Raw genomic sequence first — 72089 nt, 5'->3', positions numbered from 1 at the left:
GAATATACATGTGTATGTGGGTGGGTTGGGTCGTTCTTTCGTCTGTTTCCTTGCGCTACCTCGCTAACGCGGGAGACAGCGACAAAGCAAAATAAAAAATAAAATGAATATATATATATATATATATATATATATATATATATATATATATATATATATATATATACACCCTGTACCCCGGCACTCATTTTATCGACCGATCCCGAAGGGGTGAATGAACATCCAGGTTGACTGTGGACCGACTGCCACAACCAGGATTCGAACGTATGTGCTCGACCTTAGATATTCTTCCCCCATCTCACAAGAAAAAAAAAAAAGTATACAACATTCCTTATGATATACAAGCCAGGAGGAGTTGTGGCCTGATCCTTGACTGGGTAGAAAGACGAAAATAACAACCACGAATAGTATCGGGTATTATTTGGCTGCTGCATATAACAACAGACTGAAGCTCTCACTTATGTACATACCCCCGCGCTCTCATGACCAGGACCATAAACACATGCGCTAGGCGATTATCATGAAAGATTAGCACACGTGGCCCATCATCAAGCAAGGTGCTCGTAAAGTGAAAAGCTCTCTTAAAACTGGTAATAAAAACTATTTTGAAGAAAAAAAGAAAGATGAACTACAAGCTTCATCATGCGAAAACTAATACATGCTTCTATGTTCTGTGCTAGACTTCCGTCATTGAGAACAGTAACAGTAATAATTCAAAAAAAATGAAAATGAAAAAAAAAAATCCATCATGCAAAGATTTTTAGATTTTTTTTCGAGACCGCACAAAGTGAACCACAATTGAGAGAACCGTAAGGATACGAAGTACGAACCTCCAACGTCGAATAGAAGCTTCAGAACTGAGGGGGGAAAAAAGATATGGAACGTGAATGATGAATGTAATGAACTAATGATGAACCATCACATAGCTGCTGTATCAAGGAGAGAACTATTGAACAACCATCAGGATTCTTATGGAGAGACACGAAAGGCAGAAAATGCTTTAGATAATTCATCAAAAGGAGCCATTCTCAAAGACGGCCGTGTCCAGACCTCAGAGAAACCTGTGAAATGAACCTTCGGGAGGATTACATCACAAAGACTCGTATGATTCACAGGCAGGGTTCAAAGCTTCGCCTTAGAGTGTTCTCATTCTCAGTTTTTGTCTCATCTAAATTAACGAATTGTCTTGACTTCTGTCTACTTCACTCTACAATCTATATATATATATATATATATATATATATATATATATATATATATATATGTCTTTTGGAACAGAGAAGGGGGCCAGGTGAGGATATTCCCTCAAAGGCCCAGTCCTCTGTTCTTAGCGCTACCTCGCTGACGCGGGAAATGGCGAATAGTTTGAAAGATATATATATATATATATATATATATATATATATATATATATATATATATATATATATATATATCCACAAAATTCCATAAAGGTACATTACTTGCGTTACCCTGTTGATCATCTGAAGTAAGAGCACCTCCCTTCCATCTTCTTCTTACCAGTAAAGTCTCTGGGTTTATAAACTCTGTTCTCTGGCCAAGAGGGAAGTTGGATCACCCACAACATCCACTTATCTCTACTTGGAGATAAATGAATCAACATTGCTTAGGGCCCACTCACCTGACTTTAACAAACACCTTCGACACTGCAAGTAGCATGTTCAAGACTGTTGATTAACATGCACTCTGTATTGTGAGACTATATAACCCTTGAGAGATCGTGTACCCGACTAGAGGTACTCAATGCACGTTGTACTAAATGGTGGAAATTGAGGGTCTCGCCATCCAAAGGGCATACATAACAATGATATCCCGTATCACAAAGGTTAGGGCTAGGATCCTTGCCCCTTCAACCCAAAAAGACACGATCAGGATATTCATCCACCGTCGCTCAGTAGCGGAGACGACGACACCCAAAGCAGCAACAGTGGTGAGTCGCTGGGACTCAACCTACGTCCCTGTGGCCTAGGATTGTGGGCAGGAGACACGCACATATGACTCGTATTAATTCGATCGTTTTGTCAGCAAGATCCGACCAGCAAGAAAAAAACCTTTGGGGAAGGAGAAGCGGACGAGAGCCAGCTAGGCATGACGACCTCAGGAATTTGCGGGATGTGGACCAAAGCACAGCGGAGGAAGGTGCCTTGTGCCTCCAGCAGGCTCATGTTGCCCTCCACTCCACACCTGGAGCAACGATGCTATGTCTCCTTACAGTATACCAGGATTATGTGAGGCCCTCCTTGGAAGAGGTTTCGTACGTTATGTCATTCTCTTGAGGGTCGTGTCGTGTATACAAGGCCTTAAAACGTAATTACTCTCCATTTATCAGGTAAATAACGCCCTTTAAGATATCCTGTAAATACAGAAAAAAGATGTTTTGATAAATGTATGACGTATCTGGTTCCATAAACCATCCTTTAACTGATAGAGAAGCCCAACATGACAAGGATCCACATAACCACAAATATTACGTGGGTGCGACATCTTCCCAACGAGGATTCATCATTCTCTCTTTTTTCTCCCTCCCTTGCCTGATATACGATGTCTCTTTCCTCTGTCTGCAACAGCAAATTACCAGGTAATGATAAGAGTCTGCGTGACACGACTGGGAGAGTATTGTGCTACACAGGGGTCTCAAGGGGTCAGGAATAGAATATAAATATATATATATATATATATATATATATATATATATATATATATATATATATATATATCATACAAACCTCCAACAGGGTGATCATAGTCTAGCGGTAGCGCTCCTGCCTGTTGCACAGGGGTCACGGGTTCGATCCTGGCGTTTGGAGGTGTGTATGTTCTATGAAGGTGCGTGTTCATATGTACTTTGTTCGTCTGTATATACGTGTATATATATATATATATATATATATATATATATATATATATATATGTGTGTGTGTGTGTGTGTATACTTCGGTTTGCTCTACAATAGACGACAGCGAGAACAGTTAAGCCCTCACGAGTAGCGTAGACTGCCGCTGCTCGTCATGGTGACTGGAACGTGGGAAAGAAATTAATGGCGTGGACATCCCATAAGATGCAAGAGATGTATTACCTCCTAATGAGCGCTGACAGCGGCCACAGCCATTGCGGCCGCCTCTTCCTTCGGCCGGAAACACCGCCTGTGGGGTTTCGCTCCTGTTGGCTTTGTCAGTGTCTCTGCGGGACAATGTCAGTGTTACCACTACAGCTTTATTTTCGTTCCTGCTAATGTAGCAGACTTTATTTTCGCTCGCTACTCCCGCCGTAGATGGGCTTATGTTTTTTTTCTTCGATGTTTTTTACACGGTATGAATCGAGTTAATTGTGTAGAAAATGAAGGTGTAAGAGCGAGGTGTAGTGATAAACTCATCCCCATTGGTTCTAACAGACCTAGCCATGAGGTAGGCAATAGTTACATAGACCCAGATGTATTTACCCAGATGTTAACATCCCCAAGGAACCACGGAGAGAAAATTTTTCCCACAATAAAATCAGCATGGGATGCGGGGTTTTTTTGAAGTCCCGGACGAGATTTTATGGCCCCCACAACCATCATTAATGGTGATTTGCTGTGTTTTATTACCCTACGACAGACATTAGACATCGACTGTCATTATTTGGCCTGAAGTTCCCGTTGGATGGATGTGAGGATGGTCATCTGGATGACATCCATCTACCTCACCACACACACACACACACACACACACACACTGGCCAGCTTATTACGGTACCAGTGGTTTAGATACAGGTCATTTTAAACAGCAAAAGACCACTCAGTCGTAACGAGACTGTTTGTAATATTGGAGAAGAACAGAAATACGTATTGCTATGGGAAGCAACTTGCAGGGGTAACACAGCTAGGTTACTTTCAACGGACCTGATAGCTTCAAAGTAGAAAATGAAAATAGGCAAACGAGAGTTATTTTTCGATGACTCGGAGATATTTTCTCCCCTTCTCACCACTTTCTTTTTTTTCTCAAGTTTCCTCTACGATATTGGTGAAAGTGATAATCTCCGACTTTAAGAGAAATTTGAATAAAGTACATGTTAATTCGTTCCTCCATTTCCTCTCTCCGAGGATATGGACCTGTATTGCAACCTGGCTTCCCTTGATGTATAGATGTGCTGAGACTCTGGAATATGAAGCTTGCTGTTGCCTCGTCCTTGGTCGATTCATTGACCCAGAGAGCCAGGGTTTCTTAAAGACGCACAACCATTCTCTCCTCAAAGTCCCAGTGTCTCTGAAGCCATCGGGACAATAATTTTGTAGTTCCAGGGCCTCATATTTTGAACCATTTTCTTCTTATCTTTAGTTTGTAGCTTCAAAATGTCTATTAGCTAATGTGAGCGCGCATGCGTCATCCCACACTAGCTGCCTGCCCTTCCTGCATGTCTACAGCATTACGCCATCACCCCGCCTGCACCTTCCATCAGGTCTGAGTTGAGGCTGTCTGTCTGTCTGGCGGACGCTCGGTGAAAGCAAAATTTCTGGAAATGAAGTCATTAATCTCATAGTTCCCGTTGGACACTCCGGCAGAACTCGCACAACTAAAGAACGTCGTCCATAGTGGTCCTCCACGTGTCTGATGCCGATACAAACCTTCTTCAGTGTAGTAGACTGCACAGGGGTAACGAAGTGGAAGCCTCTTCGTATATGAAGAGCGTGTAGGTCAAGACGACTGCCGCGGGAAGAACCTTGGAGGTGTCCTCATAGTTTAAACTCTACGTAAGCCTTCCTCCCACGAGCAATGATCTGGTCCAGCAGGGATGGGGGCTTGCGCAAGCATCCTTTCTGCAGTGGGCTATATCCATCAGCTCTGCTCGTGAGCGCCACAGAGAAGTGAGTCTTACAAGAGTCAGATATTAAGTTATCCACAACCCTTGCTCAAGAGAGATAGATAGGATCATTATTCACTCCTAGAGCTCTTCAGGGGCTTCTGAGGACGTTTAGAATATCAGTTGACTGAAGGTTGTTGTACGAGACAAGAAAGCTGGAGTGACGACCTGAGAGACAGTGTCACCTTAATCAAAAGGGAAGATTACTTCTTTCTATTAGGAGTCGGTTAAATGAAGGTTCAGGATCTTAAAGGTAGATTTATATTTCTTGTCATATTCTCTGAGTCTCTCACTCCGACAGGATGGTAAAGTCCTTAATAAGTGAGCAAATCATGGTAAGCTTAAACACTTGGAAAGGAGTGAAGAAAGAGTGCCATAGGCATCTGGTGCATTACTACTATAATAATACAAATAAGCTTTTGGAAGTCTCAAAGGTGAAAGAAATAGGTTTGACTAAGGCAAGGTTTTCAGACGGAGGCTCCACGATTCCTTAAGTGAGAAATCAGTGGTCAGAGTCGCTACGGTGAGTGCCATGGTGTCATCATCCAAGAACCAAATGTTTTACTCACCATGTAAGAAGGGTAACATCTCCATGGACCCCTTTAGCTGGTTTGATCTTACGCTTACTATATATTGAGGATGGAGGGACGGAGAGTACTGGTGAACTCTAAATGACTTCGTCTCGTCTCTCAAGTTTAAAACAGTCCAGTGCAATAGCGAACCAAATTTAGTGTCAGCAAGACGGCTGCCCAATCCCTGACGCCTTCACCGTTCTCACTGGATACCAAAACGCGTAATGCTTCGTCGATGTTAGCGGGTCTCATGACATAGCGGGAAGCGCTGAGATATCAAAAGGATTGCTATCGAGCGGAATCTTACCGTCGAGACTATTATAAACAGCTTTGAGAAGTCCGTGACTAGATAACCTCGGTGACCAGATCCACAACGAATTTAACTATTATCTTTACATATATGCCAAGTACCCAATTCATCAAATCAACCCCTATGGGTGGATAAACAGCTAGATTGACTGTAGACCGAGTGCCACAACCAGGATTCGAACCTATACGCTTGACCCCCAAGCTTACATCTGAGAAACTTACTGCGAACCCGAATGGGAGGATTAAGCCCCTTTTAAGCCTCAGGGTCACAGATATATGAAGCGTCTGTAGGATGGTCATTACCGTTACTAGGTCCTCGTTGTGAGTGGCTCCTTTGTAAATGATACTATCTCGAGGTAGTAGTAGTAGTAGTAGTAGAGTATTCTTATTGCGTCAATGACGTAGCTGCTTATTAGGGATCTAAAAATGGGGAATACTTGGCAAGTCTTATTTTGCGACTAAGTTGGTGAGATCTTTACGCCAGTTTTTCCCAAGTCCTCCCCAGATCTTCCCCAAACTGTACGGTATTACTAAACCTAGTCTCATCCAAAGTCCATAACTTCGGACTTGTGAAAATCAGCACTTTCGTCAGAAGGCCTCTGAGGCCAGAACCATATATAACCTTTCTTACTTCCTGCACAACGATGTACCTCTCTGTGTCCACCACTGTGAGACCAGCTGGTCTTCCTGTTTGCCAAACAAATTGCTCCATTTCTTTTCAATTTGGACTCAATCAGGCCACTCAGAATGGCCTCTGAAGCCACGGCTGCATGGAACACGTTGCATCTCTTCCGAAGATGTGTCTGTACCCATCAATTCAAGACCTTCAAGTAGTTCTGTTCTGTAAAAAAGCATAAACATCGTTATATCGGTCAATTTGGCTTCAATTTGCCGCCTCGAAACAGCCGCTGACGTCAGAGCCACACAACACATGTTGCTTCCCGCACACAAGCTATATGTACACAGTTAGTTTTGGTGGCTGGCTCTTAAAAAAAGAAAATATCTGGCCGTGTATAAGGAAGCGAGCGTGTGACGTGGGATTTATTAGTCCCTTTACTCGGACGATTGTTGAACTCTGGTTCTTCAGAGGAACAGAGACACTGCTTTCTTACCTTGGGTTAGGCACATTCTCCGTTCATTCACACAATTATATACTTGGCTATCGTGTCCACACCACCAGTTGTGCTGGATGGAGTTCAGCTGCCCTATAGATATATGTATTTATATAACTTTTTTGTATATATATATGTATATATATATATATATATATATATATATATATATATATATATATATATATATATATATATATAGTGTGTGTGTGTGTATACACACACAAACACACACTTGTGTGTATTTTACGGTAGCCAGAAGGAGGCCATTTTACCAGAATCCATTAGAGCGTCAGGATGGACACAACCGTTTATTTTCCACGTGCCGCCCATCCAGCTGAGTCCACCCCCGAGGGCATTATTGGCTGCAGCCTGCCACTCCTCACCACATCATGAGGTTTCAGAGGGCCGCTGGCTGGCTGGCTGCACGTGACGCACCAACACCACGACCATCGAGCCCAGGACATCTTACTCACTCTCGTGCGTGATAGTGCGGACCTTCTGAATGTCTCCCGTCGCACTCTCCTTCCTCTCGACGTCTCCATTACCAGTCGATATTCAATCCTGGGGTGGTAAGAGTTTCACCCTAGTTCTCCTGACCACAGTCCAGGTCGCAGACTGCAAGCGCCACCCTTCGTAACAATAACTGAGTCTTTACACCAACTATTCGCCCTGGATCACCATCTAGACCCTGGATCACACTCCCACACAGACGTAACCTTGGCCTTATAGTGTAGCAGAAAACCGAACTCTCATGCCCCATCATAGACTAAGACTGTGTACTGACTTATAGGCTATATCACTATGACATAATACCTGTTAAGCATCCTCATTCATGCAGGATTACTTGGTTGAATCCATGATCTGTGCTTGGACTCCACCTCATTTCCATGACGAAGTATTAACTCCTAAGCCGGAGATATACCATTTGATCATTGTACACTCTCCTTTAGTATATGGAATTATACTTGCTTCAATTATAGCCACAGACTACTTCAGCCTCGCTTTGGAGACAAGGAGCCATACATTATCCCACAATCCAGTTCTGGAACCAAGGTTGTAGCCATATATTATCCCACAGGCCAGCTCTGGAACCAAGGCTGTAGCTATACATTATCCCACAGTCCAGCTCTGGAACCAAGGCTGTAGCCATACATTATCCCACAGTCCAGCTCTGGAACCAAGACTGTAGCCATACATTATCCCATACTCCAGCTCTGGAACCAGGGCTACAGCCCATACATAATTCAAAGGTACCGATCAGGAACCAAGTCCTCAACTCAACGATTAACCCATAACCTTTGCCTGGAGCACAATGAAGCTCCTGAGCCATATCTTCCCTTCCGGTATTACAACGCATCCTCTACATTCTTAACCACAATCGTGAGCCAAGAAAAAAGAACGATGGACCGTGAACTTCACTCCCGGAGATGAGCCAAGAAGAGGCCATGGACTGGGAACTTCACTCCTGGAGATGAGCCAAGAAGAGACTATGGACTAGGAACTTCACTCCTGGAGATGAGCCAAGAAGAGACTATGGACTAGGAACTTCACTCCTGGAGATGAGCCAAGAAGAGACTATGGACTGGGAACTTCACTCCTGGAGATGAGCCAAGAAGAGACTGTGGACTAGGAACTTCACTCCCGGAGATGAGCCAAGAAGAGACTGTGGACTAGGAACTTCACTCCTGGAGATGAGCCAAGAAGAGACTATGGACTAGGAACTTCACTCCTGAAAATACTCACCACAGCCTTGCTTCACGTAAGTGAAGAAGTGGAACATATCCTATAACCCACCATGCAGCATCAATTATTCCTTAACCTATAGCGTTGGAAGTGGTGTATACACACACCCCAGTTTGGAAATTCAGAGATGGCCTGTTCACCTAGACCATAGAACACCTCTTTAGCCATGCCTAACCTCCAGCACTACACAACTTACTTAACAGAGCATGCTTTCCTCTCTGAACCACAACCTTCTAGAGAATAATCCATCGTGGTACTCACAGCCCCTCCAGAAATTGAACTCGTAAGCCCTAATCGACTCCATATACTACAACCACGATCACATCTTACACCCTTTGGATTGTAACCTAAACAGCACCTCATCTCCTGGAGCACAAGTTTATCAACGGACCAAAACCCAACCCCTGATTAGCGAGTATCCCTAAGGACAACAGTTCAGCCCCTCGACCACATGTACCATTTGAAAATTCAACCCATCTCTCAGCCCACCAAGCAAACAACATTCAATTTCTGTCCTTCAGTCTGCACACCCAACTTTACCTCTGGTCTACAGTCACGTCCATGTACCATTCTCTAGACCATAACTCAACACAGTTTAGCCAGTCGACCTGTGAACATACCTCCTCCTCGTGAATGAAATACATTTTCAGGAAGTAAACAAATTTTCCTCGAAGAACAGCCTAAGCTTAGATGATAAACTAGAATCCAGTGTCCAGACCACAGCTCAACACCTGCAATCTACCCTCGGAATCACGACGTAAACTTTAATCCATAATAAGCCACCGGACAGCCAGCTAAACTATCAGTCTCACAAGAAAAGGCTCATCATCTAACCACCGTACCACAATCTCTTCCATGTATCACAAACCCTGACCGCACCCTAGCCACCAGACCACATCCTATAAATCATGCACTGCAAAGGCAGCTCTTGTGAGATGAAGGTGGCCCTACGGTGGACGAACTAGCCCCATGAAACGCGGCTTATCCCCATCGACTAGATGACTGTCGACCCCCTGATGAACTACTTAAAAACCTCGATCGTGTGGCAGGGTCTATGAACAGGCTATCATCGGGACCACGACTTAGTCCTAAATAGAAGAGAGAAAAGTAAAGAACGACGTTGGAATATATTCTAGCCATTGTTTCCCTATCCAGCCACTGCCCTACACCTATCCAATACGTTGCAGCCGAATCACTGCACTGCAGTTTATCCTCTAGACCACATAGAAGGTTCCACAGTACAAGCTATCGCCTGCGCCACATCACAAGCACTGCACTACGGTCTACACTCTATACCACACCAGAGGCACAGCACTAGAGTCCATTCTCTGTACCATATCACAGACCTTGCAATACAGTCTATCCTCTGTACCACATTAGAGGCACTGCACTACAGTCTATCCTCTGTTCCACATCAGAAGCACTGCATTATAGTCTATCCTCTGTCCCTCATCAGAGACACTGCGCTACAGTCTATCCTCTCTACCATATCATTGTCACTGTTCTCTATCCTCTGTACTATATCATAGGCACTGTTCTCTATCCTATTCTTTGTATTACATCTCAGATACTGTACCACACTTTATTCCTAGTACCTCATCCCTGATACTACATTACAATCTATCCTCTATACCACATCAGAGGCACTGCACTAGAGTCTATCCACTGCACCACGTCCCTGATACTCCACTACAGTCTTTCCCCTGCAACCTAACCTCGGGACTGGGTACACAAGCCATCCCTTGAAGCACAGGCCAGGAACACCACAAAGAAGGTACGGCACCTCCAAAAATATCCCCTGCTCCGCGACGTAGAGCCCTGGATCACAGCCAGGTTCCTCGACCACAACTCCCACATAATTTGGTTGAGGTGGAGGAAAGGTCCCGTTGCGTACAAGACGTAGTAGCTCAAGTGAGGCACCAATGGTCATTTCTCTGGTCATGTAGCAAGTCTGATTTGTTCTGCGTTCTCTCTCTCTCTCTCTCTCTCTCTCTCTCTCTCTCTCTCTCTCTCTCTCTCTCTCTCTCTCTCTCTCTCTCTCTCTCTCTCTCCCCACCCAACAAACTCGTCTTTTTTTACCCATTACATATATATATATATATATATATATATATATATATATATATATATATATATATATATATATATATATATATATATATATCTTTTCTTACTTTAAGTCTTCGCACTTACGGATGTCTTATTTCCCCTGTCTCTATTTTGGTCTCGTCCGTCTGCTAAGTAAGATCTTCACTGCAGTGAATTGCATTCTTAAACCACTTGGAAAACGTTGTTCTTTTTCCCCCTTGCCTCATGAAGGCTTCACCCAGCCAGCCAGCAGTCCAGCCATTTGTTGAGCTGCAGTTAGCATAAACACTCCCTGTGGAATAGCTTATTAAACCGATAGCCACACACAGTTTATATATATATATATATATATATATATATATATATATATATATATATATATATATATATATATATATATATATATATATATATATATATATATATATATATATATATATATATATAAAGTTCACAGGGAAAATGAAACACGATAAGTTCCCAGGTGCACTTTTGTGTAATAATCACATCATCAGGGGAGATACAAAGAGAGAAATATAACTCAGTTGATATACAACGAAGAAACGTAGCTAGGCCGCCATTTGGTATATGTGTGTGTGTGTGTGTGTGTGTGTGTGTGTGTGTGTGTGTGTGTGTGTGTGTATGAGCTGCTCCTCTGATGCAGCTCACTCCTTCTGCTACTCTTACTGCAGCTGCTGCGGCTGCTGCGTGCACTGGGTGTACGGTATGTTTATGAACGTGAGTGCTCCTCCTCCTCCCTCCCTCACTGTGCTGTACTGACCAGGTTTGCGGTACTGGTCAGAGGCGCTAATGCCCCTCTTCCTGCAGTGCACGTCTGATTTATCACAAAATTATACATCGTAGTAAATCTGTCCTTCAACGCCACGAATGTTGGTTGAACCCCCGCTCGTTGCAGGCCCACACTCCAACCCTTCACCTCCCTACCCAACAACGCGCACATTACGTCGGGAAATAACCTAATTTATATATGTTGGTCGAACGTCTTACCTCCCTCACGGCAGCGAACCACCGCAATGACGTCGATAGCACAACAGCAGCAGCAGCAGTAACAACAGGTGAGGAGGAGGAGGAGAAAATTTATATATATCGTTGGAGCTTTACCACCCGCCTGTGATCCCATTTGTTCTTGACATGGTGGAAATCACTTCCCAGCTGATTATCGTCAGAAATGCGTCAGTTATGTCTTCTTCAGCTCCTGAAGCGATACATATGGATCCTGAGATGTAGCGTTCCCTTGGCTGGCCACGGTGTGTACGCCGGGGCTCGTAGCCAAATGATTCCAGTATAATACAGGAACACGCGTTCAGGGAGAGAAGGAGTGGCTGATCAAACTGCCATCATCTCAATGTGAAACATTTTGGCAAATCTGCGTCAATGTTCCATGCGCATAGTCAACTTCCCGAAGGTGTGTCTGTCTTTGCAATCGTACGTCGGTATCGACTTACGATGTCTCAGTCGACCGCCATCGCTCATTTAGGAAGTCCGAAGATGACCAGGAGAGTTGATGGTATGATAAGACTTTTCCAAGTATTTTGAATCGCCCTCATGAGTGACGAGATATATGGGTAACTGTTGAATCAATTATGGTTTTAATGGGATCATTTACCTTTTAGTACTGCACGGAGAGAGAGAGAGAGAGAGAGAGAGAGAGAGAGAGAGAGAGAGAGAGAGAGAGAGAGAGAGAGAGAGAAAGAGAGAGAGAGAGAGAGGTTTTACACTCGTGGGGCCTCGGCTTGTATCATTACTGTTTGTGATTTCTATTTTGGCGTTTTTTTAAGGGGAGAGAATTTTACAATCATGTTGCCTTGTCTTTTAACCTTGTCTGTATATACGATGTCTTATTTCGCATGTATGCAGGCACACACACACACACACACACACACCCTAGTTGTGTACATGTGTGTACGTGTGTTCTCGAATCCTCACCTTCGTGAATAAGATCAAAAGGAGATTAATCGAGTCTGATTCTATACTCCTTGAGATGCACTGCAAAAAGTTCCATCCTCAGTTAGTGATAAACCAGAGGACAAGACGGACGGTCACTAGGACAGAGGACAAGACGGACGGTCACTAGGACGGAGGATCAGACGGGCAGTCACTGTACCAGAGGACAAGACAGACAGTCACTAGGACACAGGATCAGACGGGCAGTCACTGTACCAGAGGACAAGACGGACGGTCACTAGGACAGAGGATCAGACGGGCAGTCACTGTACCAGAGGACAAGACGGACGGCCACTAGGACAGAGGATCAGACGGGCAGTCACTGTACCAGAGGACAAGACGGGCGGTCACTAGGACAGAGGATCAGACGGGCAGTCACTGTACCAGAGGACAAGACAGACAGTCACTAGGACACAGGATCAGACGGGCAGTCACTGTACCAGAGGACAAGACGGGCGGTCACTAGGACAGAGGATCAGACGGGCGGTCACTAGGACAGAGGACAAGACGGACGGTCACTAGGACGGAGGATCAGACGGGCAGTCACTAGGACAGAGGACAAGACGGGCGGTCACTAGGACGGAGGATCAGACGGGCAGTCACTGTACCAGAGGACAAGACAGACAGTCACTAGGACACAGGATCAGACGGGCAGTCACTGTAGCAGAGGACAAGACAGACAGTCACTAGGACACAGGATCAGACGGGCAGTCACTGTACCAGAGGACAAGACAGACAGTCACTAGGACACAGGATCAGACGGGCAGTCACTGTACCAGAGGACGAGACGGACGGTCACCTTGCCAGAGGACAAGACAGACAGTCACTAGGACACAGGATCAGACGGGCAGTCACTAGGACAGAGGACAAGACGGCAACAGCCATCTGGTGGCATCTGCCCGGAATACGGCACATCTCCACCAGTGACTGGTATGAGTGAGTGATCTGTTCTTAAGTCATCCGGTGTCGCAGAACTTTCGTGTTCTTCCTCGCCCTCTCACTCTAGCACAGTTACCCTCCCTCTTTATCTTTTTATCCTTCGTCCTGTTTATACACCGAGACTGGGAGCTGAGCCTGAGGCTCCTCTGCCACTAGTCTATATGACGGTCGATAACACCACCCCTAACTATGACGCTTCATCCACAACCATCACATTTTTGGTGATATTAGCTGAGACGACACGGCCACCTCATTAATGCAATTCTTTCTATTTCTTTCATACTGTTCACCATTTCCCGTGTTAGAGAGGTAGCGTTAAGAACAGAGGACTGGGCCCTTTGAGGGAATATCCTCACCTGGCCCCCCTTCTCTGTTCTTTCTTTTGGAGGAAAAAAAAAAAGAAAATGAGAGGGGAGGATTTCCAGCCCCCCGCTCCCTTCCCTTTTAGTCGCCTTCTACGACACGCAGGGAATACGTGGGAAGTATTCTTTCTCCCCTATCCCAAGGGATCACAATTGAGCGCGTGATCAAGTATATTCCTATGAGTCCATGGGGAAAGGAAACCCGATAAGTTCCCAGGTGCACTTTCATGTAACAATCACATCATCAGGGGAGAGAGAAGAAAGAAATATAATAGTCAGTTGATATACAACGAAGAGACGGAGCTAGGACACCATTTGGTAAACAAGTGATCACCCGAGTGGAGGGTGCGTTCGAGTGTGACAACATGCGTATCATAAATTCATTATGTGAACAAGAAGGGGAACTGTTTACAAATTTTTTATCATCAATAAAGCTATCCAGTTTGTTTAACGAAGGTCTATACAAATTGGATAGCTTTAGAAAGGGTAACTTTTTTATTTTTCCGCCGCGATTGCAGTTTTGCAGAAGTGATGCTTTCAAATCGCCGCAATCTTTGTTCATTATGATCATAGAGGTTGTATCTCACACATCATTGCCAGCCTTATCAGTGATTGTAAAATATGCACTTTAATTTCGACTTGATATACCTACTTTATGTGTTTCAGTATCTATTTGTGCATATTCACTGCCATGGGAAACAGGGTGTATAAGTTCATATATAGAGGAAAATCATCCTTTTCGTCTCTGCTCCTACCCAGTGTACATTACTAGCCTGGAGAGCGAGCGAACATACGTCAAAATCTTGGAGCTCTCTCGTTCCTACCCGACACCCATACTCTGTCTACTATCGTCAGCGAAACACCTCCCCCACTGTTGATCCTCGACCACCTCTTTTAACCTCCTTAATTGTGGCCACTTCCCGTCCGCCCTCACACCTCGAGCCCCGTCCAGCATTCCCACCATCCAGTCCGGGTCTTGAACCATTACGTCCTTAGACACCTTCATAGTACATCCTGGTCCTGGTACTTGGTTTTCGTGTTATGTACCAATACAGTATATATATATATATATATATATATATATATATATATATATATATATATATATATATATATATATATATATATATATATATATTCTATCATCACCTTATACTGCCAGTTTGACTCCTTGGTCGTCTGCTGGCTCGTGTGTTTGCAGGCTAAGGCAAGTTCGAGTGTGTGTATTTGTTCCTCTGGTGTTGATATTGTCACTGTGTGTTTGCCCGCCTCTCAATGTGTGTGTGTGTGTGTGTGTGTGTGTGTGTGTGTGTGTGTGTGTGTGTGTGGTATGTGTTTATCTGTATGCTTGTCTAATTACACATATTTGTCTGCGTGTGTATGAGAGTATGTGTTGACGAGTTAGGCTCCCAGTGAGATCTCATGTCTGTCAGTATGTTAAGGACTGTCAGTCATTTTCACCAACACTCTATTCTAACGTATTCTTTGTCGTTGATTCTCCCTCTGAAAAGGGTGAAATCAAACTAAGAAAGAGTGGATATTCGACTGAACCTTAGACAGAATAAGGCAAAGTAGTTTTTAGGTGTCCGTATTATACAATAACCAGAAATTACGACAATCATGAGGTAGTTGTTCGTTTTTCTTGTTGAGGAAATTTTTTCCCCCACTTGTGCCATAAATCCACCTCTTTTTGGATTAATGGTCAAACACGGACCCCAGGTAATGACAGCATAAGGTAAAAAGCAGCATGAAGTTTCCACAGCTTAAACATGCTGATCATGGCCTTTATCTCGTTCCGTTCTACCTCCTCGCAGACCAGTAAGGACGGAAGCGCGAGCTGGCGAAAATGTACGTATGTGTTCATCACGACGCATGGTAGGCAACCAGTGAGTTCTTCCGCCTGCTGTGCTGGAGGATCCTTAAGTCAAAGAAGGGAAGTCCCTGTGTGTACACACGTATCTGCTCCCGGTACGGGAAGTCTGTGAATGCCTCTAAATAGTCAGGTCCTACAGCTATGGAGGTCAAGCATTTTGGGGGGCAGACTAGTGTGCCCGTGTTTTGGCTGACCTTAAGAGAACACAGCTTCTGTGGATGTTGATGTCACAGGCATGACGCTGCCATCAGATCATATGGATAAAGTAAGTCTTTGGTTGTTAGGTACAGTGGCTTGTAGCAAAATAGGGATCAATCCTACGTTTTGATTATCACTTGTCTCACCGTTAAATCAAAGTAGACTTCGACAAGTAGATGATGAAGGAGGAAAAGTCCATAGATGTAGAAGTCTAAGAAGAGTAATAGGGAGATGTAACGAGTCTCAGGTTGAATAAATCTGGTCTTTGATGAATTAAAGTATTTATTGTTATTCTTCTTGTTAAGGGAGGCATCGAATACAACACCCTTGAAGTCCATTGTATTTTCTGTTATGACCTATTATGATCATGAGCTACTGTGATGTGGTTCCCCTTTCGTTGTGTCGTGTAGGGAGGAAATATGAATGCAGACTCCATCTAAATGATGGCGATTTTCGTTGCTTCCTGTCTCACTGATGCCTCTGCTCTTCTTGAGAAATATCTCTCACTGAGACCATATTAGAATCTAACTCATCATACGGTGAGCTAATGGCTCGCTACTACATCCTGAGGGTGAGGTTGTGCTCGAACAGGGACCACAAAGTCCAGTGTACATCAACTGCACAGAGCCAACGTACGCTAGATACTTCTCTTGTCGTTATCTTCATGTTTGCTAAGAGGAGATGGGCAACTGAATGCCCTGATGAACACCATCACATTAGCCAGGTTACCAGTTTATCGACCCGCCTTTGAGAACGAGGATAAAGAGTAGCGCAAACCACAGAATCGATCGCTGCGACACGGGATTCGTACCTGAGCGGCAGACACGACCCCCTGACGGTCAGTGAATGCGTCACTGTTTAGCAGCGCCAACCGCTACACCAAGGAGGAAAAACTTGTGCTTGGAGCCAGAAAGTTCATCATCCTGGAATTATCTCGTGCAATAACAGGTGCCTGAAGGAGTTACATTTCCTATCTACTCGTCACTGAATAAGCACTGTATCTAATGATAGGTCGAGGATTGTATGTACTCTAGTGGAATTATACATATAAGAATTGGTTGTGATGCAGGTCTCTCCAGTCATACAAGGGACAATAATGGAGCGTATAAGCACGGAAAGCAATGACTGCTCCTCCTCCTCCCGAATCCTGCAACCTATCGCCCACACCTCTTTGTTGACATCTACTGTCCATCTACGAAGGTAAAACTGCTCCTCAAAGAGGAGAATTTTTTTTCTTTTTTACGTTGAAAACTTCAATGATCTCATCCAGATCACACGAAGATTGACGTGAGGTCCTTAGATCTCCTCCAGGAATCGGTGGCTTCCGTCTGTGTCCAGCTGGAGTCGCAGCAATTTGTTATCAGGACAAAAAGCTGCTTCCTCTGTTGCTAGCACACTCTTGTCAAAGGTTCACCTCACACTCCGCTCTCCATGTGGCCAGTCTCGCAGGGAGTATCTGCGAGTGCGTAACGCCTTCGAACCCTTGAAACTCCTCTTACCTCCTCTTCCTCCTGCCCCTTCCTATGTACCATCCCCTCTTCTATTCTAACCATCTCCCGTTCCTTTATATATATGTACATCCATCTCTCTCTTTCTCTTCCTGTCTCCCTCGCACCTCACCTTCCCTATTCATCCTTCGTCTTTGAGAGTCATAATCATCTTGAAATAGCAACATTGGAGTCTTCTAGTCCTCGTACTCTCTCTCTCTCTCTCTCTCTCTCTCTCTCTCTCTCTCTCTCTCTCTCTCTCTCTCTCTCTCTCTCTCTCTCCCTTTTTCTTCGCCAGGGGAAGGAAAACCTGCGGCTACAAGAAAAAAAAAGAAAGAGGGGTGAAAAAAAGAGAGCAATTGTCCGTCAAGTGGTTTAAACCACCCGATTCATCACACTGGCAGCGAGAGAGAGGGGGAGCTAAAAAAAAGAGAGATGGGTTGCCACCCTCTCTAAACCCACCGGACGTAATGACAAAACAATAACGAACGTGGCGTTTTGCCCAGCCTCGTGCGGTTTAAATGGACGTGCGACGCTCAAAAACGCTCACATACACACACACACAACCAGGCACACAGCGACCATAGATCCTCTTGAGATTACATGTGTCCCGTAATTGTACCTTCTCATCTTCTGTCGTTGTCGGAAGATATATGACTATTTTTTTTGTTGTTTTTGTATTCTGTTTTTGTTTTTGCAAGAGCAACGTTTGGAGGGGAAAGAATATCACAGCTGTTTCCAGCCACCATCAGCTGACCGTGAGCATCTTACTCCCTAGTCTTCCCTCCCCCAACCCCAACCTCACCCAACCCCACCCCATCCCCACTTCCCATACATTGAGGGTGGCCAGTCTCGTCTCCAGACGTGGAATTACAGCCAGGTTTTCTTTCATCCTCCTCACTACGTGCGGGTTCGCTTGCGTGACCGTGCACGCAGATGCGGAGGGGGGGGGGGGGGAAACCAAGCAAGATAAAAGGCATTACGTTGATTTGATAAGTGTCCATTATCAAGATAAGGCAATAGACATACTAGACAAGGATAGATAAAAATCACAATAAATCTCGAGAAGCAAATGTTCTCTCACGTAACAATGCGCTGGTCGTTGTTAATGGTTCATGGCGTAGTGTTGCGCCTTCGTAATTCTTCTCTTGCAAGAGGGGCCCCTGTTGCTCAACAAGGAGGTGCTATCGTCCTGCCCCGAGGTTCCACTCGGGATATCCGTCTCTCCTCTCAAAGGATGTAACAAGAGAAGAAGTCGATCTACATGAGCCGAGCTACTGGAGAAGACAGCGGTCTTGGGAGGCAGCCTCAATTGCGGTGTGCCCATACAGGAAACTGAACTACTTCAGGACTAGGGGCTCGTGTGGCAATGACTGTGACGACCCTACTATTCAGAAAGCGAAGGCAAGTGGCGTTATCATCCCCAGCGTTAGCCATACCTTGTGGATGGGCGCTACAAGTTAAAGGGGAGGTGACGAAGCAGTAACATTCCCTTGCCTACATTCGTTGACACAGAGGGCAAACGAACCGTCACAAACCACCTAGTCTCAGTGGTAAGGCGAAGACCATCCTCTGTGTGTGTGTGTGTGTGTGTGTGTGTGTGTGTGAGTGTTTGACTTCAGTATCCTTTTCGTGCTCGACTGAACGCGAACCTTCACACCAGTGACATCTAGCGATCACTTCCACATCATCGCCTCCATGATCGCTTCCGTGTAGATTCCAAACGAAAAGACGGTGCCAGCAAGTTAACACGAAGGTATTCGAGGGTCACATGACCATCAGCCCTTCGAAAACTATGACTATATTCTTCATGGCTATCCCACTACTCGGGGGAAATGTTACGAAGTCATCATTGAAGTTATCATGACCATTACAGCCCTCACCACATACCACCAGCCACGCCACAGTGCTTACCATCGCACAAAATACCCAAGGCATTAATGTGTTACTGTAAGGTTGCACATTTTGTACCAGTTCTGCAAGAAGGTAATGTGTCATTTACGTATCTTGATATCCTGCAGTCTGGGAACGAGGCAAACCAAGACAGGAGACTGACTCCTGTCCTCACCCATTGGTATCAAAGATTTAGCATGTGTTATACCGTGCATGACCCTCTTGAATTACTGGACACACACAGAATAGATCATACTAAACGGAAGTGTATGAATAGCGTCAAAATCCCACTGAACGTGAGAGTTCCAGAAGTCTCATTTAAATGGCACATTATCACTTGAAATTGCAGCCCGGCCCACAGGCTACACACCATCTGCAACTCTGCTTCTTGAGGAAATCCTGTAAAGTTTATGGTGGTCGCCCTCGTAAGTGGGGTTCCATTGGCGATGTTGAGAGACACGCGTGACATGGGGGTTTGGACCAGTGTGAGGACATGACGGAGTTTTGGTTCTCTGGTTCTGACCCTAATGAAGCGAGCAGTAGCTGCCTCCCGTATTTCCTCTGGCCAGTGAGGGATTGTCTCTTTTTCTTTTTCTCTATCTCCTGGCCGGCACTGGCTCACTCCTCTCCTGCCTTATTGGCCGAGCACAGACCTGTCTTGCTAAGGCTACTCTTCCTTCCCTGCCACAGAGGAAGACAGAGGTCTCGCCTCTCCTTTCCCATCATCATCTCTGGCGACGGCAGAGAAGGGACGCTCTCTGTCTCCGTCCCTTTCTGGTCTTCCCTTTCTGGTCTTCCCTTACCAAGAAGAGGTTTTTTCTACCCTTACTACCTGTCACCCGTGGCCTTAGCAGGAACCGCAACCCAAGTTTTAGTGTTTAGTTTTAGTCCTTCTCCTCCTCCTCCTCCTCCTCCTCCTCCTTCTCCTCCTTCTAGTCCTCCTCCTCCCCTTCTTGCTACAGCTCCTCCTTCTTCTCATCTTCCGCCTCCCCTCCTCTTCCTCTTCGGTCAGAGGAGCACTTCCTCTCTTCTAACCCTGATTTTTCGTCGTCAATTTTGCTCTGTCTCTTCTTCCACCCCCTTTTCTATTACTCCCTCCCCGTTCCCCTCCGCCACCATCGAGGAAGAACCTCTCTGCTACTGCTGGAAACCTTTTACCATAACACAGTAGCGTATTTAACACGCCAAGACAAATTGCAGTAATATACTACACACACACACACACACACACAGACGTGCCTGAAATAGCGATTTAACGTGAACCGCTACTGATTATGATAAACCTCACGTATCATCGGCCCAAGTGAAACAGTGCTTACATGAAAAGGAAAACATATACGACCGCAGCGGTTAACACATCGATCTGACCCCCACCCCTGCTAACCACACTGGTGGCAGTTTGACTCAAGAGCCGACAGTGTGATTGTGGTGTTTCATTCTCACGTATCAAATTTTGCTCTTTGTCACCACACGTCTCTGAGGGTGTGTTTACACCTCCAAACCAAAGTCTTGTCTTCTTTTTCCTCCTCTAGCACTAAGCTTTCTAACTTGTTTGCAGTGTGGGAAGTACGACTTTATTCCGAGAGGATTGTCACCGAAGTCTACATCTCTCACAGACTAAACCTTTTCATTTTAAGCCCATTGGATGATATACATACGGTTGAATTCATTCTTTGTAGGGTATAAACCATGGCAATCGAATTACTATCACTGTGGTTTCCCCCAACAGTTTCATATGCCTTGGTTAAGCCCATAGATGTGGTGTGGCTACTGTCCAGTTACAAACAGGAAAACGAGGTGATTCCAATACACATGCTCCCAGTACACGTCATTCGAATGTCACTGGCCGTGGAGAGGAATTATGACTTGGTACGTAAAAGCAAAAGTTAAATTGATTTCCTGTTTCTCTTCACATATAGTATGTTCATGTCCCAAATTTGGTACCCCTTCCTCCGTCATTATCCCCAGCCATTCTTCAAAACTCATTCATATATAATGTATCGTATTACAACTACAATATTTAGCATTTGTTTTATTTTGATTTCGATGTCAGTGTTTTGTGCAAATACACCTTCGAAAATTCTAACATTCAGGTGTACAAAGTGGGTCCCCAGTTCGAATTGTTTTTCTAAAGGGTAGTTGAAGTTACAAGGCCATCTGCTATGTCACTATGCCATCAACACTTAGTCTTTTCAAAACTGTTTCGAAGGAAATCCTTTCACATATGCAGTGGGGAAAAGACATTCAGGTCACACTGAGTCGCACTTGTCTTCAGCCAGGAGAGAGACGACGGAGGTTAACCCCACGTCTGGCCTGCCGCTAACGCAGGAGGCTTGCATACTTCTATCGGCGACGGCGATGATAACGGTGAATGGGAGGACCTTCCTGACGGTGCGTCTGTAGATGGTGAACGGTGCCTGACCGCTGGAGAGTGGAAGGTATAATAAATGCCACCGGAAGGAACTACAAGTAGCTGAATGACCCAACCATTAGTGACAAATAATCCAAATTCATCGTCACAATTTTCCAGATTACGTATCTCCAGGCCGTCGGGGAAACCACCATTGTCACTGTGTGATACAATATATATATATATATATATTTTTTTTTTTCAAACTATTCGCCATTTCCCGCGTTAGCAAGGTAGCGTTAAGAACAGAGGACTGGGCCTTTGAGGGAATATCCTCACCTGGTCCCCTTCTCTGTTCCTTCTTTTGGAAAATTAAAAAAAACAAGAGGGGAGGATTTCCAGCCCCCCCGCTCCCTCCCCTTTTAGTAGCCTTCTACGACACGCAGGAAGTATTCTTTCTCCCCTATCCCCAGGGATATATATATATATATATATATATATATATATATATATATATATATTCTTTTTTTTATTATACTTTGTCGCTGTCTCCCGCGTTTGCGAGGTAGCGCAAGGAAACAGACGAAAGAAATGGCCCAACCCCCCCCCCCCCATACACATGTATATACATACGTCCACACACGCAAATATACATACCTACACAGCTTTCCATGGCTTACCCCAGACGCTTCACATGCCTTGATTCAATCCACTGACAGCACGTCAACCCCGGTATACCACATCGCTCCAATTCACTCTATTCCTTGCCCTCCTTTCACCCTCCTGCATGTTCAGGCCCCGATCACACAAAATCTTTTTCACTCCCTCTTTCCACCTCCAATTTGGTCTCCCTCTTCTCCTTGGTCCCTCCACCTCCGACACATATATCCTCTTGGTCAATCTTTCCTCACTCATCCTCTCCATGTGCCCAAACCACTTCAAAACACCCTCTTCTGCTCTCTCAACCACGCTCTTTTTATTTCCACACATCTCTCTTACCCTTACGTTACTCACTCGATCAAACCACCTCACACCACACATTGTCCTCAAACATCTCATTTCCAGCACATCCATCCTCCTGCGCACAACTCTATCCATAGCCCACGCCTCGCAACCATACAACATTGTTGGAACCACTATTCCTTCAAACATACCCATTTTTGCTTTCCGAGATAATGTTCTCGACTTCCACACATTCTTCAAGGCCCCCAGAATTTTCGCCCCCTCCCCCACCCTATGATCCACTTCCGCTTCCATGGTTCCATCCGCTGCCAGATCCACTCCCAGATATCTAAAACACTTCACTTCCTCCAGTTTTTCTCCATTCAAACTCACCTCCCAATTGACTTGACCCTCAACCCTACTGTACCTAATAACCTTGCTCTTATTCACATTTACTCTTAACTTTCTTCTTCCACACACTTTACCAAACACCGTCACCAGCTTCTGCAGTTTCTCACATGAATCCGCCATCAGCGCTGTATCATCAGCGAACAACAACTGACTCACTTCCGAAGCTCTCTCATCCCCAACAGACTTCATACTTGCCCCTCTTTCCAAAACTCTTGCATTTACCTCCCTAACAACCCCATCCATAAACAAATTAAACAACCATGGAGACATCACACACCCCTGCCGCAAACCTACATTCACTGAGAACCAATCACTTTCCTCTCTTCCTACACGTACACATGCCTTACATCCTCGGTAAAAACTTTTCACTGCTTCTAACAACTTTCCTCCCACACCATATATTCTTAATACCTTCCACAGAGCATCTCTATCAACTCGATCATATGCCTTCTCCAGATCCAGATACATATATATATATATATATGTATATATATATATAAGTGGATGTTCTTTTACTTGCAAATGGCTGGTGTTTGCCAGACCTGTTCACCATGGCGTCCTTCCGTCCTCATGTGGTTTCTCGCCTTACCAACAGCTCACCACGGATCGCCTTCTCTGACGCTTTGCCAAAGGCACACACTGTAACCCAAGCATTAAAGTCATGTACATTCTTTTTCCCTTTTTCTTTTTTACCGGAGGAGTTTACGTGCCAAATTATGTCAAGACATAGATGATAATTATTGCATAACTTTACGAAATTTACAGAGCGGCCGATCGTAATCTCCCCACATCACGAGGTTTCGAGCCAACTTCGTGCAAAATTATCACAAGAAATTTGCCACGAAATACAAGAGAGGAGAAGAGAAGAGAGAAAACAAACTTGATAACCATCAAGACATTTACGTCATTTATGAACAGTTTAGAAAGCCAAGCTTACCAGGGATCCTTTTACAGTACCGTAACGCTCAAGGGGGAGAACAGTACATCAGGAAGTCTAGCTAAGTAGCTTCTGAAGATCGTTATTCTCATGGTCTTAATGGCCCGGTGAGGGAGGGAGGTGGGGCTCGCCCTGCTCCTCGACACAAGCTGGCTGCTGCCAAGTGGTGTGAGGGAACGGGTACATCACAGACCATCTGCAAGGGAGTAACATGCCCTACAAAGACGACGAACGTCATTCACGGCCCCATTCCCCCCTCATGTACTCTCTCTCTCTCTCTCTCTCTCTCTCTCTCTCTCTCTCTCTCTCTCTCTCTCTCTCTCTCTCTCTCTCATATATATATATATATATATATATATATATATATATATATATATATATATATATATATATATATATATATATATATATATCAAGCTAAACTACATTATATTTTTCTTTTCTATTTTACAGTGGTCAGAAGTAGTGTAAGGAACATTACTTCATCTGGGTAAAGTATTGCCTACGTCCAGTAAATAAACCGCTTGCCCATTAAAAGCTGCAGCCTGTGGTTTAGAGGCATTAAAGTCCGCTCTACTTCAACCGTTGCCTTCGCCGCCTGGCCCCCACTCTACCTGCCTCTCCTTCGTACCCCGTCTCCTCCGGCACCTTCCACCCCTCTAAGAAAACAGACATCGTAGGCGCAATCCTCCCATGGCCTGGTGATTACAGGAACAACCTCTCTCTCTCTCTCTCTCTCTCTCTCTCTCTCTCTCTCTCTCTCTCTCTCTCTCTCTCTCTCTCTCTCTCTCTCTCTCTCTCTCTCCCCGTCTGGGATGCCCTGGCTGAAGAAGTTCATCCCGAACCTCCGTGTTTTTTCTGCTGACGCCTCAAGGCAGACAGAAGCGAGGATGCGTATGGTCCCTTCCAATCTTGTTGCGTTGTGGGGTTCAGACAGACGTAAACACTGTGTGTGAATGCCCACTGAAGCCTCTCAATAGACGGGCACACGATCGCCACTGCATAGCATTTTGGGTCATTCTCTTTCTTTTCCTTGGCAAGATCCACGAGGATTTCTTTGCTCACCTAATTTCTTTTTTGGCTGAAACTTAACCGCGCTACCACACCTCGTTATTCCGATACCCCTTAATCAATGACGAAATTGGGTAGTTTGGACGTTTCGCTCGTCATCGGGCGTGAGAGAAGTATTTCGTTCGAAGCGGAATGGAAGTTCCCCTCCTTCTTTCCACGGAAGTCTCCCACCAGCGGTGACTCCAGCGACACCTACAACATACCTTGACTCACTGGTCTGACTGGCAGACTTATCAGCCGTCATTTGTGAGATGATGGATAATTCTCCGCTAATTTTCTCCTGTAGCCACACAAGGGGAAAACCTGAGCGGGTGACAGACGTCCCTCCACCACCAACCGCTCACTGTGTGGCTTCGTGGCCCAGGATCCCGTGTTTCCTATATCGTCAGTATCTAGAAAGACGTCCTTAGCACCTCCTTCACTCCCAAAAGGATGGAGGAGGATCCCCAATCATTATGCATCGCAAAGGAGGAGCAACAGACGTCTATATACACAGTCCCTTCTACCCAGGTGCTACGTGTGTGTGTGTGTGTGTGTGTGTGTGTGTTCCCCCTCCCCCGTAAACAAAAAGGACCTTCTTAAAAACTCTGTTCCGTGCCTTGTACTTCCTACATACAGTCTTCGTGCTTTGGATGCGCCTTTTCGCTTAAATGCGGCAATGGTGAGATGGTCACATGAGGCTAACGGACGATCCTTATTACTGACGAAAATTTGGATCCACCTCTCCGCACAGTCATGTCCTAAAGAGGTTATCACGCTGATGGGAAACGATCAAACCAAAAAAAAATCTGCATATAATCTCCTGCACTTCGGTAAGTGGTTTACGCATTTTGAATTGCTCCACGTCCATCTTGTGGCATAGTTTCAGTCAGGTAACCACTAAAGAAAGAAAGAAAAAAGAATGAAAAGACAAACTTTCACAATACTCGTGGCTAGAAGGAGCGGCTAATTCTCCCTGATGTTCTTATTCTTAAATTCCATTCTAAACCCTCCTCACACCGTCGTCAGCTGGACGCTTTAACTTAACTGTTCCTCTCATCTTACACAGCTGTCTCCCTTCCCCTGGTGGTGGAGATCAGGCGAGGATAAGAACCAGACAGAAGCACCACCTCCCGTGCAGCATGAAGTGTGCGGGCGGCCCTTGACGCTTCCTCAACCAACAAATGAAATACGTTGTGATTCAGAGGACATTCGTGGTTTACAAGGAATACATAGTCACCATTTCCTGCGTGAGCGAGGCAGCGTCAAGAACAGATAACTGAGCCTCAGAGGGAAAAAAATATCCTCATTAGGCCTGCGTCTCTGTTCCTTCTTTTGGAAAAGTAGAATGGGAAGGGAGGATTTCCAGCCCTCCCCCAACTCCCACTCCTTTTAGTCGCCTTCCAAGACACGCAGGGAAAAAGTGGAAAGTATTCTTTTTCCCCTGCAACTGTGTGACGAAATTATCTTTTACTTACCATCATTCTCTCTCTCTCTCTCTCTCTCTCTCTCTCTCTCTCTCTCTCTCTCTCTCTCTCTCTCTCTCTCTCTCTCTACGACACTCTGTGGTGAAGACTGTTTCACAAGTATAAGTAACGCACGCAAAATTCATCACTTGTCTTCTTTGGATCCCTGGCAGACTGGAACGGCTGGTTGAGTGATCGGCTGGAAGACTGGAATGGTTTTGTAATTGGACTCCTCTAAAACTAGACCTCAGGCTGACTGGAAGCGTGGTGACATAAGCCCTTGATGAAATTAGCCTCAGGATTATATCATTTTTACGTATCGCTGCAAGACTGGAACGGCTAGATGAGTGATCGCCTCGAAGACTGGAAAAGCTGAAACTGGAATCCTCGAAGACTCGCACTCATGCCAGACTGAAAGCCTGATAAACTGTGTCCTAGGTAAAATTAAGACTCTTAGGACTGTAGAATTGGTATGTTATCCCTGAAAGACTGGAACGGCTCATTGAGTGGTTGCCTCCATGACTGGAGGGTGAGAGGCATGCAAGGAATAGTATGCATTGGAATAATGTGGTATACCAGGGTCGACGTGCTGTCAATGGACTGAACCAGGGCATGTGAAGCGTCTGGGGTAAACCATGGAAAGGTCTGTGGGTCTTAGATTCCCTTAGCAATGTGACTGGATTCCCTTAGCATTGGAACTCATTTCTGAATGCATGCCTGATGACCTAATCCCTTAGCAAATAATAGCCTTTTAGGACTGTATCACTGCTGTATGTCTTCAGTCTGCGAAAAAAAGGAAAAACAATTTATCGTAGTCTAGATATGTTAGAGATTCACCCTTTGGAGAAGGACAGTAGCTTGGTAAGCTTACGAACTGACCAGACTTTAAGCTTCGCATGACTTCGTATCCTGGGTGTTCTCGGCCGCTCTACGTTTGAGCAGAGCGTGGGAATATAACGTAGTAGTGTGGAATGAGTGACGTGGGTGTATGTAAAGGGTGTGTGGTAGGGGAAGGCATGAGATACAACACATGCCACCTGTTATCTAATGGACCCTACTTCAAGTGGTGGTGGTAAAAAAAAAATGTCATGTTAGACAGGGTTATTAAGTTTTTATGATTACCTGGCCACTCACTTATACTTTACCGTTTATTTCATCACTTTCAGACCGGGGTTTTCCAAGGAGCTAGCTGATCATTCCTTCGGTGATGAGGTGGTTGCTGTTTCCAGAAGGTTTATTTAGAGAAAGGTGCATATTGGTGAACATTCTTCGCAGCGTTAGAGTTAGAAGGACAGGAAAAAAAGTGAGTTTTAGTATGAAAAATAGACTCTTCAGCGAATAAGTAAGAAGGGCTGGATGATGAAGAGAGAACATCATTTACAGAAAGGTGAAAGAGAATAGGTGACAGGACAGAACCCTGCGGGACACCGACCTTGATAGAATAAGAGAAAAGAGGTTGATGGTCGATCCATCAGCGACATCCGCTGTGGATTGACGAAAGAAAAAAAAAAGCTATGGATTAGGAAGCAGAAAGAAGCACAGTAGCTACAGGATAGAAGTTTAGAAAACAAAGACTTATACCACACCTTGTCAATTGCTTTCCAAATCTCGCAAACCACGGCAAGAGATACACTAAAATCCCCAAGGGAGGAGGGACAGAAATGAAGTACACAGGAGAGAAAGATCATCGGTAGTCCCTGCACCACAAAAGTCATGTTGGCAATCGGAAGGAAGGGAAATGGGATTCTAAGTACATGAGAAAATATATTGTATAAGAAAACTTTAGATTCTTTGATGAGATCAAACGTGACAACAACTGGGCCAGAGTTGGAGGAGTTAATACGGTCTCTTCTTCTTAGGGACGAGCCGCACCAAGGCATGCTTCCATGAAGAAGGACATGTTAGATAATGACGGACTTGCGCATACATATACATATATACTCACTGCTCTGGCTTGTCCTTCAGAGCATCAATACCACCATCGCCACATCTGGCCACATCATCTCGGTAAGACACTGTCATCTTCAACACAGTTAGGTACATTATTACTCAACTTCCAGGTTTGATCCTTGGGTATACAGCTACCTGATTCATTGCGTGTGTACATATAGCAAGTTCCTGCTGCCATATTTTGTGACGTGTACTGCATTTCCTTCGTTACGATAACTGCAGATGGAGTTTTCATAAGTGCATATTGGCGACTCTCCATCCTATGTTATAACTACAGACTGAACTTTCTTCTTGTATACTGGGCGGCTCTTCCTGCGTCTGCGATGTATGAGTGACGTCTCACATATTAGTGTTAAGCTTCTGGGTAAGCGCTCAATGTCCAGGGGGTTGCTGGCATGAGCTGCTGGTGAAAGCTAAATGCTTGTCACTTATCTGGCAGGTTAATACCCTCTCCGGGTAATAACGGGCTATCAGTAATTACCAGTTAATCGCGACACAGGAGTGACTTCCCCCATTCCCGCTACACCCATCTACACTCCGCCAGGCTGGTGTTGACCACCACTCCAGGGTTTTCTTGCTACACCTCGTAAAAATAATTACGATTTTTAGCTGCTTTATATAAAAGTGTTACGAACAGGAAGTTAGGTATATTTTCCCATCATATTTGTTTGTTTTCTTTGTTTTGTTTTTGTCTTTTTGACTCGAGAAACAAAGAGGGCTTCTTCTGTGCTTCATATTCATGCTGGAGATCTTGCTCACTCGCTTACCATGTGCAGGCAGCATGGATAACCACCAGGTTATAAGCACCACAACCAGTGTTCAGGAGGGTCCGATTCAAGAAAAGAGGCATCTCCCGTTTTCTCTTCCTCCAGAATCCCGCTACGCGTTAAAAGCACAGCGTAGGAGTGTGATCTGGACCACACACTGGCTATTGCCTTCTCATTAACTCACACTCTTAACTCAAACAGCTCAGACAGTGATATATATATATATATATATATATATATATATATATATATATATATATATATATATATATATATATATATATATATACATATTGTTGTTCTCTGTCCAATGTGCGTAGCATTGCCAAATGCTCTTTAGCTGAAGAGTAACGCCATACAATGGTGTTCGCTATCAATTGTGTATGGCACAGACGAGTGTTCTCTAGCTATTGCGTAATGTCATAAATTGGTGTTTTCTGTTAACTGCGTACGGCATAGATCGGCGTTCTATAGCCATCGTGAAATGTCCTTGTTGTGTGCTCTCTGTCCAGTGTGTCTGGCATAGATTGAGGGTTTATGGATGTTATGCATGTCATGGTATGGATCAGTCACCTATAGCATTGCGTGCGTGATGTGCATCAATGTTCAATGCCTACTACGTATTGTCACGCATTTCACCAGGGAGACGAGTGATAGGGAGTAGACAAGCTCGGAGCGTATACGAACAAAACGATGGAAATGCTCTTTAGTGGAGCTGTTCTCTTCTGACATAGCATGCGATGTGATGCCGTGTCATGACGTGGCAAACTTAAAGGGCCCCACTCCGCATGAGCTTCCGTTTAGCCCTCTGTGTGTGTGTGTGTGTGTGGGACTTCCTTCCTGTATCTCTGAAGAACATACGCGAAAATGAGCTTCATTTTTCTCTACGTATATTTCATCATCTTCACGAGTTCTCTCTCTCTCTCTCTCGGCAAGAAGCGTGGGAGTGAGAGGTCATTATATTCATTGCGCCCTTCCGTTTTCTTGCAGTCCTAAACAAACGTTGGTGGACAGCATGATGGAATGTGGCTACAGATCATCATTATGGCACCAGCTGAGATACCGGGATTAAGTGGGTATGTCTCTAGTGAAGAATGATTTTGAGCTACCGGAATTAAGTAGGTATATCCCTCGTCAAGGCTGATTCTACTGTCAGAACAAAAGATATGGGCGATGCATGTCTACTGTAAGACACCTCAGGTCGAGGAGAACCAAGACGAACATCCTTACACGCGGTGACCTAAACCTGCGTCTCTTTCAGCGAGGCAGCCGGAAGTTTGCAGTTAATGGCACATGACAGGATGTTTCATCAAGGAAATCCTGAGGGGTGAGGGGAAACCAGCAACTCTTACATCTCGTGACATCCCAGACGAGGAACATAGCTAGATAACCCTGACCAGTCATTTAGTCCACTACAGAGTTACCGTAAGCCATCCTGGCGCCTGCTGGTACATCATAAGACATACCTATCGTCTCGCAATCACAGACACACACACACACACACACACACACACACACACACACACACACACACACACAGTGACCTGTCTCTCCATGCATTCCTTGGGGCACCCTAGACCTTAGGCTCCCTATCCACCTCGTAAGATCCAATCGCCGCAATGTCCACTCCCAGATCCCTAAACCACCCCACTTGCTCCAGGTTCACTCCATCCAAACTCATACTCAAAAGAGCTTGTGTGTCTCGCTGTTACCAGAAAACTTTGCTTTTGTCATCAGCAGGTAGTAACTAACTCACCTTCCTAGCCCTGATAGACTACATATCTGACCCCTGTCCACGGACCTTGCCTTCACCTCCCGCACCATCCCAACCATAGACACATTAAACAGCCATGGTAACATCACATATCCCTGCAGCAGACCCACCTCTCACCATTCTCTATTCCTGCTCGCACACAAGCCCCATTCTCGAGGTAATATCTCACTATTTCTGGTGGTTTTCCTTCCTCACCATATCTTCGTAACACCTTCTGCAAAGCATCTCTATCGACCCTATCATATGCTTTCTCCAAATCTATCTATACTACAAAGGAGTCCACCTTAACCTCCCCTTGTGTGGAGCGCAGCATCGAACTTGCAGGAGCGCAACAAAAAGGGTCTTATTGTTAAATAGTAATAATAGTGGTAAGATTGATACTAATAATTATAGTAAGTACTAACCTGGTCATGTTCATTAGAATATTTTCTACAATAACAAAAAACATTGTCTTGAGCGTACTTCATCATTCATGGGGGAGAGGCAAATTACTCCAACCCTCCACCCTTTCCTTGTATCTGAGACTCCAGTACCTACACCCTGCGGTACTCTGCCAGTCCAGCCCTTGGTCCTTCAGGTAATCGTCGTACTTTACAACCTACGAACCCGTCAGTATTCCAGCTTCAGTACTCCAGATTCCAGTATCAGACGTAGTCCATCCCACACTACCCTCGCTCTATAGAACTCTTAAGTAGCTTTACGTCAGCACTTGCCAGTACACCCTGAAGGTCAAAATATCATCATTCCAGTACGCCACCACCTCAGATCTATCCTTCCAGTACGCCACCTCTTCAAAGCTATCCTTCCAGTACGCTGTCTCCTCATGCTATCCTTCCAGTACGCCACCACCTCAAACTATCCTTCTAGTACGCTGTCTCCTCATGCTATCCTTCCAGTACGCCACCTCCTCCTCATGCTATCCTTCCAGTACACCGCTCCTCATACTAAACTTCTAGCACACCACCTCTTCAGCACTATGTTCCTTCAATGTTTTGATCCTCCTATAATCCGACTCCCCAAGCTCCCCGGGGCTCTTTCATTAGTCAGATCTTTTGATATACACGGGTCCAGGAACTCACCGGACTCCAGGACTCTGGTCCCACAATACCCGTAACCCACCCCGCACCTACCTGGACTTTACTCCTCCAGCTTCTAAAAGGAATCCATTTCGTCCGCAACCTACCCCCCATTTCTCTAAACCTTCCATTGACCATACAATAAATTACAATTACAAGGAGCAATTCACCCTAGAATAATCACAATGCACTTCTGCCAGTGCACTCCACGAGCGGGGTGGCAATACGGGGTGCAACTACAGCAGACTGCGCGATGCTTTATTGCTCCCAGGGACGTCCCTCTCGATGTCAGGGGCTCAACGCCTCTAGTTAGTGCAGTCGCCCTCATCTTCGTCCATCACGCTTGATTCATACGGACCCCAAAGAGCGGCCAACTTAAATGAGAGGTGGTAAGTCTACCGGACGACGAACTGGACACATGTTTCTGCACTTAGTGACACAACTCAGGCCGGCAATAAGGCAGACTGGTGCTTATGCGGGCAATTAATCACATCCGTATGGTATTTCAAGAGAAGACGTTCAAAAAAAAGGGGGGGAAAGGAGGACGCAATTCTTAGTCTCAGCATTACAACATGGAGTAGGTGGGACAGATTTTCATTCTGTAAATGTTTTTCTCCCTGAGCGCCCTGTTATGACCGTGTATTGCGAGCGTCCAACGTTGTTGTAACATCGGGGTGAACATAACCACCCCATCGAGGGACAAGACCCCAACAAGCAATAACCCGGCGAGGACAACCTTGCCCCCGGGGGACTGTGTGACACGAAGGCATTAACAAACGAGCCCCCTCCTACAGGTGAGTGACGGTGGCTCGAACATCTTCCCCGCCGCTCGACGTAAAGGAACGACCGTCTTGTAAGTTCCAGCGACCCCGTCATCGGCGCCTTAAATTTTTTTGTATATGAGGCAGCGAACGAGGCAGCGAACGAACGAACATTATCACGGCTGGTGGCGCGAACAGATTCTTGGCCACCTCATAAACTACGGTTGATTGTGACCATTTTCTTACAGGCATTATTTGGTAAGTGCAAAAAGAAAATAGATATAAGTCAATAAGGAAAGACAGGATGTCGGGGCTGGGAAAGGTGGAGGAAAGAGGTGGAAGGCAAGCGTGAACGACGTGGGGATGTCATCTGTCGAGTAACACCAACCCTGCGGTGATGTCTGGCTCCACACCCACTGTTTCTACCGTTGCCCTAAATGCCATTTAGCGTTATGAACGCTGCGTCATCCCCTTAGCATGCACTTACATCCCGGAATGGCTTTTATACTAAGTTGTAATTGAATGGTACTATATTGTGGGTTTTGTTTTTGGCCACGGACCAGGGCGGGGGTCATAGGTGAACACAGATCCGTAACTGACTTGTTCCACTCTCCTCCTGCCGCCTTCTTCCCAGCCTCACTCAACTCAATAAAACATTACCAACTGCAATTTGACAACACTAAAATAGATTAGTTTCAGATATGACAATCTTCCACCCTTATATTTGTGACCCGTCACAACACGGGTACTGGCCCTAAAGGCACCTCCATTTTCGCCTGACTCCTCTCGAAACTTGTTACTCATGTTGGTGCTTCTGGTTCCAGAAGGACTGTCGTCTCATAAGCACTCCATGATCTGGTCTTCAAGACTAAGGTGTTCATCAGGTCCCCACAGGTGTTCATCATGTCCCCAGGTGTCTACACCAAGTCCCCAGGTGTCCGCCAAGTCCCCAGATATCCATTAAGCTGCAAGGCATCCCCCTTGACAAAAGGCACACCAAAAGCATGAAAGTAACACTCCAAGAAATGGATATAAGATAAACGAACAGGTTCCTCACTGCGACAGTAATGTTCACTTTGATAAGACACAGATGTCGTTTTACATTCGTTCGTTCGTGCATACTCATACCTCTTAATAGACAAGGGCTGCCAGGGTTGTCCATCTATGTCCTCATGGCAGACGACAAGACTACTCCTCATGGCTGTACATGGAAAGAGAGATAACACGAAGCCTAATGGTCTATGACGAGGTGATCTGCTGGAGGATCCCAAAAGTGCCTAACGTTCTTCTTATTCGGTATACTTAATGGTCTACAGTGTGATGCCTACTCCTGGACCTCACTAGGTTATGAGCTCCTCCTGTCTTTGGAACAAGTTATAGCTGCTGTTGAGGAAGTTTCAACATCTCTCTCTGCGCCACAGACATCCCCCACCCACCCTCCTCCACCTTCCTCCTTATCGTACCACAGACATATACAACTCTCTTATCTACATACCACTCCTTCCGCTTCTCCATGTCTCGAAATGAGATAGATTTACTGATGTAGGAAACGGCGATCAAGTTTAATTGAATAATAAATAGATGAATGAATAAATAGATAAGTAATAAACAAATTATATATATATATATATATATATATATATATATATATATATATATATATATATATATATATATATATATATATATATATATATATATATATAAGCAAAACTTTCACTTCACCGTGAAGAGGTATATGCACAATCTCCACTGGAAAGAGAATGTAAAAAAGAGAGTACTCGATGCTCTTATTTTCTCTTTCCAATGGTGATTGTATATATATATATATATATATATATATATATATATATATATATATATATATATATATATACATATATTAAAAGGTGTGCCTCGGTTTGGCGACAGCATCTGTTCGCAGGTACGGCATAACCCACACTGTTTGGGTACGTTTTTCGCGTGATCAATGAACAGTTTATCGCCTCTGAAATCATAGGTCGGTGATAAAGCGTTCTCTTAGGCAAGATAGTCTCGGCAGACCGCGCCTTATCTTACAGCTATGATCTGCTTTAGTGTGTCATCTCGTCACGACACATTCCTGTCACAGCTTCGATATTACCAGAGAGATGAGTCGAGTGGTGTAATGCAACCATTTCCCGCGTTGCGCAGACGACGGATTTCTTATCATGAAAGAGTTGTAAGATGCAGGAGCCTAACACTATCTCTTCCGCTCGTAAATGTTTGTTTTCGCTAGTGAAGCTGTCTCTAGTGATCGCGTCTTACTTGACCTTCCCGCCTGACCCCCCTTACCTGACGGGGTCAGACGCCTTACATGTCATATATACATACGTATGTCTGACACCCACTCACTATCTGTCGTGTATGATGCACCGATACCAGAGCTCCGTATCCATAACTGGTCTCATATATCTTTCCATCATGTCCCCTGACTAAATCTTATAGTAACTGACTGCACGTCGTTCCCTGTATACCATAATAAGCTCCTATCAACCTTCTTGGTGATGTATCTACCTCACTATAACGATTTCTGACCAGCCTATTAATCGGTGCTTTCTAGGTAGTGAGCGTGAAACGTATATATTTACCAATTTAGAATGGAATGTGTGTACTGAAAGATGATCCCGTATTACTGAAAGATGATCCTACATATTTCAACGTATGTATTTAACACTTAACAGCATCGTATATCTACCCATCTCAACTGCTCTGTCTGGCTATACTAAGCTCAGTGTTGCTATACGTCACAATGCAACTCAGTATCGTACAACACTGTCCAGTTGTATCGAGGGTGTTGCCCATGTCCCTAGTGCCACTTTGCTGATAGCGACCATTATCATCCCTGTCTTTACTTCTCCTGCTCATCATTCCTCTGTCATCTGTTATCATGTTTTTCGTATTACCTTCGTTCGATCTGATATGTTGTCATTATAGTTTCCATTACAATCTGAATTGCGATAGTGTACTCCTTGTGTTATGCATTGCTGATATATATATATATATATATATATATATATATATATATATATATATATATATATATATATATATATATATATATATATATATATATATATGTATATATACATGTATATATATATATATATATATATACATATTTTATTATTTATTTATTTTGCTTTGTCGCTGTCTCCCGCGTTTGCGAGGTAACGCAAGGAAACAGACGAAAGAAATGGCCCAACCCACCCCCATACACATGTATATACATACACGTCCACTCACGCAAATATACATACCTATACATCTCAATGTACACATATATATACACACACAGACATATATATATATATATATATATATATATATATATATATATATATATATATATATATATATATTTTTTTTTTTTTTTTTTTATACTTTGTCGCTGTCTCCCGCGTTTGCGAGGTAGCGCAAGGAAACAGACGAAAGAAATGGCCCAACCCCCCCCCCCCCATACACATGTATATACATACGTCCACACACGCAAATATACATACCTACACAGCTTTCCATGGTTTACCCCAGACGCTTCACATGCCTTGATTCAATCCACTGACAGCACGTCAACCCCGGTATACCACATCGCTCCAATTCACTCTATTCCTTGCCCTCCTTTCACCCTCCTGCATGTTCAGGCCCCGATCACACAAAATCTTTTTCACTCCATCTTTCCACCTCCAATTTGGTCTCCCTCTTCTCCTTGCTCCCTCCACCTCCGACACATATATCCTCTTGGTCAATCTTTCCTCACTCATCCTCTCCATGTGCCCAAACCACTTCAAAACACCCTCTTCTGCTCTCTCAACCACGCTCTTTTTATTTCCACACATCTCTCTTACCCTTACGTTACTCACTCGATCAAACCACCTCACACCACACATTGTCCTCAAACATCTCATTTCCAGCACATCCATCCTCCTGCGCACAACTCTATCCATAGCCCACGCCTCGCAACCATACAACATTGTTGGAACCAGTATTCCTTCAAACATACCCATTTTTGCTTTCCGAGATAATGTTCTCGACTTCCACACACATATATATATATATATATATATATATATATATATATATATATATATATATATATATATATATATATATATATATATATATATATATATATATATACATATATATATATATATATATATATATGTATATATATATATATATATATATATATATATATATATATATATATATATATATATATATATATATATATATATATATATATATATATATATATATATATATATATATATATATATTCATTTATTGAAATTCTCTTTCATGTCGATTTCCCTTCGGTTATCACTGCAATTTTTTGTTTAGATCTGTTCAGACACCTTTTTTTTTTGGTTCTCTCCTCGAGAATGTGAACGTTCACCGTGGAAACATATGTGAGATCACAGCTGGGCCCTTGGCTGTCGTTAACCTTCATGGTAAGTGGTCCTTATCGTGCAAAGACTAGCGTTCTCCTTCGCTCCAGAACCTCAGCGTTGCTGGCAAGCCCTCAACACCTCTCTCTCTCTCTCTCTCTCTCTCTCTCTCTCTCTCACACACACACACAAGCCACGTACAGTATCTCCCTGGGCGGGACGTTCCCGCCCGTCATCACTCCCTCCCTCTCTCTCTTCACTACAATACAACACACGAAATCTCGACGGGGGCCCAGGAACGCACCATTACCAGATATTGATCAGGGATCGTACGATCCACTTACAGCAGCTGCTCCTGTACGTACATGAGTGTCTGCGGCCACGACATCCAAATCACCCGAAGGAATGGTGTCGCGCCAGCACCGACAACCTCGGGACTGCCGGCACCTTCCTCCCTCCTTACTATAATCCTGGGAGAGAGGAGTCATGTCCCAACCCTGAGATATGAAAATAGGAACACGATAATAAGGTAACCCGATCGAGTCACCATCCAGAGACAACAGGAACCATCCTGTAATTACGGGCGACATTGGACGGGAGGACAACCTTGTCCATCACAGTGTACAAGACGACAATTACCAGACCATAACAAGAAGATCACAATCACCCAGACGGGGCGACATATGTTTCGCCTTCGTTAATCAGACAAAATATTTAGAATTTCTGCCCCGGACTGTTGTTTAGATGGTTCCTCCTCTCTATGGGTCGTTCAATCATCGCTGGTAGCAAGGGCGACCCGACCGACCCCTTCGCCAGACGCTCGTCATGTTACTTGATGAATTCATGGTCAAATGTTATCACTAGATACAAGTGGGAGATGGATAATAGTCCGAGATGATCTCTAATCGTATTTCCATTATGGGTCTGCCACACGAATGGGATTATCACTGATATATGCGTGGATGTGTATGTGAGTGTGATTGTTATTTGTGTATCGCAGAGAGAGAGAGGGTTACACTCATATTCCCCGTCTATTATACGTGTATATACACAACATCTTTACTCCTGAGTATACACACACACACACACACACACACACACACAACACACACACACCCCAGTCTAGGCCATGTACCCATTTATTTGAGTGTAGTTCCACAGCATATATAAAAAAAAGATTATATCGTTTATCACCAATTTTGATTCTAAATTCCACCAGCTCTCCCAAAATATCTTTATCTATCTGTTCTTTATCTTAATACTGCTTTTCTTACCCGTGTAGATTCTTTGTTTCTCTACACAAGTGATCCGTTATCTCCTTACTCTTAAGCCCATTCTTATCAATTGCTACGTTTCGAATGAGGTTACAAATCACTTCTTTCAAATGCTCCCCATCGCTTACAAACTTCAACTCTTTTATCACAAGCCAGAGTGCACAGGAGGTTGCTTCCGTCTGGCTCCTCATCTTGTTCAGGGTGTTGAAGTAGAGACTGCCAAAGTGTGGTTTACATTCGCACACTCTTCTCTTCGCCAGGTTAAGGAAGGTGACCAGCGTAGAAGTAAGTGCTGCAGAGAAGGAGGAGTTGATAGCCGATGCTTCAGTAGGCCTGTTCTGATCCAGCTGTGTCCGCGGCAGTGAGGGACGTGGGAGTGTTAAGGACTGAAGGTTTCCAAGTTGGCAGGAGCTTGAACCATCAAATCGACGTCCTGATAGACGAAAGAAAGTTTGGGCAGTGGTCTGTCTAAGACTGGCATCATCTGTCGCATTCTTGTTTGGTGGGAGAGGATGTTAGTCCATCCAACGCTTCGGCGGAGATGTTCAAGGTTGAAGATTCCCTCTGATCATACCTCATCTGGGAGGTGGATCTTGTCTTTCGACTGCTGAGGGCAAACATTCTCTCTCTCTCTCTCTCTCTCTCTCTCTCTCTCTCTCTCTCTCTCTCTCTCTCTCTCTCTCTCTCTCTCTCTCTCTCTCTCTCTCTCTCTCTCTCTCTCTCTCTCTCTCTCTCTCAAGTAATGACACGATATCATCTGTTCTCTGAGATTCTCTTTCTTTACGAATTCATTCCAGTAGGAGCGTTCGTCACTCACGAGTGCCCCTGCCAGCGACGCCACCGGGAGCGACCGTCACTCACGAGTGCCCCTGCCACTGCCGCCACCGGGAGCGTTCGTCACTCACGAGTGCCCCTCCCAGTGACGCCACTAGGAGCGACGTTCACTCACGAGTGCCCCTGAGAGTGACGCTACCGGGAGCGTTTGTCACTCACGAGTGCCCCTGCCAGTGACGCCACCGGGAGCGACCGTCACTCACGAGTGCCCCTGCCACTGCCGCCACTAGGAGCGACGTTCACTCACGAGTGCCCCTGAGAGTGACGCTACCGGGAGCGTTTGTCACTCACGAGTGCCCCTGCCAGTGACGCCGCCGGGAGCTATCGTCACTCCCGGTCACTCTCGGCACTTTTTCTTATTTTACCCCGCCAAGACCGGTGGCCGTCACTCATGAGTGCCCTGCCCACGGTCCCCGCTGCCAGCTGCTACCACCATCGCCAGCCTTCATAACTACTCTATAATTGTATGGGATTTTCCTCGGTAAAAAAAAAAAAAAAAAAAAAAGGGCACGGGTAAGCACGAAACCTGTAAATAATCCTAATTCAGGTATCTTTTTTTTATGCTTATGTTCAAATGACCTAATCCTTGGCCGTGCTGGTAGGCATTAAAGTTTCAAGTAGTCAAAAGAAATACACAAATGATCCTAAAGAAAAAGACAAGTTTATACAACGAATCATTTCTCGTTAGGCAAAAAAATGACTATAGCATGTGGAGCAATCAACAGATATTCCATTAGTACAAGGTAGTAATGGTGTCAGAGACGCTAGTGAACCACACAAAATGTAAAAGCAGAGTATGGTCCAGAGGGGAAGAAGGTCCGAGACGTGACTGTGTGTGACTGTGTGTTAATCCATACAAAAGCTTGGTCGGTGTTATGAAGGGCAAGAGGATACTTTGATCATAAAATCTGCCTTTCGCCTTGTATCATTACCAGAAGGACAAGCTAATTATAGATAATGTATTACTATTGTTACTGTAGCGAGGGAGTGGAGTAGAGAACTAAAAATATGACTTCCAATGTGTAATTTGGATGTATTTTATTGAATTCTTTGTTGTTCTGGATTTATCTAAACTAAAAATTATTAATAATGTTTTAACAGATATCAATACAGTATATATCAATTGCATTTGACCATGTTTACAGTTGCATAGGGATGGGGTGTGTAAAGTGACAACACTGCGTATCTTCATGATCCCTTGTTTGTTTATTTTGGTCATGTGTGGTGTGAGAATGGCCGAAGGCTCGCGTCGTGTTCTGACGTTTACAAGTGAAAGCAGTGCTTCCACGGACATGATTCGTGACAATGGATGTCGCGGTCGTAATAAGTATGTTTTGTGGAGCTGAAGTGTGTATCTTATGTTTGATTCTGGTAAATCACGTGAGATAGAAGACAAGTAAATCTCACGGTTGACGTGCTAGGGTACATTCATGGAATCATACTTGACACGAAAGTTTTTACTTTGATATTTTGCCCTACAGATATCTGTTATTTCATTAAAAGATGTAAATGATGCTTAGGAGGATGCGTTTTACTCTTGTATATATGTTTTTCAATATGATCATAAATTTTGGTAGTCAGTGATTAAAAGAATGGGAGAGGCTTAGCCCTAGGCTGCCATGTTAGGATATTTAATTCAACAATAATTTGTTGGAGATGGCATTATGTGAGTGATTTATACTGACTTGTACAAGGAATTGGTTAATGATTTATGTAGGTAACTTGATGAACGTTGATATTTTCATTTGATCAAAATGTTCATATTTTTTTGTGATCATTGGCTTGATGCATCATGTTTGTTTTGTAGTCAGCATATGTGATTTACGATTTTCAAAGTTTCACTATCTTTTTGCAGATTAGGGTTTTCCAGCGGGTGTCTAGTATTATTGATGATACAATTCATTTCAGTGTGATCGTGATTTTTGATAGTCATCGGTACAAAGAATGAGCGCAGCCGAGCTCCGTGCTGACTATGAGCTGCACCAGTAACCAATTGGACCCGGAATCATGTGAGTACTTTATAGTGATATATACAATGAATTGATTATTGATTAATGTAGGTAGGTTGATGAACAATGATATTTTCATTTAATTACAATGCTCATGTTTTTTGTGATCATTGGCGTCCGATGCTTCATATTATAAAGTTTGTTTTGTAGTTACCATATTTGAGGAAAAGATGATCCAGGTTTCGCCTTATTTCTGCAAATCAAGGATTTATAGCAGGTGTTTACTATTATTGGGGATACAGTTATTTAAGTGTGGTAATGATCATGAGTTGTCTGTGGTACAAAGAATAGGATCAGCCTAGTTCCCTGCTGACTTTGAAATTCACCAAAGGTACCACATGTGATTAATTTACGTGATATATACAAGGAATTGATCATTGTTTATGTAGGTATAACTTGATTAGCAATGACATTTTCATATATTCAAAATGCTCATGTTTTTATGATCGTTGGTATATTTTGGTGCTTCATATCTTATCAAAGTTTGTAGGCAGCATATTTAGTTATATGATTTTTCCAATTTAACCGTATTTCAGTAGATTAAAGTTTTGCTGCAAGTATTTGATATTGCTGGAGAAACCATTATTTCAATGTGATCTGGATTGTTGGTAGTCAATGGTACAAAGAATAGGAGTAGCGTAGTAGCCATCTGCTGAAATGTCAGCACACTCAATTCACTGATAATCTATTGGTGATGGCATTATGTGTTTGATTTATATGATATGTACAAGGAATTGAACGTTGACTTATATTGGTACCATGATGAACAGTGATATTTCCATTTGATCAAAATGTTCATGTTTTCGTGATCATTGGCTTATTTTGATGCTGCATGTCATGTCAAAGTTTGTTTTGTGGTGTATATAGTTATGTGATTTTTTAGGTTGAATTCCATTTCTGAATTTTAAGGTTTACTGCAGGTATTTTGTATTATCATTGTTATTAGTATTATTATTAATATCATTATCACTGATAGCAAGTAGTAGTAGTAGTAGTAGTAATAGTATTATTGTTATTGCTATCATCATTTCTATTATTTTCTGTCACTGGACAGTGACTTCTTGTCAGTGACCTCTTGTAATCAATATATGGCCATGTCATGAATATTTGAATGACATTCAGTATTGGATTTTTCAAGAATTACTATTTTTTTTAATGTTCCCAAGATCACTTTTAAAGATATGACATAACAACAGCAGCATATGATACAGGAAGCTTTGATTGGTGATATAAATTTTTTTCAACAAAACCTGCTCAGTTTTATGTTGGGTGTTTGAAAGTAGGTACCTCAAGTATACTCTCTATTTTGGTGGAAGGAAATGCATCACACTTTGTGCATGATTAAGCTCTTCAACACTTTGATTAGTTAAATAACATGAAAAATTGAATCTTAAGTTGCATTCAAGTATTAACCCTTTATTGCTTATAATCATCTGGTCACATGACCAGATAAGAGGTGATCATATGACCTGCTTGACCAGATTGAACTAAATCAGACAATATTAAACAAGGTCGTACTTTTCAAAATCCATATATTTTAGGTCGGGTTTACATTACACTGCCTTCGTCTAGCCTCGCATGAGCACACACACACACACACACACACACACACACACACACACACACACAGTTTACACCACGAGTGTACAGTCACTTTTGGCAAAGTTGTTTAATCTTTATGGGAAAGAAAAGAGTGAAATCTCGTCAGGAACTTTTTACTCTATTCAAGAAGTCCATCATTTCCCTGCTTCTGATTTTTGAGCGACGTTGAATTTGTATGAGCCCAATAACAGGGCATCCTTGAGTTTTGTACGATCCGAAATTGTGTTTAAGATGGTGCGAGAGGGCAAGGTACTTAAGAAATGTAGGAACGACTGTTGTCAAGTTTAAGATGGTGCGAGAGGGCAAGGTATCTAAGAAATGTAGGAACGACTGTTGTCAAGTTTAAGATGGTGCGAGAGGGCAAGGTATCTAAGAAATGTAGGAACGACTGTTGTCATGTTCATGTTACCTTTAGTACATTACGATAATGACGTAACCTAAAATGAATCTGCCTTAAATTATTGTTCACTATCATCACCCCCTCCGACATACCACTCTTTATCCTCTGTTTGGGTACATTTTCTTTCGTTTTCCCCTTGCGCTTTGAGGTGCTACGTTACAGCCACTGTGCACCGACCATATGGATGACCGGACTGCTATAATAGAACACACACACACACAAAAAAAAAAGCTGAATTTTCATGAAAATATAATTTCTACGAATTCTTCACCATGATGTTCTTGTGGTTACTGGTACTTTATGAGGAATCTAATGATTGATGGGGCAGCATATTTCGCTTTCAATCTTTATTTTCTTCGCGTTCCTCGCTACGTTTCCCCGTTTAGCGGTGAATGGTGATCATAACGCTACGGGGAATCTCTCAGGGACAGTAATATGGTAGGGAGCGCCAGTATATTCCTATGTATTATCTCGAAATTAGCATGTTGGTTGGCGTGAGGTTGGAACACATGTTCGTCGCCCTCTCATACGTTGTTGCCGCAAGGTCTGTGTAAAACTCCCCCTCCCTTCTCCACTTTCCCTTCGTTGCCCCTGTTCTTCTTATGGATCTTTCTTGTCCCAGGCTCGAAGTTCAGGAGGGTGCAGTTCTGTCTTTTGCTCTTGCGTTTGTGTAAGTGAGCGACACATTGGCTGTATGAATCAGTTAGGGAGCATGAGGCACGTAGTTCGTACATGTGTGTGTGTGTGTGTGTGTGTGTGTGTGTGTGTGTGTGTGTGTGTAAATCACTGTATATGATTACAATTTATGTGTAACAAGGAGTCTTTCTCTCCCGTATATGTACCATGTCTCCTATGTGTGTGCAGGAGTCTTTCTCTCCTGTACATGTACCATGTCTCCTATGTGTGTGCACACGCACGTGACGGGCTCTAGCAAAACACACACACACACACACACACACACACACACACACACACACACACACACACTCGGCTCAAGCTGGATGTGTTTGTGGTGCTTCATCCATAGAAGCAAAGGTATGCTTTATAGGTCGTGTGGCGGGGTAACACGAGTGTAAAGCTCTTCCTTCGTATTACCCAAATAGTAATCAGGCAGTAATCACACATGCACGGGCCTCCATGTTGCATTGGTTAGTGTTACTAACCATGAGTCAGCACGGGCTCGCTCAGGTTCGAATCCTGGGTGTGATAGTTTGCCCATAGCCAATCCTATCCATTCATCGATGAATAGATGTCCCACACACGTACACAAGCCGTATGCCAGACGTGTTTACGTGGGATCATTTGTATGTTACTGGGGGAGAGAGTTTTACGCTTGTATTACCTCATCGCAGCCTTTTATATATATACCTTGTCTTTACTCCTCTGTATGCACACACACTCACACACACACACACACACACACAAGACTGGTGTGTGTGTGTGTGTGTGTGTGTGTGTGTGTGTGTGTGTGTGTGTGTGTGTTTCATTTGCATATGTGACTACTTGTCTGTCTGTCATTAGGCACTCGAAGAGTCAGTAGAGATATCTGATAAACGAATAAGCCTTTTGGAACAAGTTTTATGTGAGAAATACAGTGACTGTTTTCTTCTGTGTTAGCTTAACCGGCACGGGGAACTGAATGCCCCAATCAAAGCCATCTCAATTTTCTCTAGATAGATAGATAGATAGATAGATAGATATATTGGAAAGGATCACAATTTTGCGCGTAATCAAGATATTCCTATGAGTCCAAGGGGAAAATGAAACACGATAAGTTCCCAAGTGCACTTTCGTGTGATAATCACATCATCAGGGGAGACAAAAGAGAGAAATAATGTAATTGAATTTATCGGCCAACCCCAAAGGGGGGAGGATGAGCGAACGCCTCGGCCAGGATTCGAACCTATGGGGGCTCGAACCCCAGGCGACCCGTGAATGCGTCACATCCAGCAACGCTAACTGCTTTACCACAAAGGTCCATCGAATAGGAAAGTTGACATGGACGTTGAGAGAAACTCGCTAAACGTCTTACTGTCAGGGCAAAGGCCACTCTTGTCTGTGATAATTTCCTTTGGCTGAGAATCGCCCAGAAGCCTTGAAGTCCCAATTTTGTCCTGACTTATCAAGTGTTCTTTGAAGTGTAGTTTTCGTGGTTGTTTTTCACAGTAACGTTGTTTCCCAACGGTTAAGGAATGGTAGAAGACGATGAACTTGTTTTTGCATTTCATGTGAGAGTAGATATGGCGTGGATGATATATTGGTAGATTTCTCCCTGTTTTTGCAGGAGTTTATTTATCGTGTCTGATGTGAGAGCTTGAGAACCCAGCTAAAAGAACGAATGTTATGGAATCTATTATTATCATATTAGTCTCTCCTCACTTATCTCTCCATAACTGTTTGTATTGTCTTTAGGAAACGTAATACAACACCGCTCCGGATACGCTGGCCTTCCAATGGTCCACTCATTAACGTAATGATCAGTTGAACAGAAGCCTCGTCTCTGATTTCCTGGCCGACGTAACAGAGGCACAAATCGACGACTGCCGGGACCAGGTGATGAACGCCCTCTGTTGCGGGGGCGGGAGGGGATAGGTTTTGGCTGAGCCTTTTGATCGCTGAGATTACTCGAGCATATATATGCTCGCACCGTTCTCTTCGTCGGTTTCGTGATCAGGCCTGACGGATTTTGCTGTCGGATACGTATAGGAGAGAGAGAGAGAGAGAGAGAGAGAGAGAGAGAGAGAGAGAGAGATTACTGGGAAGGACCACAGCTACAATCCCAGTTTCACCCTCTACCTCTACTCCTGCCGATTTCATATTTTCTCTACAGGTATTTTGTGCAATGCAAGCCTTTCGTACCCGTGTACTTGCTGAGCCTATTTTGCGTCTCTGGCGTTGCACAAGTGTAGACGCCGCTGGAAAGACGCACCACTCCACCCACACGTGATGTTAAAAGTGGTCGTCGCCAAGCATGTGTAGAACACCGTGTGTGTGTGTGTGTGTGTGTGTGTGTGTGCCGAACACTCCACTGAGCTGCCTGAAACAGACCCTGCTGGTGGAGTAGAGTGGGTTTGGATCATCTCGCCCACGCTTGCTTAAGTAGGTTATGTGGCACATATGGCTCCTCACTCACTCGAGCGTCTCAGACGCGGCCCCCTACTAATAACGCATTCACGGAGCACCTCTCTGTACCAACACACCAAACGATACGTCTAATGCACTCGCGCATCCACTGCCTATCTGATGGCTGGTGAGGAGGCGAGGGTAGGCTTTTCTTTTGGCTTCCACGCTTTCTCCCGGGCCTGCTGCCGGCCATTTTTAGACCAGGGGGGTCATTGAACTACCTTGCCAAGACTGAAAATGCAATTAATACACGTCGGCTCTTCCCTTCAAAAAAAAAGAAAAAGAAATTTATGGACTGCTGGCAAAACGTTTCGTACGAGAACTCGGGCGTGGTGAGCCTTATGTCACGTGTAACCAAGGGTTAAGAAGCGCCATATGGTAATGCAAGTGAGGTGGTCGGTTCCCAACAGACGGGTTTCTTCCTCCTCCCCGAGCCCACGATTTCAGCTTTATATAATACCGTAACTACATTAATGGCTGGAAACACATCGGGGTTGTCTGTAAATTCGAGTGATTTATGGCTCGTGTGTTTGTGTGTTTGTGTGTGTGTTCGAGCGCTAATTATGGAAAAACAAATGAAACTATTTGAGACGTGACAAATGAAAACCTTAATAATATCTGCCAGCGTGATTTCTTTTTTTTTCTCTCTCTTTTTTTGAAACCACATCATACGTCAGGTGAACAAACCGGAAAGTAGAGCACGTCGAGAAGAGATATATCTTCACAGGTACGTCACTTCTTTGACAATGGCACGATATCCCGTAAGCCTCCTGGGATTCGTGAGTGGCCAGGCGATCACCTCACTCGTTGTGGTTTGACGTGGTAACTACTTGGCTTATGCACGGTACAGTTATGAAAGTTTGCCTGTGAAATTTTGGATCTTATGCTAATGTGGAGACACACTTAGTCTCTCTTGGCAATTTTGTGTTTTGGGTGTGTAGATCCTTCGAGTCTTTCTCTGTCTGTGGAGGCCGTATGTTTGATCTGTAGTCTCTAGGACTTTTGCCGTAGAAAGTACGTGGTGATAGGTAGACTGAGTGAGTCTTGACACCCTAGTGTTGTCGCGGGAGGTGAAAGATACGATACTTTTTAAACTAAGTCCTGCGTTGTTGCTTACTGTATGTCAACCTTGTAAAAGATTTAGCGAAGGCAGATGCGCTTTAACGTGTGAACGAACGACCTCCATAATCATAAGATTTGGTGGATGGAGTCGCTTGAGAGAGTAGAATTATTCAATAAACTAGTGAAACTCACCACTACTGCCACCGCCGCCGCCCAAGAAAGGGGGGGACTTAAACCCCGCGAGAGTTTTCCCAAGAGTGGAATTAGCAGAGCGTGTCGCTCGGCCTGGGGGGACGAGGCTTGTGAGAGCGAAGGAGGAGGAGGAGGAGGTACCTGCAGCCATAATGCACAGCGCACCGCCGTGTCAGTACCGCGTCCCCCACCAGCACACGGGGATCCACCAACACCCAGACACCACCCCCCTGACGGGTGAAGCGGCGACCTTTGCCTGGAGCCAAGTATATCCCACGAATTTATGACAATTTCGTAAATGAGATAGTTTTCCTTGTGATCTAACACTTGTTTGGAATCAAGCCATGTCGAAGATGCTAAGAATGCAAGACGTGTTTCACTAACCATTTATCATCTTGAGTTCATCTATTCTTAATCAAATTATTGTTGCTAAGTGATCTATTCATTTTTGTGTTTCTGTAAGCTTATAGTAATCTGTAATCGTTTCTGTGTTTCTGTAAGCTTATGAATTATACACCTAGGATTTTGAAATGATACTGCATATCAGATATACGCCAAAAAAAAAGAACTCCAGTGCCCATTTAAGATCATGAACCACCATCAGGACTTAACCAAAACAAAAGATAACGTAATTATCAACAGCATAAGGAGGCAAGAGTTGCAGAATACTTTACCATTCACTGGAAATTCATTCGATATTATTCTGAGCCTTAGATACCTTGATGTCCAAGTGACGCTCACATACACCAACATGATCTGAAAAAAAAAATGTTTTCCAACGTAGTGGTAGAGGTTGTGACGGATAGCGTGTATAAAATTCACTGTGTGGACTCCTGTGATAAGTCTCATGTTTGCCAGACAGGTCAAGAGTTTGGCAACACGTACTAGCCAACGTAGACATAGCGTCAGAAGCTGTGAACGTAAGAGTGCCTTGTTCTAACACAAGGCCTCATTCAACCAACATCTGGGCTGGGAAGACGCTTCTACCATCATACATTCATCCTGTGGTATGGAACTGAATGCTGTGGCATCCTGTTCAATCCGCAGGTTCCTTCGAAAGATGAGCTTAAGCTATGGGCATTTTAAATGTGTTAATGACAGACCTAATCTGTTACAAGTTTCACCATTGAGCTGCAGAAGCTTTTAGAAAGAGACCCAGGTTAACGCCAGGACTCCCGTAGAAATTGGTCCTGAGGTAATTATGAAAATGAAAATAGAATACAGGCAATTTCACAAATTGAGAGACATACGCATACAGAAGCTTAGCGTGAGAGGCAGCCTTGCAGCTACACAGACAAGACCTGTGAAACGACCACTCAGAACTTGGAAACTCGAGCAATGTAACAAAATTGGTAAAAATCTCCAGATGGAATATTTGGCGAATGGCGTCGAGATCACAATGATACCACACCGGCAAACTTTATGAAGATGATGCTCAGAGTATACTAAAGAAAGGCAGAGGACCCCAATGGGTCTCAGTGTATCACTATACAGGGATGAGAACACTGCAGAGGGACTATAAGTGAGAGACAGTCTTGGGTCAGTTGGGAAAATCTACAGCAATGGCATACCGGCTTTGAGGCATAGGGTAGCAGACTGCATTAGACCAAATGTTGCCTGATACGGTATGCCATTGATGATTGAGTCACCACCTCTCTCAACCGGTCTCGTGGTAGCGGTGATTCTCTCTCCCCTTTGCCGACACAACGCGAGACCTCGCGTGATGACCAACTGTTCTAAGAGACAAGTTCTCCAGATTCTTTAGAGGAAGAGGGAAAGACGAGGGATCGAGGAGAACTCCGCAGCATTCGTTGTCAGCTGTCAATCCGTAATCTTTATCAATCGAGTGTAATTTCTTCGAAACTACTCGTACTGCGTGAAGATGGACCATCTCGGCTGATGGTTCGTACTGGCTCGTGTTTTTAATGTGCCTTTGCTTGCATCCATAAGTCCTTGAGGCTTCTGGAAGCGGCTGTGAATTTTGGCTCTTACATTATCACTTACGAAAGTAGCTTACACATTTTCACTTGTGTTTGAACCACACCGCTTTTACATCGTCTTATAAGGAAAATATGAAAGTGACTACGTGAAATGGTATTTCCCGAAGACTGTTTCGGGGTCTCAGCAGCACTGACTGCCAACGAAAAGCACTCGATATCCCAGATCATAAGTAACACGCCGCCCTACATTATGTCACAAGCTAATCATGATGTATATACAGACTCCAGGGGAAGGAGGATATGGATTTCAATACCTGTTACCTGTTGAATCGTTTATCATGAGAGGGGTCTCGACGAGCGAGGATTGGCCTGTCCGGAATTGCAAGATAGTGCTATATGCATTAGCATTAAAGGTCGTGTTGCCGTCGTTATTTAAAGACTACAAGTCGTTGTGTCCTTACTGGCTATAGCAGTAGTCAGGTCGTTACTGGTAATAGTAATTTTTGCGTTATCTAGGATGACATGGGCTATCGGCTGAACCAATGACTGCCGTCCCATTTAGCAGTAGTAGTGTTAGTAGCAGCAGTTTGAGCGGTACCCTGTGGGAAGCTGCCGTTGGCCTTGCTGACAGACAAACAGTAGCACTGCACTTGCTGACAGACAAACAGTAGCACTGCACTTGCTAACAGACAAACAGTAGCACTACACTTGCTGACAGACAAACAGTAGCACTACACTTGCTGACAGACAAACAGTAGCACTACACTTGCTGACAGACAAACAGTAGCACTACACTTGCTGACAGACAAACAGTAGCACTACACTTGCTAACAGACAAACAGTAGCACTACACTTGCTGACAGACAAACAGTAGCACTGCACTTGCTAACAGACAAACAGTAGCACTGCACTTGCTGACAGACAAACAGTAGCACTGCACTTGCTGACAGACAAACAGTAACACTGCACTTGCTGACAGACAAACAGTAGCACTGCACTTGCTGACAGACAAACAGTAGCACTGCACTTGCTGACAGACAAACAGTAGCACTACACTTGCTGACAGACAAACAGTAACACTGCACTTGCTGACAGACAAACAGTATCACTACACTTGCTGACAGACAAACAGTAGCACTGCACTTGCTGACAGACAAACAGTAGCACTGCACTTGCTGACAGACAAACAGTAGCACTGCACTTGCTGACAGACAAACAGTAGCACTGCACTTGCACCGTAACTGTCAGTATGAGGAACGCTGACGTTATTCAAGTAATCCCCTGTTGAGTTGATATGTCCATTAGAATAAACTGCAGTGCTTTTAGCAGTAACTCTATCGTTATCAGCAGCTTGAATTGCCATGTTATTGTCAGCAGTGAAGTTCAGACGCGTCTTTATTAGCATTCAAAAGAAAGATTTTGACCCTAATAACAAAGACAGTGCTGCAAGTCTTATCTTTTATTTCACTTGAAATTATTCATTCGTATTCTTTATCATGCAAGGGTTAGGAACAGTGCTAGTCGTGTTGATGGTTAGGTATTACCATTGCTATTACTGACAGTATTACTCCTAATTTGTTATCACTAAAGTAACTACTTTTACTGCTACAATTACTGAATGATACCTGTTACTTACAGCAGTGATCATAACAGCAAGTCCTGGGTATTGACAGTCCCTTAGGAACCTCCTCTGTAGTGTTAAGATTAGAATTTTAGAAGGGAGGCAACTCCTCCCCTTGCATCACCTGCTGACTCCCACACCGTCCTCATACTACACACAATGCGGGATCGACTGTGTCCTTCTTAGCCAAGGACTGGGGAAAAGGATGTCCTTGGATAAGAACGTCTACTACCCTCATTTAAAATCGATACATGCGGATGCATTTAGACCTCTAAGCTGTCCAAGGCTGGTCAAGGTTTGAGCGAGTTGCTAAGGGAGCTTTCATGAATAGTCCTTATAAACAAATTACATTTCATCACAGCAAACGTAATATAGTTGGCTCACAGTCAAAGGCAAGTATTGATAATGAAATAGAAATAGAGTAACGGTAGATAGGCCTTAAATTGCCTTTTTTCTGTATCATAAAAAAAAATTCACAGACAAACACTGGACATGGATGCGAAAATAATGTCTGAAATATAGACAGCACTGCATTCAGTGTCGGTACCAGCCTGGTCAGTCTAAGTAAGACAGTAAACGTCCTCACTTCGCAGAGTATTTAGTGAATCTTGACGGAAATCTTCGCTCAGCAGCTGAAGATTTTCCATGTTCCATAGTGACCTCGGGACACCCCAGGGTTTCGTGTGCTGAAGCAACGCCTCTTGCTTGAGAGTCTGGTGGTGTAGAGGAGGACCTCATGCGACACGAGTTTAATTGGGCTGGAGGAGCACCTCTTTGGACGGATGAGTTACGAAGGCTGAAAGAGTGCTTCTTGTTTCGCCGAGATTTGTAGATTGCCTCCCGTACCTTGCCCCACTCCCTGTGCGCCAGTGAGTTTCTTTTAGGCTAAATGATGGATCTTCTTGCACTATCTAGCTTGTGGGCAAAAGATGAAGGAGGGTTTCCCATGGCGGCAGCGGTTTCGAAGCCTGCAGGGAGGGTGGGAGCCTCATGGACTGTAATATGTGTTAGGCAAGAGGAGGAGGAGGAGGAAGAGGATTTTCTGGATCGTGACGTCTGATAGTGTGGCGCAGGTTACATTCATCAGGTGGCTGGATATGTAAGCACGAAAATTTCTTTGTTATTTATTGGAGGGAGAGGTTTTGGTAGGGGTTCGTTGAGGGGGTTCTTTGAAGGACAACGAGGAAGAGATAGATAGATAGAAAAAGAGAGGCCGAGGGAGAAGGGAAGGTTCCGTAATAGATCCTAGGATTCAACCCAAGTCCTCCATTGCCATGGCAGGAGAGGATAGTGGAAATGAATCCCTGTGGCCGAGGCCGCTCAGTGCACTTTTTTAAGGAAATGACGGGAAGCACTGACGTTGCATATTCGTCTCCTAAATGTTACATTGATGATAATTACTCCTCACCAGTATTTGTGATATATATATACGTACCTGGAAGTGCGGTGTACGACCGTGGGAATCCCAGATTTGTTGTGGTGTCTCAAAAACAGTGTTGGGTGTTACTCAGACAAGCGTTGTTACTGTCATGTCTGAAGTTCTGGGATAAAGTCTGTGCTATGACGTGTTACATGTTCAGTGTTTTGATCTCTGAATCAACATGTAGCTGCCTAAGATGAAGGCTGTAGAGTCTGATTAAACTAAGAAGACTGAAAACCCTTCACGTTTAGTATTGATTTCTTAGGGTCACTTATACCAATTGATGCTCATCTCTAAAACAAAAGGTAATCCAACCCATAATCTTCCCCAAGATTTGCGTTGGAGATTTCACTTTTGGGGAGTTACGTCTGTGCCTATATTGTTAGCTAATTATTGACGAGTCGCGCATTAACGGAGAACAGAAAAATCGCTCTTGTGTGACTCGTTGGTTAGGGTCAACATGAGCGAGCAAATATTCTCCCAGACCAGCCCCCAACCACCGCAAACCGAGACAGTGTTGCAAATGTACGTTTCTAATACTGGAGGAAAAGTATTTTTACAAGAAAAGTTAATAGTATCAAAAGACTAGGCTATCAGTGGACGATTAGCCGTCGTAATTATCTTTTTAATGAGAGGGGACTTTGGGTAGACGGTCCTAAAAAGAGTGAGGAATATGACTTTGAGGCCTTTTTTGCAGAATGAGGTGTTGGCAACGGTTGCGGGGAAGTCAACGTTCGCTCAAGCTCCCAGCCATCTGTCCCTCACCCAGGGTCGTCATCATGCCAGACGACCCACACCCGCCACTCACGACCCAGTGCAACTACTGACTTCTGATGACCCATCACAACCCCCGCAGCTGGTGACGACCCAACGCCACTACTGACGACTCATCTCCGCCACATCTACCGACTACTTCACACCACCATCGCTACTGACGACCCATCATCACGACAAACGACCCGATATCACCTGGCAACCCAAAGTGATGACTGCTTGCTATTCTATCGGACGATTCCCCCACGACTTAACACCACGACCAAACTCACGGTTGAAAAAGGCGACCAGTGACGACCCAGCATTATGAACGTATAATACCCACCTATACGTCATGCAGTAACGTTCTAACAACACGACCACTCTCGACCTAATTATGAAGACCACTGATAACGTAACCAAACTGCTACTCTCGACCAAGCATCTTGATCATATCTCACCTGATTATTCGATGGTTATTAATGATCAAAGGTGACCCAGAACCACCGCCTCTCCCAACCTAACACCATTGCTACTGGTGATCCAGCAAGATCAAATGAAGATTACGGTCATTGACCATCCATATAGACTAATAAGACTCGACATAATTGAATCTCTGAGGACCAAGTGCCCAGACCCGTAACGACCCAGTTGTTGGAGATCCATCAAGACGAATACACACACGGTCCAGAAGTCATCAATAATGCACTCCCCCTGAGGATAACGATCGTCAAGAAGGCAATCAGCCAACTTCAGTCAAATTCCATAAATTTCTGGTATCCAGACGGTTGTAGTGTTGTCTCTGCCCGACCAAAGACAAGCAAGTCGATTGACATAATGATGAATCATGTCCAAGCGTTTTCGGCATTTTGATTTTCGCCGAGGCTGCGAGAGCCAACATTCTCCAGACTTTGGGGGAAGCAAGAAAAACAGAATGTTTTGCCTCGTGTGACTCGAAGCAAGGGTTGTATGCAGATCCTGAGTTCGGACGTGCGTGGAATCGATAAAGATACTTGAACCTAGGAACGTGACGTTGGTGCACTAGTAACACATAAAAGTTACCGAGGTTTGGGCAAGTTCAACTTTAACTTTTCCATTGAATCATGAAATGAAGCGGCAGCACCCAATGGACAGAGATGTCATTCAGCTCACTGTAAAACTTTCACCTTCTTGAACATTTCATCGAGACATGGAATCATGAGTTGAATACTGTAGGGAAGAATCCATAATTCTAACGTGGCGAAGAAGGAACACGTCCGAGGGAACTAACATTATCCGATGTCTTTGCCAAGAGACAGTTGTGTGTGAGGGAAGCAGTATCGCCCCTTAGGAACGCCAGGCATTTTTTGCTGAGGCCATGAAAAGGATACATAAGCATTTGGGGCGACAACAGGACTGTGTCCAAGTCAAAGATGCGGTTAATGATGAACCACAACTACGTGTCAGTGACGCTCACATCTATTAGGCTACTGGTTTTAGCATTCGACACGGCAAGTGATGCTTACCTTTTCATTAGGTTACTGGTTTTAGAATTCGATGCTAGAAAATGACGCTCACCTTTCATTGGGCTATTGCTTTTAGAATTCATAGACAGCAAATGATGCTTATCTTTCAGAGAGCTTTTGGATTTATCTGTCAAAGTTAGCAAATGACGTTAACCTTTTATTAGGCTGATGGTTTTTTATATAGACATAAGGCTCTTGGTTTTAGAAGTCACTTTGGCAAATGATGCTTATCTTTAATAAGCATTTTAGCTTTAGAATTCGGCCAAGCAGACGATGCGAACCATTCATAAGCCTTTTGGTTTTAGAATCTCTGCTAGCAAATGATGTATACCCTTTATTAGGCTATTAGTTTTAAATTCAATTTAGCAATCAGTTACCTTTCACAAGGTTATTGGTTTTAGAACTAAAGCTAATCAATGTCACCGGAGCTTTGCGGCTACGGTCTGCAGTGGTTTAGTGCCGAGGAGAAAACCATATGCGTAACATATGTACCAGATAGCTGAATTAATACACCCGGCCTCGCTACACATCGTGGTAAGCAACACTCCTTTGTCACAGTCAGAGATAAGCAAACTCATCACAACATAAGATAACCCAGGCGCCTGTTGGAGCTTAAGGTAGCCAAGACTAATAAAAACTCAAATAAGCAAAACCTTTTCGAACTTGACCAGTATTTGTTCGTGCTCAACCGATGTCTATCATATCCTAAGGTATATATCTGACGCCTGTTACTCTTCAGGATGACACTCATCTGTTACAAGATCAAGATAACTAGGACATGCTACAACCTAAGATAAGCAAGACCTTAAAGTTCAAGTGAAGTAAGAGCTCTTACAGCTGAAGATTCATGATATTTTCTACATCCGCGAACAACCAAGACCATCAAAGAAGATTCAAATTCGTTTATTTGAATGCCACTGGTTCTTTATATATATATATATATATATATATATATATATATATATATATATATATATGTATGTATGTATAAAGGTGTTTCTGCACCCCACCTAATTGTGGTTCACCGTGAGCGAGAAATCAGCTTCGGCAAAGCTGTCTCGCTGTCAGTGGACGGAAAGGAAAACAGTAAAGATATAAGCCAAGCGGCGGTGAATGTCTTGACATATTAGTGCCATCTGCGTTGCCCAACCAGTTCCAGCAAGTGGCAGATAATTGTTTGGCGACTGCATCAGATTTTAAAAAGTTCCTTTCTTCACGGGGACTCGAACTGAAGGAAACAATATGCAGTTTCATTTTCTTGCATTTTTCAGCATTGGCAATGCATGATACGTGATACGGCAAACATCAAGCACTAAGATGGTAATTCTCAACGATGCCTCCGTGTTAAAGTTCACTGCTTATCAGTCGGCAGCTGTCACACACCCAGTGCACGACGCTGTTCTTACCCGTCATTATCATAATGTAACTTCATAGTAACATGCCTTCTGACTCTGAGATATCTGCTACTGCTGGTGGGCTGTCAAACCCTGGGACATCTGCCGCTATTGATGGTCTGTCAAGCCCTGGATTATCTGCTGCTGTTGATGGGCTGTCAAGCCCTGGGACATCTGCTGTTGATGATGGGCTGTCAAACCATGGGATATCTGCTGCTGCTGCTGCTGATGGGCTGTCAAACCATGGGATATCTGCTGCTGTTGATAGGCTGTCAAACTCGGATATCTGCTGCTGCTGTTGCCATCCTGGTGTAAAACTGTCAACCAACCATTCATCTTGTACGAAGACTTGGCCAAGATGCAGTTCTTTCCAGCTGTTCGAAAAGATTTCTTTTGTTAGACGATAGCTTCTTACCTCGTATGCTCTGGAGAGATTCAAAATTGGATACACCTACTAGCCATTTGTTATTTCTGGAGTGCTTTGATTCGAAGGCAAAGTGAAAGACTTGTCAATCAGGATGGTGTTCCTGAGTCCCCAGTAATCATTGCAACACTCCTGAGAACATAAATGGAAAGAGATAGAATACACTGAACAGAAGAAAGGCTGTATGCATAAGCTTGTGCCACCGATCCGAAGCGCTTCACTGATTCCCTGGAAGATCATTCATCTTGGATACTAGCGACAAGTGTTACATGATTCGTGTTTATTGGTAGGGCTCTTCCATGAGAAACAACAGTTGCAATCGCTAGTTTCCGACATGAAAAGGGTTTGAGGGCGTTATTCTATCGCCCCTTCTGAAGGGAAAACGCCATCTAATTGTCGCAGGTGCTCGGAACCTCTGGCATAAGAAAAATATACCTTACTACAGGGATTTATCTCACTTGTGTAACTAAATGACGAAGCAGTCGTGGGGATAACGTGTGGTTAGATGGTCGTGGGGATAGCGTGGCTGTGTACCTTCAAAACTGTGACTGCAGTTGGATTGTGTTTACTTTTATACGATGGTACTCTACACTTCCAACTCATTCATCAGCCATTGAGAAAAGTATGTAACATGGAAATATTGTTTTTCTTTATACGGTGAGAGCGTGTGTGATCTCAAGATTATCTCTGACACCTGCAGAAAGAGTTTTGATCTTCGATTGAAGGTTATAACTTGATGTTGACGGCCGTAAGGCCCCTCGCAGTTGATAGACCTAAAGCTCCAAAGAACCAAATTACTTGTGGCATCTCAAGCTATCGTACAGCAACCTGCCTGAATATATTCTATAGCCTTACTATGTGCTGGATGCTTTCATTACGGAAGTCTTCTTTACCACGGACACATGCGCGTCAGTTGTCGCACTCGGCATTAACTGAACAGATGGAGAAGACCTTCGCGATGCAGCTGAAGTCCGTCACTAAAGGGTTTTTGGTCTGTTTCCTGAACACTCAGCAAAATTTACCTCACTGTTAGGCACTCTCCCTGGTGCCTTTTTTTATGTCTGTATAACCCCAGAACTAAGCTGCTCGCTACTTTGGTGATAATCATTTCTTAATTTCTCTATTCCATTCGTATTTTTCTATTGCTTTTGGTTAACTTCTGAGATCTTACTTATCTAACATCTAACTTTTCATGAGGACGTCTGTCCTGAAGCCTCCTGTCTACCGCTTACCCCTCGATCGTCACGTGAACTTGGGGCGACCCAAGCAGCTCTGTGTTCTCTAAGCGTGCCGCCTACCCACACCCACACACCCACCCGTTCTAGCCCTCGCTAAGGCTTTTTCAGACCCTCTACGGCGCTTGGTGTCCTTCTCTCAACACACTCGTAAACTGCCGCCATTCACTTAACGCAGTTTGAAGCTTTAATACTTAACGCTCTTGGGCATTCTGATCTTTTCTTCGTCCTGTTATCCATTATATAGTAAGACGTATTTTCATCTAAGATTACCATTATACCTTTTATATGTCTGCCTGTTTCTTTTGCCCTGTGTCATTCTAGTCTTGCCAGCGTAACCAGTGCAAAGGCAACAGTCCTTTGTTTACCAGCTGAGAATTCCTACCGGTTCCTACCTCGCCAGAGTATCGAGGTTGACTCTTACCTGAAATCTGACTTGTTCCTTGAGCCAGATTATTCTTATGTAATCACCGCGTGAGGACTATCCGTTCTGACATGTTCTTCTCCCACTTGATCAAAGCTTATCATGTACCTAACGTTAGCCTGAACGTCATACGTCATCGTAGAATCATTCTTTTATATTTTCTTCTCTTTTTGTCTCTAGTGCCAAGTGCCAATTGAGCAAATTTGTGGAAGGAGGCATAAAATCTCTCCCTGCTAATGCTACTCGTCAACCTACAATAACCCAGAGTCGTCGAACTATGACATCCCAACTCGTATCTCTTTAACCCCTTTCAGTCCGCGGGCATTGCTCATGATTATACTTGTGGTACTGCAGTGCGTGTGTCCTCCCCGTCATCTGGCTTCATGCTTGCTTGCCTGCAACCCCTCCTCCTCCTCCTCCTCCTCAGTCTCCACCAGCACTACTCACACATCTCGTCTTTTCCTCCTCATTTTACCTTCAGCCAAGACAGAACTCCGCCATTGCCTTTCACTCTCAGATTCCTAATCTTTTCTTCGCATTTCATATCCCTCGGTATAAAAACATTGAACGCCAGGAATGGCACAGCACGGTGGAATGAAGATAAAAGAGTTCGTTGTCATGAGGAGAAAGATCTTTGTGAGAAAAACTTAAGTCTCTCAAAAAAAGAGCGATGAATGGAGGAGAACGAGGAGTAATGGATGTAAAGTCTGAAACTCCTGGTGTAAAAGAAGAAAGAAAAGCTTGCAAGGATCTCGGGAAAAAGGATTGAATAAGCGGGAAGCAGAGATAAAGAGAAGCAGGGGGGAGGAGGCACTTGGTGAATAACACTGGGGTAATAGACGAGTCTGTGATACCAGTATGTATGAAGAAGACACGGAAGCTGCTTAATGAGCATAGGCGTATAAGGTAGCGGGGGGAGAGCTGAGGTGGATAGTACACAGGTCATGTGAAGAGAGGGAACCATGCGATGCAGCGAGAGTCATGGTGAGTGGGAAGGATCACTAGAGAACACACTCGTACTTGTCCCACTTCTGAAGGTATGATTGTGATGGATTACATACGCTGGGTCTATACAGGCGAAACATGAAGCCAGTGGAGATGGATGACCTTCTGATAATGGTTTGGAATTAGGAGTATACACAGAGTAACGAATGAAGAAGTAGTTATAGCTACCCATATAAAAGCTTTTAAGCTTTCTGACATTGAACGTTTTCGAACGTTTGGGGGAGGGGGATCTTGTCTTCTTCTCTACCCCAACCACGGTCACCACCACATAACGTTCGCTGACACATAACGTTTATAAACGTTTGGGAGAACACTGCCACCCGTGATGTTTTTCTAAGCCCTTCAAGCACCCCATGCTCTCTGACTCACAACGTTTATAAACGTTAGGGAGGACACTTCCTAACGTTATAAACGTTTTGAGAGAATCGTGTCACCCTAGAGTGTTCTCCAAGCCCTCTTAAGTACCTCATCTCCTCCACTGACACGCAACGTTTCTGAACGTTTGGACAGATCCTGTCACTTTGATACTTCCCAAGCGCCTCACGTCCGCTTGGCAAGACCCTGCCTCGCTGGTGTTCTTCATTTTCCCACAATAAATTCCTGGCCTCTGTGGTTGGCAAGCTACCTTGTCTCCGCTCACTCACACCACTGACCTCTACGCTCTGTACGCTGGCTTTTATCTTTTTTTTTTCGGGGGTGTCCGCCGGCATTGCCAGGATGAACCCACATTTTGTTCATTCAAGAACTTTGTAACACACATTAGCCTCCAGGTTCCGTTGGAGTGAGAACTTTCGGTCTTTATCTGTAGATTTATGATCCTCGTTTATCAATTATTTTCTCATTTGTCTACTATAATATTTTCCTTGTGTGTCGTTACTACGTTCATTTGGTCAAATTAACATGATTGACCTTTGAGGCGTTAGGAATTTTATTCGCAGTCGTATCTCAAGTTTTTTCTTTTTTTTCATAAATGTGTTGATTTATTTTTCCGGGCTTTTGATCAGCGCCGGTAAAGGGACTTTTGCAGTTAGCAGATACCGAATGGAAAAATGGAATCCACATTTTCCCCCTGGTTAACAAAAGCTTGGAAGTTGAATGAACCCGAGGCTGGTCGTGGAGTGTAGGGCATCAGCTGCAAGGGGCGATACGCTCGTCAAAAACAAATACTAACACGTCATGTAAAGATCTATCGACGTCAGAAGTTCGAAACCTTCTTAGGTGTTCCCTCAGACCCTCTTCAGCCACAGTAACACTATGACCATTACTTTTACTGCGGGTTAGATCCTCGTTATGCCTCCGTCAGTAGTTTTCGTACTTGTCAAAAGATTTTAATCCTGATTCTTTTTTTTTTTTTGCGTCTGTGAGAATTTAGTGTACTGCTATGTGTGTATGACTGTTAATTTTACAACGGGTTATTTTCTCGTTACATTTCCAACAGTAGTTCTCCTACTGGTCGAAAAGATTTTAATCCTGATATTTTTTTTCATTTATTTTTGCTATAGTGAGAATTTTGTGTAGTTATATTTGTCAGCCACCATCACGAAGCGTCTTGTGAATTCTAGCGAAGCAGTGGTTTCATGATTGTCATGGAATAGCTCACTGCTATCAAGCACCTAAGACGCAATCGTGCAGCATTGCTTCAAGAGGATAGAACTCCCCTAGACATTTGTAGAATATATGATGGGCTCCACACCGTCAGTATGACGGTTCACTGGAAGGACAACATTCTTGAAGGGACATTCATCTTTGAGATTTTCAACCCCCCCCCCCCCCCACACACACACACAAACACACACACACACCCAAACACACACACACACACACAGCATATACACACAACACAGAGTAAAACGTGAAAAGCTTTCGTACTGCATGTACATATTTTTTTTTTTTTTTTTTTTTATACTTTGTCGCTGTCTCCCGCGTTTGCGAGGTAGCGCAAGGAAACAGACGAAAGAAATGGCCCAACCCCCCCATACACATGTACATACACACGTCCACACACGCAAATATACACACCTACACAGCTTTCCATGGTTCACCCCAGACGCTTCACGTGCCTTGATTCAATCCACTGACAGCACGTCAACCCCTGTATACCACATCGCTCCAATTCACTCTATTCCTTGCCCTCCTTTCACCCTCCTGCATGTTCAGGCCCCGATCACACAAAATCCTTTTCACTCCATCTTTCCACCTCCAATTTGGTCTCCCTCTTCTCCTCGTTCCCTCCACCTCCGACACATATATCCTCTTGGTCAATCTTTCCTCACTCATTCTCTCCATGTGCCCAAACCATTTCAAAACACCCTCTTCTGCTCTCTCAACCACGCTCTTTTTATTTCCACACATCTCTCTTACCCCTACGTTACTTACTCGATCAAACCACCTCACACCACACATTGTCCTCAAACATCTCATTTCCAGCACATCCATCCTCCTGCGCACAACTCTATCCATAGCCCACGCCTCGCAACCATACAACATTGTTGGAACTACTATTCCCTCAAACATACCCATTTTCGCTTTCCGAGATAATGTTCTCGACTTCCACACATTTTTCAAGGCTCCCAAAATTTTCGCCCCCTCCCCCACCCTATGATCCACTTCCGCTTCCATGGTTCCATCCGCTGACAGATCCACTCCCAGATATCTAAAACACTTCACTTCCTCCAGTTTTTCTCCATTCAAACTCACCTCCCAATTGACTTGACCCTCACCCCTACTGTACCTAATAACCTTGCTCTTATTCACATTTACTCTCAACTTTCTTCTTCCACACACTTTACCAAACTCAGTCACCAGCTTCTGCAGTTTCTCACATGAATCAGCCACCAGCGCTGTATCATCAGCGAACAACAACTGACTCACTTCCCAAGCTCTCTCATCCCCAACAGACTTCATACTTGCCCCTCTTTCCAGGACTCTTGCATTTACCTCCCTTACAACCCCATCCATAAACAAATTAAACAACCATGGAGACATCACACACCCCTGCCGCAAACCTACATTCACTGAGAACCAATCACTTTCCTCTCTTCCTACACGTACACATGCCTTACATCCTCGATAAAAACTTTTCACTGCTTCTAACAACTTGCCTCCCACACCATATATTCTTAATACCTTCCACAGAGCATCTCTATCAACTCTATCATATGCCTTCTCCAGATCCATAAATGCTACATACAAATCCATTTGCTTTTCTAAGTATTTCTCACATACATTCTTCAAAGCAAACACCTGATCCACACATCCTCTACCACTTCTGAAACCGCACTGCTCTTCCCCAATCTGATGCTCTGTACATGCCTTCACCCTCTCAATCAATACCCTCCCATATAATTTACCAGGAATACTCAACAAACTTATACCTCTGTAATTTGAGCACTCACTCTTATCCCCTTTGCCTTTGTACAATGGCACTATGCACGCATTCCGCCAATCCTTAGGCACCTCACCATGAGTCATACATACATTAAATAACCTTACCAACCAGTCAACAATACAGTCACCCCCTTTTTTAATAAATTCCACTGCAATACCATCCAAACCTGCTGCCTTGCCGGCTTTCATCTTCCGCAAAGCTTTTACTACCTCTTCTCTGTTTACCAAATCATTTTCCCTAACCCTCTCACTTTGCACACCACCTCGACCAAAACACCCTATATCTGCCACTCTGTCATCAGACACATTCAACAAACCTTCAAAATACTCATTCCATCTCCTTCTCACATCACCGCTACTTGTTATCACCTCCCCATTTGCGCCCTTCACTGAAGTTCCCATTTGCTCCCTTGTCTTACGCACCCTATTTACCTCCTTCCAGAACATCTTTTTATTCTCCCTAAAATTTACTGATAGTCTCTCACCCCAACTCTCATTTGCCCTTTTTTTCACCTCTTGCACCTTTCTCTTGACCTCCTGTCTCTTTCTTTTATACTTCTCCCACTCAATTGCATTTTTTCCCTGCAAAAATCGTCCAAATGCCTCTCTCTTCTCTTTCACTAATACTCTTACTTCTTCATCCCACCACTCACTACCCTTTCTAAACAGCCCACCTCCCACTCTTCTCATGCCACAAGCATCTTTTGCGCAATCCATCACTGATTCCCTAAATACATCCCATTCCTCCCCCACTCCCCTTACTTCCATTGTTCTCACCTTTTTCCATTCTGTACACAGTCTCTCCTGGTACTTCCCCACACAGGTCTCCTTCCCAAGCTCACTTACTCTCACCACCTTCTTCACCCCAACATTCACTCCTCTTTTCTGAAAACCCATACTAATCTTCACCTTAGCCTCCACAAGATAATGATCAGACATCCCTCCAGTTGCACCTCTCAGCACATTAACATCCAAAAGTCTCTCTTTCGCGCGCCTGTCAATTAACACGTAATCCAATAACGCTCTCTGGCCATCTCTCCTACTTACATAAGTATACTTATGTATATCTCGCTTTTTAAACCAGGTATTCCCAATCATCAGTCCTTTTTCAGCACATAAATCTACAAGCTCTTCACCATTTCCATTTACAACACTGAACACCCCATGCATACCAATTATTCCCTCAACTGCCACATTACTCACCTTTGCATTCAAATCACCCATCACTATAACCCGGTCTCGTGCATCAAAACCGCTAACACACTCATTTAGCTGCTCCCAAAACACTTGCCTCTCATGATCTTTCTTCTCATGCCCAGGTGCATATGCACCAATAATCACCCACCTCTCTCCATCAACTTTCAGTTTTACCCATATTAATCGAGAATTTACTTTCTTGCATTCTATCACATACTCCCACAACTCCTGTTTCAGGAGTATTGCTACTCCTTCCCTTGCTCTTGTCCTCTCACTAACCCCTGACTTCACTCCCCAGACATTTCCAAACCACTCTTCCCCTTTACCCTTGAGCTTCGTTTCACTCAGAGCCAAAACATCCAGGTCCCTTTCCTCAAACATACTACCTATCTCTCCTTTTTTCACATCTTGGTTACATCCACACACATTTAGGCATCCCACTCTGAGCCTTCGAGGAGGATGATCACTCCCCGCGTGACTCCTTCTTCTGTTTCCCATTTTAGAAAGTTAATACAAGGAGGGGAGGATTTCCGGCCCCCCGCTCCCGTCCCCTCTAGTCGCTTTCTACGACACGCGAGGAATACGTGGGAAGTATTCTTTCACCCCTATCCCCAGGGATAATATACATATATATATACATATACACACACACACACATACACATACATACGCACACACACACACACACACACACATACATATATATACATATGAAAAATGTAAGAAACAATTTATAAAACAAACTTTTAGCTTGAAATGAATGAAAAAATGAAAAAATATGATATATATATATATATATATCATATGTACGCGTAGTTTCATGGAACTGACAAACCTCCAACAACAAGGATCGAACCCGGAACCCCTGCGTAGCAAGCGGGAAATGACTATTCGAATACTGGATATTGAGCAGACTGTCCTGTGTCAGGATGCACTTCTATGGGGCATCCGCAGCGCTCAGGATGCCAGCCACTTCCACCTGCGTCAAAAAGTGTGAGGATGTTTTTTGTGGGTTGATCACAGGACAATTGATGAATGAATGAATTTAAGCTTAATGGGGGTCTTGTCAAATGTTCAGTCGGTGTTCAAGATGATGGTAGAGGTTGGGTGATGTCCAGAAGGCAGACGAGAAAGCCCGTACGTGCTCTCATGGTCGGTAAAGCCAATCACTACAGCAGGGAGGCCTGTGTGTGGTTACTCTTTGCGTGTTACGGGGAGAAAGTTTTACCCTCTTGTTGCCCCGTCTCTCAGCCTTGTATATGTATGTACCAAATCTTTATTCCTATATATGTATGCACACATACACACCTTAGCCTATGACAGGGGTGTATGTACCTATTTATAATTACCCATCTCTTAAGCAATCTCTGCTACCACACAGTTTCTTCAACTTCTGCATTCAGTCCACACTCACACCCTTAAACCTTACACCTAACAAACCATACACAGTGCTTCCCTGATTGTTCTGTGTCTAGCAGTGTATATCATTCTCCACAGCTTCAGTTAATGATAGTCCATGTACCTCTGTCAGCATCAACAGGTGTCTTTTCCTCTGTATCAGTGAAGTTCGCTCTCTTTCACTTCATCAAGCCCAGATTCTGCTCCTGTACTCTGCCATCTCTATTATCGACTCTCTAGTCGCTTTATGTGCATCATCACAGGGACACGTAGAATACACCCTTCTGACTCTTGTTTCCACTCACGCTTTCCATTCACTGCAACTTCTCTCTCAGATTATATTCCATGTGAATCCCTTATCAAGTTCTGTGATCCTGTTATCGAATCCTCTGATATATTATTTTCTTAATCGCGTCCTTCAACTGATAACTCTTTTCATGATCTATGATTCGACTCCTCATCTTCTAGGTGTATTCCTCCAGTTGTAACTTCTGAAAATGTTTATACCTGCCATTGAATTCCCAAGACAAGTGATTCCCAATGATTCATCCTTTGATTCCTCTAGCCTTTGCGGAACTTAATGACTATGTTCGTCAGTCTATCCCTATGTCTGTCTGGCAATCTGTTTGTATTTTTGTACGGTGAGATACACAAATTATGACATCCCGTCACCTCCAGGAAGCCATCACAGTCAAATTCTCTGAGATCCTTTCACTTAACGTCTTCTTTCACCTCAGCGCTGTAGTTATTCTTCACATCTGCCTCTCCTTATTACATTGCCACACTATTTTTCGACTATCAGAATACTTCAATAATGATTCATCATCATACATACATCACGTACATGTAATGGGTCATAACTAGCGACCACATTTTAAAAGAATGATATACGAGAGAGAATACTTGAGTTACGAAGATGGTCGCCACAAACGTAAGAGGGAGGGAACTACCAGCGAACACTGCTGGTCTCCACAAACGTAAGAGGGAGGGAACTACCAGCGAATACTGCTAGCGATGCTTTGTTCTACCAATGACTCCAGCGGCAGCTCAGGGGCCAGCCTTACAATCCCGTAATGACCAGTTCCCTACGTCGTTACAGGATAGAATCCAACCCTTAGATAGAATTCAACCCATACGTATCTGTTTACCTGAAGACGTCATATTATGTCCATCAACTCGAACGGATTACATGTGAGAGAGAGAGAAAAAAAATATATGTTCAAGATCGTCATCCTTTTCCATGACGAGGAGTTCTTTTCCATCCTTTAATCCCTGTCTCGGGGCAAGATAGTGTCATCCAGCGTTATCCCTAAGGCAGAGCATCGCGACCGTCGCAACACCGAAACCCGACCGATAATACTGGCACGAAATGAGACGCCTCCTTGTCATTGCTGCAAGAATAAGATTATTTCTAATTCCCTATCGCTTGTCCAGCACTGAGGGCCATCACCAGCGGGTCGGGGATTACAGCACTCCACGCACACCCTCGACCCATAATCCCTCCCCTCATCTAGCTAACGGTGTCGGTGCAAAAATTCCCCTGGAAGACTCGACGATATATCTCGTCCGCTTCCATTATTGAGAGATCGTAAAGGGGGAAAGTGGCCTTATCTTCGGGGACCATTATACAGGCCCGCTGGCTGCCGACAGGGGATAGAGCTAGATGATGCGGTGCTTGAGCACTGTGGCGGAGGAAGATTATGTGGTCTTACGGCTGTTATGAGCGAACACGGTAATACCGCGAGAGGTGGGGGTGTTGGCTTGTATGTGGTATCGATACGGGGGACCATCGTACTGCGCAGTTCCATCGATTTTCTTCCTGGGTTAGGACAGCATCATCCTAGGCGTGGCACGTTTCACTAGGAACGGATGTCATCTTGTGGTAGACATGCTGTACTCACGTTACACCTGTGTGGGGCAACTGTCTCCCCCTTCGGAGCGGATGCTGTGAACACGTTGGCCTTGCTGGAGGCAGACGTCACCCGTTGGAGGTGTTCTGGCTATGAGCACTCTGCGTCTGGGTGAGGTATGATCTATATTACCCTCTGAAGGTTTTTCTGACCATGGGCGTCTTTCACCTGTATGATTGCTAGTGATCACTCCTCACTCGTATAGAGCAGATGTCAAATTGTTGGGGTACTCTGGATGTTATAGATTTTGCAGCTGCCTCAGCAGACGTCAATCGTGTTGGGGTATCTGGCCACTGGCACGTTTAGTTTGTCTGGGGTAGATATCAGCCTTTAGGCAAGTTCTCCGTATCTGAGAGTATTGCTCCTGTGTGGGTTGTATGGTACCACCACATGGATGCATGCTGATGTCGACAAGTTACACTTGTCTGTTTGCAGTAGACGTAGTGGGCGTACCTTGGCTGTGGATTATGGTACACCTTTCTCCCTGTGTAGGTCACGGTGGCATAGCGAGAAGACGTTTAGTTCTGTATGTGTCGAGCCTTCTTCGTACAATCCTCAAGATACTGTTGAAAAAGACGTGTCTATCATACCCCCTAGCAACACTACCATTGCCAGGCAACTGTATCCCTGTCATTAATCTTCTTAACCCTCATGCTGAATTAGCGAAATTTTCGAAAGCTTCCGCCGAATTTTACCGAATTCACACCAACGGAGGGAGACATTACAATTACGTTAGACCTGAGGATCGTGTATGTGTGTGTGTGTGTGTGTGTGTGTGTGTGTGAGAGAGAGAGAGAGAGAGAGAGAGAGAGAGAGAGAGAGAGAGAGAGAGAGAGAGAGAGAGAGAGAGATGCACTGATCCTCTATCATAGAGAGAAGTGTTATTCTTCCTACCCCTCCCTCCCCTATACATTCTTGTCGCTGGTATTCTGAGAAGTGTTAATCCAGGTCGGCTCTATTATTGATGTGACTGCTGGGCCTCCATGGTCAAGGAGCCGTAATCCCTATTCACCATCACGAACATGATTTATTCTCGCCTTCGAGGCCCGTCCTGCCTGACTGCTTCTCAAAACCTCCTCGCCACGACACACGTTCCACACCTCCTCATGACCACGCGGACCTCAACCCTCCACTGCCTCTCCCAAGGAGGAAACACTTTGGGCGTCTTATAGCAATCGACTCCATGACGGAGTGAAGGGTAAACAAGCAAAGTTATTAAAATAACAAGAGCTGTTACATGAACCAAAAAGGTTGAGGGAGTAAAGGAATGAACATAAAATCTATCCACAGTTTCGCAATTTCTGTAGAAAATATGGCCAATATCAATTTCATGGTAAGTGATTCTCTATGAACCTTTTTTTCTGGCAAGATTACTATGATTATCTCAGCAGATGTAAATCTTGCCTTCAGAGTCGACGAAAAAGACAGGGTTGCGCCATTATAAACTCTACGTGTAAGCTAAACTTAAGAGCACTGATTTACTAAGGCTGTTGCGTCCCTGGTTGTGAGAGGGCAGAAGCAAAGAAGCAGGTAAGGAGCCTTTTGGCCGTCCTCATTGCCAAACGCACAGGTGAGAGAGAGGCCATCCCTGATGGAAAAGAAGAAAACGTGAATTAGTAGTTGGTAAGCATGATCACTCCTCCGTTCATACCTTTTCTAAGCTGAATGCTCTGAAGGTTGTCGATCACTATGAAAAAGAATTAAAAAGAATCAAATAAGTGGAATCAAGACTTTGGGGGTATCGAACTAAGGCACATTCCTACAGAGCCTCGGTTCAGTCGGCGCCAAAAATGAAGTTATGGTGGCAAACTCTGATTGTCTGGGAGGAGAAGAAATGTGACAAAAACAAAATGTCTCCCTCCATGGAAAGGGTTGCATAATCAAGAGGATGTTCCACGATTACATATTGTTCATGATGGATCCTTGCTGTCCGTATGATCTTCAATGCCTTTAGAATAACAAAAGAGAACGTAACTAAAGAGTTTGGCTGGGATGAACACATTGGTATCACAATAGTCCACATTAGCTTGTCTAACGTCATGGGGTGAAGGAAGGAGATGGCCACACATGGTACGAGCTGCTGGACCAGTGAGTGTAGGCATGTTGGGGGAGACACTGGCATCCTAATTCCCATTCGTAGAGAGAGAGAGAGAGGCTGGGGCTGGGCGGCAAATGACGCCACCTCACAAGGAACACTCGGTGAGTCTTCCGTCTGTAGTACCCTCATGATCGCCACCAAGAGCGTTCGCTGGGAAAGGACAGTTTATGAATTACCTCTGGCGAGTGGGGCTAACCAGTGCAACTTAATGAGCTACATATATATATGTGTGAGAGAGAGAGTATTTCCTCCGTATCCCCACAACAACTGTAAAGTCACCTTGGGCAAGGCTGTGCCATTGATTCTAACCCGTCCCTGCTTATGAATGTAGCGCACCAGCCTTGAAGCCTCAAGAACCTCCTGGAAAATGGGTCTGGGTTTAACGTTAGGACCGTAAATTCCCATTTTCATTCACAAATTCAATTTTCTTTATCATTGTGTGGTATTCATTGAAACTAACGGATGGTCTACCAAACACTACAATAGAAATCGTAACGCTTGTCTGTTTGAACTGAGATTCGAATCTTATGCGATTGTAAATCCCGAAATTTTTTGATATATTTTATACATTGAATTAAGGCTTTACAAAAAGAATCATGGACCTTTAGGTGTTTAAAATTTTGGGGGAAGGGGAGGGGAACTTGACGTTGACCGCCTTAAAGACCCTGGCAGCTCATAGGCCTAGAACCTAACTATCTGTCAAGGCAAATCGTTGACGGCCTTAATGACCCCAGGAGTTAATGGCCCTAAAGTCTTGATAACCTACGGAAAACAAGAGGGTCTGTTATGAAAATAAAAATAGTATGTATGAATGACGAGGGTCTGTGTGTGTGTGTGTGTGTGTGTGTGTGTGTGTGTGTGTGTGTGTGTGAACCACGGAGGGGGGTGGGGAGAGACTACAGAGTGTGGTGATGTGGCTAGGGAAGACTACGACGTGTGGTGGTTCGCTTCACTTCTCTAGTTAATTACGCCTCATTTATCAGAGTCCGAGAAGAAGAAAACGGGAAGACCCGTTTTCTGTGTCTTCTACGATTTTCTTTCTTCTTGGCGCTCGTAGTTATTACTGAGAGCGAAATGCTGAGTTGCTATTATTCCCGTGATGCGTCGTCACCACGAGAGAGTGAGGGAGGTAGAGAGCAGGATGGGAGAGAGAGAGAGAGAGAGAGAGAGAGAGAGAGAGAGAGAGAGAGAGAGAGAGAGAGAGAGAGAGAGTACTAACCAGTGCTTATAACGAGATTTGTCCAAAGGCTAGAGCCAGCGGGTACTACTCACGGTGAGAAAGAAAATCTAGAGTTACGAAGAAGTCTCGTGTGCGTTCCAACTGCTACGTGTGAGGGATAGTGTGTCTGTGGACTGAAACCCTTCAGCCCGCGTGTGGGTTAAGGGGAATGAAAAGATAGCTAATTGGGCTTCAGGAGTGAAGCTTGAGGGCCACTGAAGAGGGAGCTTACAGGAGTGAAACATGAGAGCCACTGAAGTGGTAGCTTACAGGGGCGAAACATGAGAGCCACTGAAGTGGTAGCTTACAGGGGTGATACATGAGAGCCACTGAAGTGGTAGCTTACAGGGGTGATACATGAGAGCCACTGAAGTGGTAGCTTACAGGAGTGAAACATGAGAGCCACTGAAGTGGTAGCTTACAGGAGTGAAACATAAGAGCCACTGAAGTGGTAGCTTACAGGAGTGAAACATGAGAGCCACTGAAGTGGTAGCTTACAGGTGGGTAGTACCGAAAATACACCTACCTGGTCTGTGGCTGCCTCCCATCCACAGAGAGAAGGAGTGATGAAGGGATGGAGAAAGTAGTTTATATGGTTTATATAATCATTCTTGCAGATGCGTATTGTCAGACAGTCTACATTATCTACCATTCGACCCACCGGTGTTAAAGTGGAGGGGGGAAAAAAAAAACCTATTTGGCTACACTTCTGCCGACTATTGATATACTGAACAGCCAATTTGCCACTTTGGTTATTCTTTTTGACCATCCTTCTACCCAGGGCCCTTATTCTTGGATGGGTATGATACGAGATTTTTCCTTCAAGTAGCATCTCAAAGCACAAGTATAGGAGTCCTGCAGTACTGCCTGGCCCCAGCAAGGTTTTTAAGGATACTCAATCATTTCAGCATATGATACTATAAGCAGATACAGTGACGATATACAACAGAATGAAGAGGAAAAGGAAGATGTTAAAAAGACCAAAAAGTTGGCACGATGATTTTTCAGAAGCAGAGTTTTGGAGCAATGGAAAAAGAAAAGAACTATCGACTGATGTAGTAAGGTGATGATTATCACGGCAAATCACGGCATAGACAAGTACTTGACTCATATCAGTTATCAGTATATACACCAGGTCAAGAATTATGGGGGTAATACATATGCTGACTCCTTTCTGATCACCAGATGAGAGGCCTAACCCTTCCATCTCGGAGAATTTGACTGTTGAATTTAAATCAGAATTTTCTTCCTATTCATCTTTTCCTGTGAAATATCATAATGTATCCTTTCCGTGCTCTATCTCTCAACGTATGTACTCTCACTTTACAAGATTCTGATGATTTGTACTGTACGCTTGTAACTCTAA

General features: G+C 44.1%; 1 long non-coding RNA gene across 1 annotated transcript; it reads left to right on the top strand.

The window, feature by feature from the left end:
- Positions 1-40631: 40631 nt before the first annotated feature.
- Positions 40632-55679, top strand: LOC139756667 (uncharacterized). The gene is made up of 3 exons (XR_011714408.1): positions 40632-40732; positions 41314-41414; positions 53472-55679. It is a non-coding gene; the product is annotated as an uncharacterized lncRNA (long non-coding RNA).
- Positions 55680-72089: the final 16410 nt, after the last annotated feature.

This window comes from Panulirus ornatus, chromosome 23, assembly GCF_036320965.1.
Source record: "Panulirus ornatus isolate Po-2019 chromosome 23, ASM3632096v1, whole genome shotgun sequence".
Classification (NCBI taxonomy): Eukaryota; Metazoa; Arthropoda; class Malacostraca; order Decapoda; family Palinuridae; genus Panulirus; species Panulirus ornatus.
Note: the sequence above shows the minus strand (reverse complement) of the source record. Positions and strands in the feature narration are given on the sequence as shown.